General features: G+C 41.5%; 3 protein-coding genes and 2 pseudogenes across 7 annotated transcripts in view; 2 read left to right on the top strand and 3 right to left on the bottom strand.

Moving 5' to 3' along the window:
- APOBEC1 (apolipoprotein B mRNA editing enzyme catalytic subunit 1) overlaps nucleotides 1-2409 on the top strand; it is a 7347-nt gene extending 4938 nt beyond the window's left edge. Inside the window, exons 4-5 of the mRNA XM_036300226.1 lie at nucleotides 1561-1679; nucleotides 2141-2409. Of these exons, the coding sequence (XP_036156119.1) occupies nucleotides 1561-1679; nucleotides 2141-2269 (248 nt within the window). The 3' untranslated portion in view covers nucleotides 2270-2409. The remainder of the gene's footprint in view (nucleotides 1-1560; nucleotides 1680-2140) is intronic.
- On the bottom strand, nucleotides 635-1376 carry LOC118651238 (annotated as a pseudogene).
- A 19251-nt stretch (nucleotides 2410-21660) lies between the features above and the next one.
- On the top strand, nucleotides 21661-22886 carry LOC118651409 (annotated as a pseudogene).
- A 7987-nt stretch (nucleotides 22887-30873) lies between these two features.
- AICDA (activation induced cytidine deaminase) lies at nucleotides 30874-39220 on the bottom strand. Its single transcript, XM_036299033.1, has 6 exons — nucleotides 39213-39220; nucleotides 34947-34991; nucleotides 33860-34007; nucleotides 31766-32036; nucleotides 31378-31493; nucleotides 30874-30927 (listed from the first exon to the last, which is right to left on the bottom strand). The coding sequence occupies exons 1-6, from the start codon at nucleotides 39218-39220 to the stop codon at nucleotides 30874-30876; spliced, it is 642 nt and encodes a 213-aa protein (XP_036154926.1).
- Nucleotides 39221-51383: 12163 nt separating this feature from the next.
- MFAP5 (microfibril associated protein 5) lies at nucleotides 51384-64989 on the bottom strand. Of its 5 annotated transcripts, XM_036300165.1 has the most exons (10): nucleotides 64800-64981; nucleotides 64193-64252; nucleotides 63035-63067; nucleotides 60372-60410; nucleotides 60007-60039; nucleotides 59316-59351; nucleotides 56579-56605; nucleotides 55462-55558; nucleotides 54628-54701; nucleotides 51384-53343 (listed from the first exon to the last, which is right to left on the bottom strand). In XM_036300165.1, the coding sequence occupies exons 2-10, from the start codon at nucleotides 64248-64250 to the stop codon at nucleotides 53231-53233; spliced, it is 510 nt and encodes a 169-aa protein (XP_036156058.1). In that variant the 5' UTR covers nucleotides 64251-64252; nucleotides 64800-64981; the 3' UTR covers nucleotides 51384-53230. The 5 variants fall into 5 exon arrangements, with proteins under 5 accessions (XP_036156058.1, XP_036156060.1, XP_036156059.1 ...); XM_036300167.1 differs by lacking the exon at nucleotides 59316-59351 and having other exon boundaries at nucleotides 64800-64989; XM_036300166.1 differs by lacking the exon at nucleotides 60007-60039 and having other exon boundaries at nucleotides 64800-64988.
- Between the last annotated feature and the right edge of the window lie 6569 nt (nucleotides 64990-71558).

Genomic DNA, 71558 nt, shown 5'->3' with positions numbered 1-71558 from the left:
AAGCCTTCTGGGGTGATCATGGCTGGCAGCCACCCCTTGCACCCACTGATGGCGCCAAGCAATTGGGACCAGTGCCGGGCACCAACAGCAGCTCTGGAGCCAGCAGCAGGTGTGAGCGGGTCTGGCACTGGCAGCGGGTGCAAGCACTGGGTGGGACTGCAGCACATGGGAGCAAAGAATTTTTAGTAACCACCAGAGGCTTGCCCTGATGACAGCGACTAGCACCCCACCTTGGTCTGGTGCCCCCGCTCACCTGCTCCACCATACCGCGGTGGCCGACGCCCACCATGTTCCACGCACACCCCCTGGTGGTCAGTGCACGTCATAGTAACCTGTTGTTCAGTTGTTCCAGTTGTTCCACTGTTCAATCTATTTGCATATTAGCCTTTTATTATATAGGATATATAGTGACCCCCCCCCCCAATGTATTCACACTTAATAGCTGCTCAATTGATGTTTCTTTTCTTTTTATTCCAAAAGCACTGTTTTTATTTATATAGAACCCTAACCACTTCAGTGACAGGAGGAGTGGGAGAGGTTCCTTTTTCAATCCAAGGGCCTCCATAATGTTCATCTGTTATTACCAAACACACAGGCAAGTGGCGTAATGGATTTGGTAAACTGACTACAATGTTTAGTCTCTCTCTGTGAGAGCAAGAAGATGAGCGTCAATCTCTGCTTCTGTAAGAATCCTGAATTTAGGATTTTCAACTGTAACTACTCCAACTTCTATTTCTGACATTTTGAAATCAATTGATAGAACAGTAGGCAGGCAGGTAATCGCAGTTTACACTGTCTGTTCAAATGTCCAATCAAATTTCTTCTTCACTTTTTTTTCAAGAAAGCTGGTTGACTCGGTTTGTTTAATGCCTGCTGCAGTGGCTTTAAACCCACAGTAGTAACCTGCCGGATCACACTTGTACACCTGAGGGCCTTGTTCTTCATCTATACCAATTAAAATCATACAACAAACAAGGGGCCTCATTTCAGCATTCTGTGTGTAGACCTGAGAAATATCAGCAATTCTTTTACACAGCATGTCCCCAGGAATCTCAATAGCCATACTTGTATTTCCAATTAGCTGCCTCATAGCGTGCCCTCTGTACCTGGGATCTGCTGTCAGCTGTCATTCCTGTCATCATACAGCCAATGTTTTCAGTTATCTTGAATAAGTGAGTCACTGTGCTGGAATCCAATAATTTGTCAGGTACTTTTTTCTGTGTGACAGTTACTGCATGGTCTTTCCCTCTGACAGCTACTGATGTAAGGCCACCCTGATTAATAGCCTTAAAAACATATTCTATTTGGTAAAGCCGGCCCTTGGGTGAAAAAATGGTAATATGACAGTCAAAACCAGCGCTGGAACCACGGGACATGTTGATGCAGCCACTACTTCAAAACGGTCTCCTCAATTGATGTTTCTTTCTTTTCAGATTTAACCCATTGGAATTAATAATTATTGAAAGTGTGTATACATGTTTGGGAGACACCCAGTATTTAAGTTCAGCTTTCTTTAAGTAACTTTTTTTGGTATTTGTTGAATGATTTGTGTTTCCTTAGAGTATGATTACTGCTGGAGGAATTTTGTCAACTACCCACCTGGGAAAGACACTCACTGCCCAATATATCCCCCTCTGTGGATGAAGCTATATGCACTGGAACTCCACTGCATAATTTTAGTAAGTTATTTTAAGAGCCAAAGATTCTTATGCAAAAAAAAAAAAAGAATAGCATCCTCCTTCAAACTTCTTTCTGGATAATTTTGACATGTACTCTCCTCATCATTTGTCATTTATATTAGTTATTTAACTTCTTGACCTATTTTAAGAAAATGTAAGACAATCTCTTTGTGGAAAATAAGTAGGAAAGGGACATGGATGAACTGGTCTAAGATATATGTGGACTCCCTATTAATTAGATACTATTGTTACTACAATACATACTGGCTTTACAGAATTGCAGATATTCTCCTTTACCATATTGGTGTGTATCATTCTATTGAAGAAATGTGTTCCATTTGTACTCTCTTGAGAATAGTTCAATGGTCCTTTAACTGGTGCTATAAAATGTTTGTGGTAATAGTAGAATTAAGAAAAATATTAGCTTACTATTTTATTTTATTTTATTTATTTTATTTCAGAGTCTTCCTCCCTGTTTAATGATTTCAAGAAGATGTCAGAAACAGCTTACATGCTACAGGCTTAATCTTCAAAATTGCCATTACCAACAGATTCCACACCATATCCTTTTAGCTACAGCATGGATATAACTTCCTGTGACTTGGAGATGAATAGAATGATTCTTTGCAGGCAATGATGATTCACTAATGATTGAATGTCATTAGTTAGAATCTAGAATTTTTTTTGTTTCTGTTACTATAAATTTACAAATTATAAATTATCTGAAAAATAAAGGACTATCCCATTTACAATAGCATAAAAATACATAGGAATAAATTTAACTAAGGAGGTAAAGACTGAAAACTATAAGATCTTGATGAAAAAAATTGAAGAAGACACAAATAAATGGAAGGATATCCCATGTTCATGGATTCAAATAACTAATATTATAAAAACATCCATACTCCCGAAAACCATCTATAGATTCAATGCAACTCTATCAAGATTCCAATAGAATTTTTTCACATAAAAAAAATACAATTCTAAAATTCATATGGAACCATAAAAGACCTGAATAGCCAAAGCAGTCCTGAAAAAGAAGAACAAAGCTGGAGGCATTACAAGTCCTGATTTCAAACTATATTACATATCTATCGTAATCAAAAGAATATGGTATTGGCACAAAAACATAGACCAGTGGAACAGAATAAAGAGCCCAGAAATAGACACATATATATGTGGTTAACATTTGGCAAGGAAATCAGGAACACAATGGGGAAAAGGTAGTTCCTTCAGTAAATGATATTCACATACAAAAGAATGAAATGGGACTTCTATATTACATCCCTCACAGACATGATTTTAAAATGGTTTAAAGACTTAAATGTAAGTCTTGAAACCATAAAACTCCTAGATGAAAACATGGGGAAAATCCCCTTGACCTTAGCCTTGCAATAATTTTATGGATATTATACCAAAAGTGAAAGCAACAAAAGCAAAAATAAACAAGTGGGACTATAGCAAACTAAAAAGCTTCCGCACAGAAAAAGAAACAGTCAACAAAATGAAAAGGCAACCTACGAAATGAGAGAAAATATTTGTAAACCATATGTCTGAAACAGGGCAAATATCCAAAATATGTAATGAACTCATACCACTCAGGATCATGGATTGTGTTTTCTACTACTGTTTCGCAAATCACCCCAACACTTTGTGGATTAAAACAACAATATTGATTATGTCACAGTTTATCTGGGTCAGGAATTTAGGAGCAACTTCGTGTGCAAACTATCAGCAAGGGCTGCAGTCCTCTCAAGGCTTGACTGAAGCTCCAGAATGTGCTTCGCAGATGACACATCACATGGCCGGCAAGTGGGGGGAGGTCTCAATGTCTTGCCATGTAGTACTCTCCCTGGGGCTGCTGAATATTTTTACGACTTTGCAATTAGTTACCTACGGAGCAAATGGTCTAAGAGAAAGCAAGGTGCAACTTGCCATGTCTTTAATGACTAGGTTTTGGAATTACACATTATTTATTCTGCTGTATTCTATTGGTCACACCCCATCCAGCCATGATACCATGTGGGAGGGGACTACACAAGGACTTGGATCCCAGGAGATGGCAATCATTGGAGGCCATCTTGGGTTTTACATGTAGGAGCTTCCACTGTGTTTTTCAGGAAAAATAATGATATGAAGCCAATTTCTAAGAAGAAGCTAAAGGGAAACAAAGAACAAAGTAGCTTCTATTTTTATTTGTTTCTGAATCAGAACATCATAAGATTTAATTGATGATTTATTATTCAGAATTTATAGGATGATTTATTGTTGTAATTGAGTAGCTACACACACACACACACACACACACACACACACACACACACACACAGGTTATTATTTTGCTTACACTGCAGTCTAATGCAAGTTGGGTGGGAATGTCATTGAGGGACCCCAATTCTTTTCATCTGATGACTCCATCTTTCCTATGGCCTTGGAGTCCTCTACTGAATTCTCTACATTTCATTTATCCAGCACACAGAGGAGAGAGAGAGAGAGAGAGAGAGAGAGAGAGAGAGAGAGAGAGAGAGAGAGAGAGAAGGAGGGAGAGAGAGAGAGGAGAAGGAGGATGAAGAGGAGGAGGAGAAGAGGAAGAAGAAGAAGAGAGAGGAGAAGGGAGGGAAAGAGAGAGAAGGCATTAAGTAGTATGAAAGAATGCTTTCTTAGAATTAAGGCTTGACTGGCTATGGCAAACATCAACCCTGCACCCATTCACTAATCAAAAATCAGTTATGTGGCCCTACCTAACTGTAAGGGAGGCTGAGAAATTCAGTCCAGTCCTGTGCCCAAGAAGAAATGAAAATGGGCTTTGATGAACACATAAAGTGCCTGTCACAATGAGGAAAATAGGACACGAGACATTATGCTACTTGTCCAGGGTCAGTAGGGAATGTCATGGCAGAGGTGGAATTAAAAATCAGTGTCTTTTTTTTTTTTTCTGAGGTATTCAGGATATATCAGTAATCAACGTATCACTGACTTTCATGGAGTCAGACTCGCCCAGTCATTTGCCTGGCTTGCCTTCCTGGGTTGGCATAGGGATAGGCAGTCTCTCTCTGGGGCATAAATACAGGCTGGGGATTTATTAGATGTCTATATGAAGAATATTTGTGCCTTTTTAAAACTCTTGTAAAAGTTGTTCTTATAAAAAGATTTATATTAGAAAAAACTCTTAAAGATAGGAGACAGTTTCTCACATGAACTTATAATACTTATTTATTTTACAAGAAAAATAGTGGAAATCATTCATGTTTTTAAAAGTCTCATTTGTTTCAGTTTTTAGGAAGCTGAGAGCTTTGTCTTATATCTGAACATTTTTCTCCATACTCCACATCCCACTACTTACCTCCAGTCATTTATTTCTTGTTTAAAGGTTTCTGTTAATTTGAATAATTGTATTTATGATTTGAGAAGTTAGTATGGATAAGTCTTAAAAAATTTTTAATGGTAGCAATTAAAAACTATGTGATAAAGTTATGAAATACTATAGGAAGGGCCTAAAATTTTAAATAAATAGATAACATTAAATAGTTCTGCTTTCTACTTGATTTGCCTCATGTATCTTTATATCATCAGAACTTAAGTGAGTGGGTATTATAGGACCTGCTTAATTTATGAAAAATAAATTATTTAGAATTAGTAAAAGTACCATGAGGGGATATAAGGAGCACTGTCTATATGTCAGAAAACCTAAATATATTCATCATTCTGTCACCTAAACACTGTAACCTTGGACAACTATATTAACTTATCTAGGCCTTAATTTACTCATCTATCATCAAAATTTTGATGACTATGGCTTAAGGAAAGGGAAAATGTTGTAAATGTTTCCCTCCATGTCCCACGTGGTTCAGGGTTCAGGATCTGGAAGAGGAGCCGCACACAAATGAAAGAGAAGAGACAAGAGATAATTTGGAAATATTGGGGTGCCGGGGTCCAGGCGTTCCCAAAGGTGTGGACGGAGTCGGCGAAGAATGTTTTACATGGAGACAGCGTTCAGAACTCTCCAGCTCTCTTTATTCTCCGTGGATCTTCCTGTGCCTGGCTGAGGCCACAGAGAAAGATCCTGAGGCAAACTGAGCCTTTATTTTATAGTCAGAGGTAAACAAGGTAGTGGTTACCATAATTACACTGTTCTTGTGAGTTTCACTTGTTTTGACCACTTCCTGCACTTCCCTCAGCCCATTAGCTTCCCAGATAAGATCTGGGGAGCCTCATAAGGTCAAGCCTAATTATGCTTAAGAGGACTGTGCCCTCTAAGCTGGGACTTGTTTGTGACTTTGCCAACAGGTCAGTCCGAGGCTTAATCCTATATCGGCTCCCCACAAGAAAAGATAAAAATGATATGGTTTATGGAATAGGAAATTTGGAGCCAGAAACTTCTATTTTTCTCTATGGTATGAGTTATCTATTGTGGTATGACAAATTACCCCCAAATTTAGTGGCTGAGTCAAGACACATTTACTCTCTTAGTTTCTGTGTTGGGAATTTGGGAGTGGCTTCGCTGGGTGGTTGCTCTGGATCTCTCATTGGTTTCAGTCCCAAGAGGGTCTGTGCTCATCTGAGGGTTGAACTGGGGCCAGAGGATCTGCTTCCAAGATGGCTCACTCACATGGCTGTTGGCAAGTGGACCCAATTCCTTGCCATGTGGGCCTCTTCATAGGTTGTCATCATAACATAACAGCTAATTGCAATATAGATGTTAGATATTTTCTTAAGTATTCATTAAATCTCTCTAAAAGAATATACTCATGTCTTAAAAAAATAATACGTAACATTGGTTTATTTTTTTTTTAAGAAAGCACTAAGATTTTTAAAAAAATATGTTTAAATTGATTTCAGAGGGAAAGAGATAGAAACATAAATGATGAGAGAGAATCATTGATTGGCTGCATCCTGCATGCCCCCATCTGGGGATCGAGCCTGCAACCCAGGCATGTCCCCTGACTGGGAATTGAGCCGTGACCTCTTGGCTAATAGGTCAGTGCTCAACCACATAGCCATACCAGTTGAGCAACATTGGTTTCTTGTTGGAAGAGCAACATGGGTAGCTAGAGGAAGTGCATACTTATCTTTCTGTTTTTCCTTGGTTTCTTTGAGCTTCCTCTTCCTCTTCTTGTCCCTTAAATGATGGTATTCTCTGAGATGTAACTATGGGCTTTTTTTCTGTCTTTTTTCTCTCTCTCTCTCTTCTAGGATTCCTATGGTGCAAATGCTAGTGTACTTGATGTTGTCCCTAAGGTCTGTTAATATCTTCTCACTTTTTAAAATTCTTTTTTCTTTTTTGCTGTTTCAGTTGGGTAGTTTCTATTACCTTATCTTTGATGTCACTGATCTGTTCTTTTGCCTTTGATTTCTTTTGTGTATTTTTCATTTTATTTATTGTAGTCGTCAGTTTTGATTTTTATTTATTTTGATTTTAAGAATATTTTTGAATTTTTATAATCATGTATTTTAGCCATAGCTGATTGGCTCAGTGGAATAGCGTTGCCTGCAGACTGAAGGGCCCCAGGTTCGATTCTGGCCAAGGGCACATACGTTGGTTGCAAGCGTGGAGGCAACCAATCGATGTGTCTCTCTCACATTGATGTTTCTCTCTCTGCGTCTTTCCCCATCCCTTCCACTTTCTCTAAAAAACAAACAAACAAAAAAGCTTAAAAAATAAAAATGTATTTGAGCCAGCCTTGGCCTGTGTTGGTCAGTGGTAGAGTGTTGGCCTCGTGCACATACCTAGAAAATGGGACCTGCTAGCTCTCTAAGAAATCCCAGACCTTTTAGCCAATTGCACCCTGTTTTCATTTTGTTGCTTCTAATATTCTATAAAACATCCTTCATGAAAGGTGCTCCGCTGTTTGTAAGGCACTGTACTCCCCAGTCCATAAATTGTCCCGCCCCCCCCCCCCAAATAAAGGACATCAAAGTTGTAACTAAATTGTCTTATTTTTGTGTTTGACAATGCTTAGACTTTTCTCTCTACCAAAGTATAAATATATTCACCAATCTCCATCTCCTCACACTCAAGGTGGGGAGAGTGAGGTGACAAGAGAAATTGAGTAGATTCCCTATGGTTATATGGGCCTATTTGCAACAGTGGTTATGAATTTATAGTGGTCATGCATTTATGGTCGTTAATTTGCCCTCTTGTGTGTCATTCTTCAGTTGCACTGAGATGATAAGGTGCAGGCATGGAGAATGCTGATGGTTAGGGTTAGCCAGGTTTAGGACTTTGGCAGAGGATAGCAATAAAAAGAATGGGGTGGGGATGGGGGGAGGAAGCTTCAGATTAGTATGCTTCTGAGATGGATTTTTTTTAAAAATAAAAAAAGGAGAGGGCTGTTGGATTGGGAAAAGTCTGAAAGCCAATGAGCTGGAAATCTTGATAAGATCATTAAATAGGTGCAGTGGTATATTCAAACAATCGAGCTTGAAGAATAGTATGTTACAGTCAGAATCAGAATGGATTAATTATTTTGAAAGCAAAATAGCTTTAATTGATAACATCACCAAGAGTCTGTAGCTGAGTTAGAATAGAAAAGTTGAAAGAAGGAGGCTAAGGAACTAAGAGGTAAGCCCCTTCATTTGTCTTGTTTTTAAGAATTTTCTTGGTGTTCTCAAATGTTTCTTCTTCTAGATGAACTTTAGAATAATTTTGTGGAGTTTCTAAATATCTATCAGAACTTTCAAAATGTCATTAATGAAACTCTATATGCCAGACAGGAAAGGTAACCCTCCCTTTTCTCTCCAATTATCTCTTACTCTTGTGTTTCCATTTCTTTCCAGCTAAAGTTTTTATAATAAGAGTGTGTACTCATTATTCTATTTCCTTATTTTCTGCTCCTCAGCTCTTTGGAAAACTTTTAAAGACACTTATGGGGTCTCTTCAATCTTTATCTTCCTTTACCCACTTGTAGTATTTATGTATTTGGCCACATTATTCTTGGAACTCTTTGACATCGATGACACATTGTCTTCTGGATCTCTTCTTCTCAGTTTTCTTCTTAGTTTTTTCTTAGTCTTTCTACTCCTAAAATATCAGTGTTTTGCAAGATTATCACCTCTCAGTCACTTATTTGTTCAAGAGACTGGATAAAACCAATCTGGGGATAGAGCAATGGATAAAACAAAGCCTATCTCTGCTTTCATGGTGCTTAAGTACCAGCATTTTCATACTGTATAAACACACTCCCCGGAGATCTCACCCATTTCCATGGCTTCAACTACCACCTGTAATCAGGAGTGATTGTCATCAACAACCGCTATTATCCAAGCACCAACAAAATCAGAAAAGGGCATCAACTGATCATATAACCAGTCTGGCTGCACTCTATTGTACTGGTTGAATACCAGCCCAACTTATACTGTATGCATATTATAATATGATTTCTGGTGGTGAAGAGAACAGACTGGAACCTCTACTGTTCAAGTTCTTTACTTTCTGCTCTGTGACCTGGGCGAGTTACTTCATGTGTTTGTGCTTCTGTTCCCTCCTCTATAAAATGGACAATAAAGTACTTTAGCATAGGGTTGTTATGAGAATCAAATCAGATAATACATATAAAGTATTTAAACCAACTTGGATAGAATATGCTAAGCATTCAATAAATGATAGCTATTACTATTCATTATCCCACAGCTTTGTCTCTAGTCCTGACTCCTTTTTCTTTCCAAAGTTATAGATTAAGTGGTTTTTCCTCCAAATATACTATAGGCTCTTGGGAAACCTACAAGGTTCAGTATTATTGGGAGGAGCAGCCTTGTAAACAAATAGGGACAATTAAATTTTATATGTACTGGGTTTGATGGGGAGAAAGAATAAAAACAGGAAACATATATGATATGACTCATTATGTCCTCTGTTAGAGGTGGTTCATATGTGTGAATCAATTTCATCTTAACTGCTCCACCAGATGAATACTATCATTATCCTCACTTTATAAATAAGAAAACTGAGGCACAGAAGGTTCAAGTGATTTGAGCAAAGCCATATAGCTACGAGTTTTAAACCATTTTGTCTCCAGAGTTTAAGCTTCGTGTCACACCACTGTACCATCTCACCCCCAAAAAAGCATTAGTTTGTAACAAAAAGAGCATTTTAAAGAAATGATTTACTTATTTATTGATTTAAAGACAGAGAGAAAGGGAAGGAGAAACATCAATTTATTGTTCCACTTATTTATGCATTTATCGGATGATTCTTGTATGTGCCATAACAGGGGACTGAACCCACAACCTTGGTGTATTGGGACAATGCTCTAACCAACTGAGTTACCTGGCCAGGGGAAAAGGAGCATTTCTTACAATTTTCTTTACATATTAGATCTCTATTTTGCTCCATATTTTACAATTTGGGAAATAGCCTCTGGAGCAGTGGTTCTCAACCTTCCTAATGCCGCGGCCCTTTAATGCAGTTCCTCATGTTGTGGTGACCCCAACCATAAAATTATTTTCGTTGCTACTTCATAACTGTAATTTTGCTACTGTTATGAATCGTAATGTAAACATCTGATATGCAGGATGTATTTTCATTGTCCGCGACCCACAGACTGAGAACCGCTGCATCTGGAGGAAGCAAGCTGTGGACCCTCATTCTAGTATTTAATGTAACAATCATCCTTCCCTTATACTTGGAATCAATCCCCTAATGCTGACTTGTTTTCTCATCTTATATTTGAAAACATCTGATCTTTTATCATGAAAGATATATTTTTCACTTTAAATTAAAATGAGTTTTCTGTGTGCTTGGACAGCCTTGCCTTATTGCCTAGTGAAATTGTCACCAAAGAGTAAATAGGCACCATGGGAGTCAGAGACAAAGCTGGAGACAGAGGAACAAACAAACTTGAGTTAACAAACTCCTTGTCCCAGAACTCAGAGCAGTGAAAACACGGATGTGTCTACCAGTCTATAGGCCTGGATGATGGATTTTGACCTGTCCACAATCTAATAAGAAGGATGCTATTTGTGTGTCTAGAGCTAAAAATAGTCACTGCACTTCAGTGAGATCCTAAACTTACTGAGAATTGGCATCCTTTGAAATGCCAAGACAGTGTTTATCAAACTATGGTTCTTAAATTATCAGGGAAAATCACAATCTTTCATGCAAGACTCCATTGGATCATCTTGAATAACTGTTTTATAACTGAGAATAACCAATGTTAAGAGAAGCCTGAATGAAACCACCAGGCCCTGTGCCCAAGAAAAATTCACAGTAACTTGAATAAATTAAAATTATGAGAGAGTTGAGCCATCCTGGAACACAGGATGGAATTCTGAGCTCAAGTTTTCATTGCTATATAAATTATTGCCATATTTACTTTGTAGTATGTACTATGAAATCTCCTCTTTGTATAAATCAATGTTAAGACATAGCATTAGCCCTGGCCGGGTAGTTCCATTGATTAGAGTGTCGTCCCCTACACCAAAAGATGGCAGGTTTGATTTCCCTGGTCAGGGCACATACCTAGGTTGTTGGTTTGATTCGGGGTATGTGTGGGAGGAATGTATGGAAGGCAACTGAACAATGCTTCTCTCTCACATCTCTCTCTTCCCCCCTTCTCCCCTCCCCTAAAAATCAATAAAAACATCCTCGGGTGAGGATTAAAAAACAGCAACCATAAAAACCCACATTGCATTAGGAATACATAGCCATTGAAAACTTCTTAAGACAAAAAAGTGTGTAAGTTTGTATTCCAAGTAGATGATCACCGTAGGTTCCTTCTAATTTTATCATTCTATCATGTACTGATTTGGTGTTTTTAAGACTCTAGTTCAACTTCACCAGTCTTTATGCAGGCCTTCACAAACTTCTGTGGCTCACTGATTTGAATATATTTGATCTCTCTTGGCTCAATTTTGAATTTAGATCTTGTCTATGATAAAGAGTACATGAAGCCACCATAGGTTGTAAATTAGAAGGAAGAAAGAACCAATTTTTATGGGCCACACCAGCTTTAAAACCCTAAGGGCAGATTTTATTTGATTAACACTCAGAGGCGGTTGTTGGTGCTGTGCAGACTTCATGGTTCAAAGATTAGAACAGCTTGCTATGCATCAAGCTAACCAGGCTTTGTGTCTGCCTCCCCAGTGATGTGTGACTTCAGACAAGCTCTGTCCCAATCTGTGCCAGGTCCTGGAAATTCACAGCTGCCCCTGGTCTCTTGGCCAAGAGATGGGACAGCTTCTGAGCTGTTACTAACCCCAGAACATGCCACTATCTCTTTTTGGTTCCTTAAGCCCTTGTGAATAGTTCAATTGTGCCATCTGTTCTTGCCAGGATTCTGAATGTTTTTATGAGATCAATAGGAAATATATTCTATTTCCTATATTTTGGAGACATTGGCAATATTTAGTGATTGTCTTTGTGGATCAGCAGGTGATGATGTATCAGTGAGTTGTTATGGTCTACAGAACCAGGAATGAAGCTTGGATACCTGTATGAAATAGAACCTAGATACAACTGTTGTGCACCCAACTATGGAGTGCAAGTACCCAGAACCTGTCTTTGGGTCACATACCCTTCCCACTGCATCAAGCATTAGACATGGCAAGGAATCAGAGGAAGGCCAGCCAGCACTCCTCGGACATTGACTTTATATTTCTATTCGGGCTGGATGCTGGTTTGTGACCTAGAAGATCCAGGAAGGGTATATCTGAAGAGAGAGTGGTTCTTGAAGTTGAGAATCTAAAAGGTTTATTAACTCTATCACCTTAAGTAGCTTTAAAAAAAGGGGGAGGGCAGGCTTCCAGTTTGGGTTGGAGATAAGAGAGATAACAAGAAGCAAACCAGCCCAGCTGGTGTTGCTCAGTGGTTGAGCATTGACCCATGAACCAGGAAGTCACGGTTCATGCCTGAGTTGTGCACTCAATCCCCAGTATGGGGCGTGCAGGAGGCAGCCAATCCCATGTTTCTTTCTCATCACTGATGTTTCTATCTCTCTCTCCCTCTCCCTTCCTCTCTGAAATCAATAAAAATATTGAGGAAGAAGAAGAAGAAGAAGAAGAAGAAGAAGAAGAAGAAGAAGAAGAAGAAGAAGAAGAAGAAGAAGAGAGAGGAGGAGAGGAGGAGGAGGAGGAGGAGGAGAAGAAGAAGAAGAAGAAGAAACAAACCAGCCAATATCTGTAGCTTGGGTTGTCTCTTGGTATGTGATGCATTTACTTTATACCAAAACTTATCAAGTATCTTATCTGCAGCTCTTCCTGGGCTTGTGATAGTACACGTGAGCAAGTTGCTAGGATAAAGCATGGCTACTGTAGTATGATATACTCTTGGGAGAGGAGTAAATTGTCCTATGGAATTTTTGTGAAGGTGATGTTGGTGGGTCAGCCATATCCTCTGATAGGAAAATGCCAGAAATATCCTCCCAGATTCTGACTGGTTATCAGGTAGAGGACTTGAACAGTGCTTTCTAGAATCCTATATAATAAAAGGCTAATATGGAAATTGACCGAATGGCGAAATGACCAGTCACTATAACATGCACTGACCACCAAGGACAGACGCTCAATGCAGGAGCTGCCCTCTGGTGGTGAGTGCGCTCTCATGGGGGGTAGGGGGAGCGCTTCTCAGCCAGAAGCCGGGTTCACGGCTAGTGAGTGCAGTGGAGGTGGCTGGAGTCTTTCCCACCACCTCCACGGCAGTGCTAAGGACCCCTCGGACTGTGAGAGGGTGCAGGCTGGGTTGAGGGGACACCCCCCCCCCCCCGCCAGTGCATGAATGTTGTGCACTGGGCCTCTAGTAATGATATAAAATGAGAGCTGCATGAGAGATTATATATATCCAGGTGGACAGTAGAGATAAAATAATCTGTCTTAAAGTAATAAGAAAAATTACCCTATATCTTCCTGAATACCCAGTCTCTGAATATGAAAATGTTTGTACAATTTCCTAGCTGTATCCCAAGTCACATTTCCACAAAAGGTCACATGTTTCCTGTGAATATCCTCATACCACAAGGTAGTAAACTTTTCAACCTTACTTAAAGTTTTATATATTATTTCAAAACTTTTCCCCATAAAGAAATGGAAGTTACCCATAGATGAGGAATAAAGAACAATAAAGTCATACTAAAATACAGATTCATTTACACTAGCTTAAGACTTTATGCAAAAACAAAATAAAAAATGTATTGCATATCATAGAAATTTAGTCTTCTAAGAGTGGAAAAATTTTTCCTTCTTCCCTTCTAGGTTCTATGGTTGGTCTGATAATTAAATTGACATAAGACATTCTTTAGCCTGTTTGGCTCAGTGGCTAGAGTGTCAGCCCATGGACTGAAGGGTCCCAGGTTCGATTCTGATCAAAGGCACATACCCGGGTTGTGGGCTCTATTCCCAGTAGGGGGGCGTGCAGGAGGCAGCCAATCAATGATTCGCTCTCATCATTGATGATTTTCTCTCTCTCTCTCTTTCTCACTTACTCTCTGAAATAAATAAAAATATATTTTAAAAAATTGACATAAGGCAGATTAGCAGGAGAAAAACAAATGTTGTTATGTATGGAGCTTTGTAAAACTACTAGAGGCCCAGTGCATGAAATTTGTGCATGGGTAGGGTCTCTAGCGGCTGCCGGCAGGGCCTTCCTTCATTCTACGCTGCCCCCTGGTGATCAGTGCACGTCATAGCGAGCAATCGAACTCCCAGTCAGTCGAATTCCTGAGGGGACACTTTCCATATTAGGCTTTTATATATATAGAGGTGACTTAAGAAGTGACCAGCACAGGAAACTTTAAATCTTTAGACAGAGGAACAATATATTTGTGAATAATTGACAAAACAAATGGGATTTGGGTTTGGGGAGTAAATTGAAGTAACAAATTTGTTTATACAGCTTTCTGGGCCCTAATTCCCTGCCCTAGTGATAAGGATGCCTCCCACCTTCTACTCTGTTAGTATAGGCAGGTTACTTTTCACATGAGAGATTTATCTCCTGCATTCTAGGAGACAAAGGAGAGTCAGAGTATCCTTTTAAAATATATATATATATTGATTTCAGAGAGGAAGGGAGGGGGAGAGAGAAATAGAAACATCAATGAGCAGAGTGAAACATTTATTGGCTGTCTCCTGCATGCCCCACACTGGGGATTGAGCCCATAACCTGGGCATATGCCCTGACCAGGAATTGAACTGTGACCTCCAGATCAATGCTCAACTGTTGGGTGCCAGCCCCAGCAGGTCCAGGGGTTCCCCAAGGTGTGGACGGAGTTAGCGAAGAATGAAGGACACGGAGACAGTGTTCAGTTGATCAGCAGCCTAGCCAGGATCTCTACCCAGGATCTCCAGCCAAGTTCTGTCCAGGTTCTCTAGCCATGTTCTGTGTTTTATTGTCTTGTTAAATCTGTATTTATACCAGTTGATTTTAATCCTATCAATTTCTATTCCAAAGGTTAGGGCGTTTCTTATCTCCATTCCAGGGAGTTAAGATTATGTAGCTTAAACGTGATTGTTTGTAGTTAAAGTGATTAACTACCCTCCTGGCACTTAGTTAAGGGGTTTTATTCCCTGCCTAACTTCAGGGAAAAATCCCTACCTGGGGAAGCAACCTTTCTCGGAGACGTGACCTTGGTTAAAACACATAGTGCCAAGAAGGTGAACAAACATATTAAGAACAGTATGCCATATACACCAGGTCCCTTGAAACATATGCTGTGCAGATGTTTCTTCCCTGCAGCGACTGTGTCAAGCAGCAAGGATGGACCGGCTTCCAGCACTCAACCACTGAGCCATACCGTCTGGGCCCTTGGGTAGGGGAGGGTATTTTATATTCTTTTATGAGATGATCAGTCAAGTGCAACCACAAGAGGAAAGAGATTTAGGAAAAGTTTACTATACTCAAAGGTCCTAGAGACAGGAGGCACTGCATGCCACATAGAACCACATGGAAGAGCACTCAGGAGACAGAAGACAGGAGGGAACAGAAGGTTTAGGACACAGCCTTTATTGGGGTTTCCAGGGAGAAGGGCAAGGCAGGGCAAGATAAATAGTTTAAGATTAGCTAGTTTAAATAATTTCACTGGGCTCTAACCTATAGGGATGATTCCTAGTTGCCTGGTACTTAGGCCTGGGATGATGAAGGAAGAAGAATATTGCTTCCAGGGGGTGTACAGGCCAAACTGAGGAAGGATGGCTGTGAACTAGTTAGTTTGCATATCAAGGGCCAGCTGAGTTCTTGCTATCTCTCAGAATTGGCTAGCCCCAGGAGGGTCAGAAAGGTTGTTTAAGGGGTCAAAACATAATACAGAAAAAAAATTAAATATAGACAAGACAAGGGACCCTACTACACATCAATAGTCTATATTTATATTTATGTGTGTATATATATATGTAACATTAAATTTGCATATAAATTGAGTTACAATTGGCTAATTGGCATGTTATGTTTTCTTGACACTTAATTAGACATTTATTGCACTGGCTGGTGTGGGTCAGTGGTTAGAGCACCAGCCTGCCCACCAAAGGGTCACGGGTTCAACTCCAGTCAAGGACAAGTACCTGGGTCGAAGGTTCAGTCCCTGGGTTGGCATGTGCAGGAGGCAACCAATCCATGTGTCTCTCTCACATCAATGTTTCTCTCTCTCTCCCCCTCCCTCCCTCTCTCCCTTCCACTCTCTCTCTAAATATCAATAGAAAAAATATCCTCAGGTGAGGATTAACAAAAAACAAAACAAAAACCCCCACATTTATTTACTTTGATTCTGCAGGAACTTAGCAATGGGGATTTGGGTATTTTAGAAGTGTTTGGTTACTTTTCAGTCTCAAATATGTTTTTAGACCCTTGAAAAACTCATAATCCTTAGGATAGTTCAGGTGCCAGGCTATAACCTAGTCTATCAAATTATCCTTAATCTGCCCTAACCGGTTTGGCTCAGTGGATGGGGCGTCAGCCTGCAGACTCAAGTGTCCCGGGTTCGATTCCGGTCAAGGGCATGTGCCTTGATGGCGGGCACATCCCCAGTGGGAGTGTGCAGGAGGAGGCTGATCGATGTTTCTCTCTCATCGATGTTTCTAGCTCTCTATCCCTCTCCCTTCCTCTCTGTAAAAAATCAATTAAAAAAATTATCTTTAATCTGCCCTGGCTGGTTTTGCTCAGTGGATAGAGTGTGTCAGCCTTCAGACTGAAGGTCCCAGGTTCAATTCCAGTCAAGGGCACATGCCTGGGTTGTGGGCTCAATCCCCAGTTGTGGGGGCTTGCCAGAGGCAGCTGGCCAATGTTTGTCTCTCATCATTGATGTTTCTATCTCTCTCCCTCTCCCTTCCTCTCTGAAACCAATAATAAAAAAATTATCCTTAATCTACCTTGGCATTTTTTGAGTGATGGATTCTGGTAACCCTCAAATTTTGATGAGTATCTTATTGCCCCTCCACTCAGTAAGACCAGACAAAATTGCCCGTGACGAATGTACTGCATAATTTCCTGGCATCAACTGACCTAGTCCATCACAGAACAAACACAGCTGCCTTGCCTTCCCTGGAACCAGCAGATATTTACTATTTGTGGCCTCCCAGGCAAGAGAAATTACAGTACGGTTGCAAGCAATCTCAGTAGAATTAAGGATCTGTTGATGAGCTTGACTTGTAGCCCAGTTTAAGATGCTGAATCAATCAGAACAGCACATGTATCAAGGGCTTATTATATTCAGATAACCTTCTAAGGGCAAATAGTGGGCAAATCAAAGCAATAAAAATCCTATAATTTTCTCTCATACACAATCAAACTTCATGAAAGTATAATTTCTTTTTTTTAATTAAATCTTTATTGTTCAGATTATTACATTTGTTCCTCTTTTTTCCCCCCATAACTCCCCTCCTCCCAGTTCCCACCCCACCTTCCGCCCTCACTCCCCACCCACAGTCCTCATCCATAGGTGCACGATTTTTGTCCAATCTCTTCCCCCATCCCCCACACCCCTTCCCCTCCCCCAACAATAGTCAGTCCATTCCCTTTCTATGTCCCTGATTCTATTATAATCACCAGTTCATTCTGTTCATCAGATTATTTATTCACTTGATTCTTAGATTCACTTGTTGATAGAGGTGTATTTGTTGTTCATAATTTTATCTTTACCTTTTTCTTCTTCTTCCTCTTCTTAAAGGATACCTTTCAGCATTTCATATAATACTAGTTTGGTGGTGATGAACTCCTTTAGCTTTTCCTTACCTATGAAGCTCTTTATCTGACCTTCACTTCTGAATGATAGCTTTGCTGGGTAAAGTAATCTTGGTTGTAGGTTCTTGGCATTCATCACTTTGAATATTTCTTGCCATTCCCTTCTGGCCTGCATAGTTTCTGTTGAGAAATCAGCTGACAGTCGTATGGGTACTCCCTTGTAGGTAACTGAGTTTCTTTCTCTTGCTGCTTTTAAGATTCTCTCTTTGTCTTTTGCTCTTGGCATTTTAATTATGATGTGTCTTGGTGTGGTCCTCTTTGGATTCCTTTTGTTTGGGGTTCTCTGCGCTTCCTGAACTTGTAAGTCTATTTCTTTCACCAGGTAGGGGAAGTTTTCTGTCATTATTTCTTCAAATAGGTTTTCAATATCTTGCTCTCTCTCTTCTTCTGGCACCCCCCATAATTCGGATGTTGGTACGCTTGAAGCTGTCCCAGAGGCTCCTTACACTATCTTCGTATTTCTGGATTCTTTTTTCATTTTGCTTTTCCAGTTGGGTGTTTTTTGCTTCTTCGCATTTCAAATCTTTGACTTGATTCTTGAGCTCCTCTGGTCTGCTGTTGGGAGTCTGTATAATATTCTTTATTTCAGTCAGTGTATGCTTAATTTCTAGTTGGTCCTTTATCACAACATCGAGGGTCTCATTAGATTTCTTGTACATCTCATTAAGTTTATCGGCAGTCTCTAGAAGACTCTTGAAAGACCTCAAAAGTGTGGTTTTGAACTCTATATCCAGCAGCCTGCCTTCCTCCAGTTCTGTCATTTGTGTCCTGTTTCTTTGTCTCGGCATTTTTTATGCTTCGCTGTGTCGCTAGAGTGGCTTTCTGTGCTAAGTGTCCCAATTACCTGAGGTAGACACTCTTGGTGCACCCCCTTGTGGTCTTTGTGCGCAGTCTTGTTGTAGCTAAGAAAGTGTAATTTCTGATTGTTGCTACTCATTCCCAATTTTTTACTGCCCCCTTTTTTTATTGCCCATTTATTCTTCAACCCACCATTTCACTGAAGCCCTTATTATCTTATCTCTCTAACCACTTCCTATTTTATCTTCATTTATGCCACTCCTTTGATTTCCCTTTTTTCTTTTTTTCTCTGCATGTGCCTTCTGACACTCATTGGTAGGTTTTTCTTTTTCTTCCTGCACCCTCTGTCTGTGCTTCTCAGTTCTCTCATTACTCAATATACTTTCCTCCTTTGGGAACTCATATACATGCATGTATTCCTTTACTAATACTGATGGATGTATCAGTGAGTTGAATATACCAAACTCACTTTTTCCAACTCAGACTTTTATATACAGGGGTTGGCAAAAGTAAGTTTAAAGTTATGAGTACATGAAATACAATTTATTCTTATATTAATTAATTTTTGTATTGTTTCTTTATATTACAACTGTAACCTTACTTTTGCCCACCCCCTGTACAGCCATGTACATGCTTTGACAGGTCCCAAGATTAACTCCTTGTCTCTATTGCCTTATTCTTTCCTTCCTCTATTTTCTCTCTTGGTAATGGGATTACCATCAGGTTATTCTTCAAAATGGAAACCTCAAGAAAGTTGAGTTATCCTCAGCTACATTCTGTTCCAGGACTAATTAGCTACTCCCCGGTATCACTAGCTCCTTCCCTTATTTATGACTCCAGTCCTGCCTTAAAGCCTCCAACCCTTTTATCCTGGCCTAACTGCAATAGTGTAGGAAACATCCTAGTCTCAAATTGATTCTCTAATTTATCCTCCGTGCTGTGGCCAGAAAATTGGATCAAGTTATTCTCCCTTAAAAAAAAAAAATCCTTTCAGATAGTCTCCATAACCTTCAGCTTAAAAACTAAACTCCTCCATGTAATGTTGTAACGTACCCCGCGAATCACACAAGGACGCCTCAAGAAGTCGAATTAAAGAGTCACATCTATTGCAAGTCCGGGACTATGAGGGAGCATTTTGCTCTCCCAGATCTCATAGTGCCCGCCCCAGCCCCAACACCAGATTTATATAGGCAAAGATCACAAAGGTATTGATTACATCCTAAGGTTTGGAATGAGGAGCCTGATTTGCCAAAAAAGCAGTTTGCAAAAGCAGCATGTTATCTAAATTACAGTTTTTGGGTCTCCGGAATACTGAGTCAATGGCGACATGTTAACTGGAGCCCTCTGACCTTGGGATAACTGTGCTGTTCTTCCCAGGTAAAGGAAAATGTGCTTTCTAAGACCAGTATGACCACAACCAATGGGATATTCACATTACAATCAATAGGGTATTTAATTGAATGGGGTGATTTATATAATTCAGAAAATCAAAATAACTTTTCTATTATTTTAGCAAGCAAATAAGTACAGAAACTAAACAGCAGGGTTAAAGTTAAACTATAGTTTCTACCTGAGATGATTGCTACCATACTTCAATACCTGTTGTCTGTGTCATCTTGGGTAGGCCCCGGTTATTTAATCAATTGATTAATCTGGGCGTTGCTCTGGGGTATTTTGTAGTTCTGTCTAAATCCAATTGACTAGAACTATTCTACATAATCTGGGGGGGTCTAATCCGATTAGTTTCGAGTATTTAAGGCAGAACTGAGGCTCTCCACAGAACAGTTTCACCTCAGGACTCCTGCCCTCGTGTTCCAGCCGCTCTTCCTGACAGCCGTCCTGCAGATTCTGGACTTGCTCTGCTAGCTCCTGCACTCAAGTAAGCCGATTCCTTAAAATGTACCTCCTACTGGTTTTTCTGACTCTGGTGGGACCCTGACTGATAGACTCTCTCTCCTGCAAATTGCCCAAGCCTCGGAGTGCCTCATTGGTAGTCGGAGAAAAGTTTCTTCATTTCCCCCAACTTAGGATGTAAGTTTCTAGATGTCACAGAGAGATCCGTGGCATTGCCTCTGCTAGACTTACTTTACTGAAAACTTATCGACTCCTTAAAGCTGTGGGATATTCTATGTATTAGTAAGGAAACACCGGAGAATGTAAAATAATGAATTCCTATTAAGTTCTAAGTCTTTAAATTTTCTTTCTGTAGTTTTTCACAAGTTTGCAATGGGACCCGACCTGCGCGCCCAGGAAACTACCGGGTGGGGTGGAGGTGGGGGGGGGGGGGTAGGGGAGGTGGGGGTGGGGGTGCGGGCGGCTGGGAAGCGGAGCGCAGCCCGGGGAGGTGCGCTCAGCGCGCAGGGACCGGCACGCGTCGCCGCCGGCCTGGCTCCGGCCCAGCTTCGGTCTCTCGAAAGCGCGCGCGGTTCCGACGCGGGGCCGAGGGTGGGGAGGGTGCCCGCGGGAGGGGAGGGTGCTCGCTGCGCTCGGGGGGGGGGCTTCTCGCCGGCGTCGGCAACTAGAGTTCTCGGTCTCTGCAACGTGGAGTCCCGCGCCCGGGAGTGAGCTGCCCGCGTCGCGCTGTGGGGACACGGCTGCTGAACCCGGGTCGGCTTCCTGGACGCCTTTTATGGGCTTTCCCCCCCAAAGACAGTTGGGTCAGGGGCTCGGGTCCCGGCTTGGCTCAGATGCGCATGGCGGTCCCTGCAGAGTGTGCGGTGGCGGCGCGAAGGGCACCATCTTGTGTGGAGACGGAGCCCCGCAGCCCCGCACCTGGCCCTGCTCCTCGGGCCCTGGCGGGGCTCGCTGCCCCTTTGTCTGGGGCTCCGGGGCCCAGGGCAGAGGCGGGGCCGTGCTCGGTGGTGGTATCACAGGAGGAACAGCTCTCCCGAAGAGAATCCAACATCAAATCAATCAGTGAGGCAATTAGTTAAATCCAATCAGTAAGTTAGTTGCAACTTGGTAGGGAGTGCTGAATTTCATCTATCCACATCTGGTAACTAAAATTTAGTTGTTAGACGCAGGATGGCGGCCACCTCCACGATGACGAACTACGGGACGGCACGGAAGAGGCGGGGCAAAGAGGAGGACAGGACCCAAGTGGAATTCGAGACCAGCGAGGAAGTGGACGTGACGCCCACGTTCGACACCATGGGCCTGAGGGAGGAACTGCTGCGCAGCATCTAAGCCTACGGGTTTGAAAAGCCATCAGCCATCCAGCAGCGCGCCATCCAGCAGATCATTAGAGGGAGAGACGTCATCGCGCAGGCTCAGTCTGGCACGGGCAAGACCGCCACCTTCAGCATTTCTGTCCTGCAGTGTCTGGACAGCCAGGTCCGTGAGACCCAGGCTCTGATCTTGGCCCCCACGAGAGAGCTGGCCGTGCAGATCCAGAAGGGTCTGCTCGCGCTGGGCGACTACATGAAGGTGCAGTGTCACGCCTGCATCGGGGGCACCCACGTGGGGGAGGACATCCGGAAGCTGGACCACGGGCAGCACGTGGTGGCCGGCCGTGTCTTCGATATGATTCGGCGAAGGAGTCTGAGGACAGGTGCGATCCAGATGTTGGTTTTGGATGAGGCCGATGAGATGCTGAATCAAGGTTTCAAAGAGCATATTTACGACGTGTACAGGTACCTGCCCCCGGCCACGCAGGTGGTGCTCCTCAGCGCCACGCTGCCCCACGAGATCCTGGAGATGACCCGCAAGTTCATGACGGACCCCATCCGCATCCTGGTGAAGCGTGACGAGCTGACGCTGGAAGGCATCAAGCAGTTTTTCGTGGCGGTGGAAAGAGGAGAGTGGAAATTTGACACTCTCTGTGACCTCTACGACACGCTGACCATCACACAAGCCATCATCTTCTGCAACATCAAGAGGAAGGTGGACTGGCTGATGGAGAAAATGAGAGAAGCCAACTTCACGGTGTCGTCGATGCACGGGGACATGCCGCAGAAGGAGCGGGAGTCCATCATGAAGGAGTTCCGCCCGGCGCCAGCCGGGTGCTCATCTCCACCGACGTCTGGACCCAGGGCCTGGACGTCCCTCAGATGTCCCTGGTCATCAACTACAACCTGCCCAACAACCGGGAGCTCTACATCCACAGAATCCGAAGGTCGGGGCGGTAAGGCCAGAAGGGCGTGGCCATCAACTTCATGAAGGACGATGACGTCCGCATCCTGCGGGACATTGAGCAGTACTACGCCACGCAGATCGACGAGATGCCCATGAACGTTGCCGATCTGATGTGAGGCGTCGCTGTGCTGGGGACGAGTTGGCCGGCTCTGTCCCCTCAGGACTGTCCAGAGCAGTTTCTGTTTTTGTTTTTTAATTAAATCTTTATTTTCAGATTATTACAGTTGTTCCTTTTTTTCTCCCCCCATAGCTCCCCTCCACCCGGTTCCCACCCCACCCTCTGCCCTTACCCCCGCCCCCATCCATAGGTGTAGGATTTTTGTCCAGTCTCTTCACTCACCCGCCACACCCCTTCCCCCCGCCAGAATAGTCAGTCCACTCCCTTTCTATGCCCCAGATTCTATTATATTCACCAGTTTATTCTGTTCATCAGATTATTTATTCACTTGATTTTTAGATTCACTTGTTGATAGATGTGTATTTGTTGTTCATAATTTGTATCTTTACCTTTTTCTCCTTCTTCCTCTTCTTAAAGGATACCTTTCAGCATTTCATATAATACTGGTTTGGTGGTGATGAACTCCTTTAGCTTTTCCTTACCTGTGAAGCTCTTTATCTGACCTTCACTTCTGAATGATAGCTTTGCTGGGTAAAGTAATCTTGGTTGTAGCTTCTTGCTATTCATCACTTTGAATATTTCTTGCCACTCCCTTCTGGCCTGCATAGTTTCTGTTGAGAAATCAGCTGACAGTCGTATGGGTACTCCCTTGTAGGTAACTGAGTTTCTTTCTCTTGCTGCTTTTAAGATTCTCTCTTTGTCTTTTGCTCTTGGCATTTTAATTATGATGTGTCTTGGTGTGGTCCTCTTTGGATTCCTTTTGTTTGGGGTTCTCTGCGCTTCCTGAACTTGTAAGTCTATTTCTTTCACCAGGTAGGGGAAGTTTTCTGTCATTATTTCTTCAAATAGGTTTTCAATATCTTGCTCTCTCTCTTCTTCTGTCACCCCCATAATTCGGATGTTGGTATGCTTGAAGTTGTCCCAGAGGCTCCTTACACTATCTTCATATTTTTGGACTCTTTTTTTCTTTTTGTTTTTCCGGTTGGGTGATTTTTGCTTTTTCGTATTTCAAACCTTTGACTTGATTCTTGCGCTCCTCTGGCCTGCTGTTGGGAGTCTGTATAATCTTTATTTCAGTCAATCTATGCTTAATTTCTAGTTGGTCCTTGTTCATATCCTCGAGGGTCTTACTAGATTTCTTGAGGGTCTCACTAAATTTATCGGTGGTTTCTAGAAAATTCTTGAAAAACCTTAACACATTGTATGCAGGAAACGTATTTATACGTTTTGTGTTGACTGGTAGTAGAGCGCCGGACACGTATTAATACGTTTTTTATAGACCAGCAGTAGAATGCGGGTAACGTATAAATATGTAAACTAAAGTTATCGTAATTTTACTGAACGTTGCCATTTGCGCAAAAAATTGGCAAAAATGGCCCGCGCCACTTGTTAGCGCACGATAAAAACTACCCGCAAACAATGTGTTAAAAGTGTGGTTTTGAACTCTATATCCAGTAGTTTGCTTTCCTCCATTTCTGTCATTTGTGTCCTGTTTCTTTGTCTCAGCATTTTTTATGCTTCCCTGTGTTGATAGAGTGGCTTTGTGTGCTAGGTGTCCTATAGGGCCCAGTGGCTCAGCCTCCCCAATTACCTGAGGTGAACACTCTTAGTGCACCCCTCTGTGAGCTTTGTGCACAGTCTTGTTGTAGTTAAGTCTTGATTGTTGTAGGTATCGCTGGGAGGAATTTACCTCCAGGCCAATTGGCTGTGAGAATCAGCTGTGTCTACAGTGGGAGAACTTCTGTGCTGAAGACACCCTTATGGGGCAAGACTTGCTTCAGTGGGGCTTTGGTGCTCACTGAGTCTGCTCCCTGAGTGTGTCCCTTATGGATCTGAGGAGTTGTAATTGGATGGTCCCACTCTGACCACTGGGTACACTGCTTCTTGGATCTAAGGAGGTGCTAATTTAGCCTCTGCCTGAGGCTACCCAGCAGGAGCTATGAAGAGACCTGCAGATTCCCCTTCCTTGTTTGGGGTTTGGAGGTGCCCAAATGAGGCCCAGCTGTGAAGCAATGCAAGCTGCTGTGGGGCCTTGGGCCTTCTCTTGGAAGTTTTGGGTCTGTCTGGCCCAGCTGCAGTTTGTTAGGTAATTTTCAGATTGCAAAGGGCCAGGGCATTCATATGCAAAAGCCTCTGCCGCAACTTGGGTGGGGCGGGGTCTCAGGGAATCAACAGGGCGGAGCAAGCAGCTATGGCTGATCCTCAGCCCTGCCCGAAGGAGCCCTGCGTCTCACTGTCCTGGTAATTGCTGCAAGCACCTCTGAGAGAAAACCACCCTTGAGTTTCAACCGATGCCAGAGAATCCAGATTCTCCCCGTATGAGTCTGGGTCCCCAGAGACTCGCCCGGAACTGGAGTTCAGAGCAGTTGGGAGCTTGTGTCTCCCTCCCGATTGAAAAAGACAACCGCGTCCTCAGTTGCCAGCCCTTTCCGTGTGCGCCTCCGTACCTCCGCGCTTTACTTCCGCACCTCCTCTGAGTCTCAGTGTGCTTTTCTCTTTCCTTCTAGTTGTAGAATTTCCACTCAGCCAGCCTTCCTGTGGTTCTGGATGATGTCCATTTTGTCTTTTAGTTGTATTTTTGAAGTGGTTGTGTGAAGCAGCAATTTCCAGTGTTTACCTATGCTGCCATCTTGGTTTCTCTCAGAGCAGTTTCTGTTTAAAGAGATTATGGCACACATGGGAATTGAATCTTAACCCCTCTGACCACATTGTCAGGGCGTAGGAATACCCGCAGCTCATGGGGAGAAAGATATAGGAAGGCACACAAAGTTCTTGCAAAGGGGAAAACAAGTCTGTAGTGGTACCTTGCAACAAGACCAGGATTCTGTCTTGGGTTCTGTCTTCTTTTCTTACCTATGTGTAAATAATGCTTTGCTCTTTGTCTTTTTCATTAAACATTTTAAACTTTTAAAAAAAATAAAATGTAGTTGTTGAGGATAGTTGGGAATTTCTTGTTGAGAAATCAGTCTTATCAAAGGGCCCATGGAACCCTGGTGGGTGGCTCTGCTGGTTGGAGCATCGTGGTTGTGGGTTTGTTTCCCAGTGTTTCTTTTTTTTTTAAATATATTTTATTGATTTTTTTACAGAGAGGAAGAGAGAGAGATAGAGAGTCAGAAACATCGATGAGAGAGAAACATCGACCAGCCGCCTCCTGCACATCCCCCACTGGGGATGTGCCCGCAACCCAGGTACATGCCCTTGACCGGAATCGAACCTGGGACCTTTCAGTCCGCAGGCCGACGCTCTATCCACTGAGCCAAACCGGTTTCGGCTCCCAGTGTTTCTTAAAAAAATAAAAGAAAAGGGCCCATGGGTTCATTCTTACTCTAACAGTGCTGGAACTATGCAGTTCTCAGATTCTGTGTTCTGGTATGCAATCTCTGATGGATAAGCAACTGCACTATTGTCCTGAATTCCCAGTCCATGTTAGATATTAAATTCTATTATTTTAAGTAGAATAAATACAGCTCTATAAAGTCTAGACTTGTGAGTCACAATGCTATGTACCTAGTAAATATTAGGAACAATGAATGAACAGATGGGGTATTTGTTGCTTATGAAATTTTCTTGAAAACAATTATCATCACCACCACAGAATAATTCTCTGTAAAATGTAATAGGAATTAGTGAACACCATAACTACTGGAGTAGACTTAGCAAGAGATATAAAGAGCTCCAATTAAGGTGTGATCTCTAGCCAAAGACCTGGAAGAATACCCCTGTAGTTGAACAAGTTGGATTTATTACTCTTTTAAAATATATTTTTATTTTTTAAATTTTTGATTTCAGAGAGGAAGGGAGAGGGAAAGATAGAAACATCGTTCGATGCTCAACCATTGAGCCATGCTGGCTGGGTGGGTTATTACTCTTGCAGTGAGGGAGAATACCTAGGGAACAATCAGTCATGAACTGTCTCAGTGAGAGGGTGTTTCTCTTAGTAAGACACTTCATGACTATACATTCAATTATAGAATTTGGGCTTTGTGTTGGTGAGTTGGGAGGAACATTTAGGAAAACAGGGATTTGCTTTAGATTAGATATTGTGAGATATTAGATATTCTATGACTGGGTATGTAAAAAATCTAAGAAGTGGTAGTTATTCATTTACACAAGAGGGGGGGTATTTGGTATTTTATGGTGGCTCAAGACAAAGTATAAAGTAGCTTTACTCTCTCTCATTTTATTATGGGTTCAGAGTAATCTTGTCTGAGGTTGGTAGTCTATGAGATTGTGTATGTCCAACTGGAAAATAATATGGCTTTGTTATGATTGTCAGGCCAGCTTTTGACTATCAGGGGTGGCTTCTCCCCCTCTCCCCCCTCAAGTGCTAGTAGAGAATTTAGAGAAAAGTAAATAAATCCAAGAAAACATCCTGCACACAATATCTACAAGACTGGATAGGGAGGGGAGGGGAAGGAGTGATGCCAGGGGTAATTTCTAGGTTTCTGTCTTGTAAACAGAGAGGATGGCAATGCTGTTCACTAAGATAGTACCAGCTTTGTATTATCTTCCAATTTAATACCAAAAATGCAGATGCTCCTCAACTTATAATGGGGCTACCTCTCGATAAACCCATTGAAAGTTGAAAATACTATCGTCAGTCAGCAATGCATTTAGGACACCTAACCTATCACACATCATAGCTTAGCCTAACCTACCTTAAATGTGCTCAGAATAATATTTTCAAAATGCTGGCAACACAGTTCACTACAGAAGATCGGTTGTTTACCCTCATGATCGTGTGGCTGACTGAGAGTTCCTCAGCTTCCTGAGTATCATAGTGCACATTGTTAGCCTGGGAAAAGGTGAAAATTCAGAATTTGAAGTATGGTTTCTACTGAATGCATATTGAAAGTAAAAAATCCTAAGTCAAACTGTCATCACTTGGGGACCATCTGTATATGAAAAGATAACATTATCATACCCATATTTCAAATGGGAAATGAAGGCTTTATAGCGGTCCAACTGTTGTATGGAACCAGAACACAAATACAGGATGGTCGGACTCCAAAGTTATATTGACTTTTTAAAATATTGAGATAAACTTTACATCTATGTGAATTTTTACTATTTTAAAATATACAATTATGTGATTTTTTAAGCACAGTCACTACTGTTGAATTCCTTACCATTTAAAAACCTGTATATATTTTTATTGATTTCAGAGAGGAAGGGAGAGGGATAGAGAGATAGAAACATCAGTAATGAGAGACAATCATTGATTGGCAGCCTGGCAGCCTCACGCCCCACATTGGGGATTGAGCCCACAATCCAGGCATGTGCCCTGACTGGGAATCGAACCATGACTTCCTGGTTTATAGGAAGACACTCAACCACTGAGTCACGCCAGCCGGGCTTGTCTTTTCACTTTCATACTATTGTCCCTGGATGCACAAAAATTTTTGATGAAGTTCGATTTCTCTGTTTTTTTCTTTTGTTGCTTGTGCTTTTTGGTTCATTTAAGACTCATTCCAAAGTCATGAAGACTTCAACCTATATTTCCTTCTAAGATTTTTATGGTTTTAGTTCTGACATTTAGGTATTTGATAAATATTGAGTTAATGTTTTTATATGGCATGTGGTAGAGGCCCAAATTCATTTTTTAAAATATATTTTTATTGATTTTAGAGAGGAAGGGAGAGGGAAAGAGAGATAGAAACATCAATGATGAGGGAATCATTGATCGGCTGCCTCCTGCACGCCCCCTACTGGGGATTGAGCCCACAACCCAGGCATGTGCCCTTGGCTGGAGTCGAACCTGGGACCCTTCAGTCCATAGGCCGACGCTCTATCCACTGAGCCAAACCAGCTAGGGCCCAAATTCATTTTTTGCATACAGATATCTAGTTGTCCCAGCACCATTTGTTAAAAGGACTTTTTTTTTTCCCCATTAAATGGTCCTGGCACCCTTGTCAGAAATCAGTTGAACATAAATGAATGGACTAATTTCTGGACTCTGAAGTCTATGTCATCATACTGACTTTTAAGTTTAACTTTATAAATCATTTATAGAATTATTTTATGAAACATTTTATCTCCAAAGCTTCCAACATTATTTGTCATTTATTCAGTTGATTGAAATGAACGGGAGGATCCAATTTGCTGTGGAAAAATTTACAGAAATTTACTAAAATTTACAGAATCAAATTTGCTGTGGAAAAATTTACTAAAAATCAAGAAAATGGTTTTATAGCAACATTATGACATGGTAGATATGTTATAATTATATAATTTTTTACACTCATTTCTAAAGGTATAAATTTATGAGACATTAAGGAATCAATTTCAATATATCTGAAAAGAAAATTATAACAAAAATATTAGACACTATATAGCATAATATAGCATAATATAGCACAATATGAATGGATACATGAAAAACAGATACAATAAGAATAAAACAACATAATTGTGCATTTGATATTCTCTGCCCTCTCAAATATTATTCTCTTCTGTTATATTCTCTTACATAGTGAACATTTCTTTGAGAGAAGCATCATATACATATAAAAAGCAGAAAACCATGACCTGGTTGACATTGCTGAGGTTAAAGACCCATAGCAGAAAGTAGATTTTTCTCTTGTCAATATTCAAGCCTTTCCCTTCTAAGCATTCATTAATTATTATGTGTGAAGTTTTGGTTTCTAAACTTTTTAAAAGGATGTCTGTTTTCCAGATTTGTCATTGGAAGCATCAGCTCATTTTGGATATCATTTTCACAATCCTCATATTCATTTTAAGGTCTTTATTATATGACTAGAAGCCGGTGCATGACATTCATGCATTGGGGGGGTGGGGGGGAGAGGAGTGTCTCTCAACCTGGCCTGCGCCCTCTCACAGTCTGGGACCCCTTGGGGGATGTCCGACTGCCAGCTTCTTAAAAAGTCGGCAGTCAGGCCAAAGCCCATTTGGCTCAGCGGATAGAGTGTCGGCCTGCAGACTGAAAGGTCCCAGGTTCGATTCCGGTCAAGGGCATGTACCTGGGTTGCGGGCACTTCCCCAGTGGGGGATGTGCAGGAGGCAGCTGATCGATGTTTCTAACTCTCTATCTCTCTCCCTTCCTCTCTGTAAAAAATCAATAAAATATATTAAAAAAAAAAAAAACGTCGGCAGTCGGACATCCCCCTAGGGGTCCTTTGTCCTGCCAAAGAGGTGGGAGAGGCTCCCGCCATTGCCGCTGCATTCGCCAACCGTGAACCGGGCTTCTGGCTGAGCAGCGTTCCCCCTGTGGGAGTGCATTGACCACCAGGGGGCAGCTCCTGCATTGAGCATCTGCCCCCTGGTGGTCAGTGTGCATCATAGTGACTGGTCCTTCCACAGTTCATATTAGCTTTTTATTATATAGGAGGATAGCCTGAAGGTGACCATGATATTCCATACCAAGAAAAAATCCTCTTATAAGCAAACATAAAAAATATGCCTCAGACAATTAAAACATACAGCACATGCTTGAGTATTAATTCTTTAAGGAGATAGCTTGGAGTTACAGTCACCCAGAGCTTCTCCTTAAGAGGTTCTGTAGACCGTGGCCCGATAGCCTGTTCACTTGAAAGTGCCCCCCACAGGAAAAGAGTGGAAAAATCTGATATCATTGAAAACAGAATGAATCAAATAAAAAAGGATATTGATTCTGAAAACACTTTATCCTCTCACCATGCTTTTAAGGATTTATCTTCTGCTCTCTCCTTGCCTAACATGTCATAGAACATTGACACGGTAGGTGCTCCCAGACTCTGCAGTTCTGTCATTTCCCAGTAGGGGACACAGTTGCATTAGAAACAGCACCAGTTGCAGCATTGCTCAGCTGGGCCTGTATTCCTTCTCTATTTTCAAGACATATATATTTTTAAAGTCAGATATATGAATATTATGTCTCTAAACTCTAAAACATTAAGAGTTGAAGAAAGAGAATTCTCGAAGGACTGTTCTTTTACCCACTATCTTCAGGGATATCTCATTGTACTTGACATTCTCGGAGGCTGGTATCAAAGTCCCAAAGTACGAAATGCGTCTCGTAAGTCATCAACCTCATATAGGGGCTGTAGAGAAAGAGAGAAATAAACTGGGTGGATGGCTTTGTGACATTTTGGAAGAAACTGAGTTGGGAGGGAGGAGGAAGAGGAGCCAGGAAGAGGAGAGGAAGGACTTTTGCCTGGAGGGAAATAAATGCTGAGGAGAGTCTAACAGAATAAAGACACGGGAGTGAGGAAAGAGAAGGGAAGGGCAAGGCCTCTTCGCAGAGGGCTCTGAATTGTAAAACAGAAGAGCAGAGTCAATGGTAGGAGAAATGACAACAATAATTAAAAAAACACACAGAGAAAATAAGGTTTTCATAAGAAGAAAAATAAGAAGAGTGATAAATGTACAAACACCCACATGAAGTGTACATACACACACACATGAAAACGTAAGAAACAGAAGCAAAGAAAATAGCTCCAGGAAAAGATGACTGAGAAAGAAAGAAAACGAGAAGCGAAGGAGCCCCTTACCAGAAGGATGCGTCGAAGCTGCCTGGACAGACGCACTGAGTTTTCATGCAGCCCCTCCCAGGCTCTGAAAGTTCTTTCACGATTTTCCACAAAAGTATTCCAGCAATAAAAGTAATCTGTAAAAGGAAGGGGGAGGGGGGCCAATATACTCAGATTCCAAATCTAAAGGAAATCAAGGAATCCCCAGCCCCCTTTTAATTCTCATCCTTGTGTCCAAGCCATCCATTCTTTCCCTCCAATTCTAGCTGATAATTTTGGGCTCCTAAAGTGAACTTGAATCCTGGTACAATTTTCCGTCCCTCGAGCTTCCCCCTCACTCCTCTGAGTCTGAATTGCCATCCTGGGTGACAGCTGCTGCCCTGGGCCCGGCAGAAGGGTCCCCTCCTACCTTTGAAGGTCATGATGGCGATTTGGGCCCCGGCGCGGTGCAGCCTCCGCAGGCCCTCGGGCTCGGCCTTGTAATCTTCGCAGAAGTAGAGGCGCGCGGTGAAGATCCGAAGACTGAGGTTGGGGTTCCCCCTCAGGAAGTCGGCCACGTGCCGGGCACAGTCGTAGCAGGGACTCCAAGAGGTGAACCAGGTGACGCGATAGCACCGGCCAGGGTCCAGGTCCCAGTCGGAGATGTAGCGCAGGAAGAGCAATTCCACGTGGCAACCCGACTGGGGAGAGAGGGAGGGCTGGGCTCACGTTTACTGAGCTGATAGCTTTGCAGGCATTAACTCACCTCCCTCCCACGGCGATCTTTGTTGGAGCATCTACAGTTTTGTCCTTAGGTTACTGAAAGGTTAAACAACTGCCCGAAAAAGCACAGGGGTGAGCTTGGCCCTGCAGAGAGGGGGAAAGGCTGTGGGTTTTCTGTCGCGTGGGGAGGACCAAATGAGTTGAGTTTGAATGGAGTAGCAACCCACTATCTCAGTAGAGATTTAATTTGTGTTTGTGAAGTTAGTTTTGTGCCTTTGAGGAGGAGGAAAATGGCTTGTAAGTGCCTAGTGATGTTACAAACACACACATGAAGTGTACACACACACACACACACACACACGAAATACACAGGACCACTTGGTGGGAAATATATGGGCAGGAGGGCTGGAAAAGGTAAGATGGATTATGGTGAGGCAGACAGTGAGTGTTGCAAGAGCAAATTAAATAATATGTTCGCTCATTGTATGAGCCCTGTGATTGTAATAATATCCGCGATAGTGAGACATAGCAAGTCCACTTAGTATTGCAGAGAAGTGGTAAGTCCCAGAATCTGAAGACCTTGGTTCCATTACCCCTCATGTGACTAAGACAAGTTGCCCAATTCTTGGATCTTCTAATCTTATCAGTAAAATAGGTTGGGCTGGTGAGAAAAGATTAACCAACAAACTTGTATGCACATATGCATAAGCCATGGACACAGACAATAGCCTGGTGAAGGCCTGGGGCAGGTATGTGCAGGATAGAAGGAGTTAAAGGGGGAAAAAATGGGGACATATGTAATGCTTTCAATAATAAAAATTAAAAATAAAATTGTTTAAAATAAAGTAAGTAAATTGTAATTTTAAAAAGTAAATAAAATAGGCTGAGTTGGTGTTGTAAGGATTACAGGAGAGAGAAGTGAAGGATTGGTAACAACAAAGCCTTATATAGTTAGTCATATCACCAAATAGAAGAGATTAGAATGTAAAACAATTGTGATGAGATAATTTACATAATCAAGGGAGGCAAAGAGAATTAAATAGTAAAGTAAGTGCTAATCAGTGCCATTCCACCCATGGGTTCTTCTCTGGGACTCCAACAAGACCAGATGTTACGAGGGAGGAAGTATTCATTGGTAGAAGATTATGTAAACCCTTTGGGATTGGGGTGAAGAAGTTTCCTTGGAAGTGTAATTCTCAAATGTTCTAGATGCTGAGAGATTGATTTAATCAACCAGTTGAGGCTTCCCTGTTTCTGGGGTGTGCCATGCTCAACGTACTCACTGGCCTATGCTCCGTGTGAGCAGGAGAGAATAGAAATCATTTGGAAAACAGAATTGGTCCTCAATCATTTTTTGTAACATTTCCTCCCTTAATTTTAAAAAATTCAAAAGACACAATTTGTTTTTCACATTTAAAATTTAGCTTGAATGAGCTGATAATATCCCCCCAGATCAAAAGGCTCTTACCTTTGATTTCTTCCTTAATCTCAAAGGCAATTTGGATGCTGGGGTTAGGGAAGGAATGTTTGGGGGCAGTTATTCTTGGCATTGAAAGAAGGTGTGGCATTAATGTGCCGGACATGATGAAGAGGACATTAAATGACATCTTTGGGGGCATAACTATTATGGTTACAGGGACATGTAAAAAAGAAAACAAAAGAAGATTGGAGGCATCTAGTGGGGACAAATGCAAAACAGACTAAAAGTAGTACCGTCATCAGGTTAGGCGGCTCTAAAAGTGCTCACACTAATTAAAAGTGCTAGCTTTTAATTGTCTGGGAAGCAAATGTTAATCGATACCTTGTTTCGAAGGTGACCAAAGTCCAATGAAAAGGAGGTGGCACTGTCTCGCCGCTTCACCACATAGCACAAGTAGGTCTCATGGCGACCCCTTGCCCAGCGGACGTTTTTGAAGTGGTAAAGGAACTTCCTCTGCTTCATCAGGAGGCTGTGGGAGAGAGGAGGGAAGAGAATGCAGGAGTACAGCTCATTCTCTGGTCACGCAAGGCTTTCCTTCAGCTGTTTTAAGATCCGCAATTACTTGGGCCAAAGCAGAGAAGATGCTCTTGTTTCATTTACTGGAAGCCTGAGACCTACTGAGCTTGGAATCCATCATAAACTCCTTCTCATGCTTATATGTGACCCGGGGGGGGGGGGGGAGAGAGAGAGAGAGAGAGAGAACCCCAACGCCCACAGGACCATCTCCTCCCACAGCTGTCTTCTAGATGCTGATAACTTGGAATGACAGACTTGTTCCTCAGTCCCATAATTGTATTTTCAGGTTTCCTTTGCAATCTTAACCTAAAATTCAAACTCAAGATGGTCAAAATAGTATTCCTAACCAGCCCTCTTCCTGCGTGTCCTGCCTCTCCTCTGACTTCCCCATCTCAGATAATACTGGGATCATCTTTGTTTTTTCTCCCTCTTCACTCCTCGTATTTAATGATCTAAATGTATTGAGTCAAACCTCCAGGTATTTCTTAAATTTGTACCTGCACAGCTTATGTTTCAAGGGACCTGGCGTATGTGGCATACTGTTCTTAATATGTTTGCTCCCCTTCTTAAGTGCTATGTGTTTTAACTAAGGTCACCTCTCCGAGAAAGGTTGTTTCCCCAGGTGAGGATTTTTATCAGTAAAACCCCTTAACTAAGTGCCAGGCGGGTAGTTAATCACTTTAACTACGAACAATCAGGCTTAAACTACATAATCTTTACTTAGAATGATCTCCTTCAGTTACTTCCTTGTAGCTTAATAGAACAATAGAGAGGAACCTTGGAATGGAGATAAGAAACGCCCTAACCTTTGGAATAGAATGGATAGGATTAAGATCAAATAGTATAAATACAGATGTAACAGGACAATAAAGAGGAACCTGGTGATAATCACCTGAACGCTTCCTCCTCCGACTCCGAGTCCTTCCTTCTTCGCCAACTCCGTCCACACCTTGGGGAACCCCTGGACCTGCTGGGGCTGGACCCCAACATGACATTAATCTACATTTCTGACCTCTTTCCTAATATTTTCCCCCTTTCCCCACCACGTTAGGCTCCCTAGTGCACCAGGACCCTGGTCACTAATGTCCTTTCCTCTTTATTTCTAGACATCTTGCTGATGGCACTTCCTCTAAGAGCTTCCCTACCCTTTTCTATTGGGCAAAACCTACATGTCCTTCAAAGCCACAGTTTCAACTGTTCTAGTAAGATCTTTCTTACCACCACTATCCCAAGATTACTAGGCAAAAATCAAATGATAACAAGAAAGCCTTCTGCAGTTCCCCTTTGTTCCCCACCTTGTTGCTATCAAAACATTCCTCCTTTGTTATCAATTGCTTGCTGATATCTGTCTCTCCAATTAGATTCTGTTTTTTAAAAAAATAGTTTTTATTGATTTCAGAGAGGAGAAGGGAGAGAGAGATAGAAGCATCAATGATGAGAGAGAATCATTGATCCACTGCTTATTGTATGCCCCCTACTGGTCATTGAACCCTAAACCTAGGCATGTGCTCTGACGGGGAATTGAACCTGGCACTCCTGATTCATGGGTCAATGCTCAACCACCGAGACAACCAGCCAGGCTAGACTCTGTTTTGAAAATGTCACTTTATGAATAAAAATATAAAAAACATATATATATATATATTATATGTATATATGTATAGTTAAAAGTATAAAAGCAATATTTGATGGTTGTTACCTTGAATACTACAAAAAACTAGAAAGTTATAAAATTTAAAATATTAAAGAATTTTACAATGTGGAATATCAGTGTCTAATGACAATTACTGTTAAAATTATGTTTCTCCTGGTCTTTTGCACGATTACATATACATGATTTTGATAAGACTGATTTCATGTGTAATTTTGTATTCTGCTGCTTTTTTAACTTGGAAATGTGATCTAAATATTATGCTGTGTTCACACACAGGGACCAGTTCTTTTTCTGTTACCTAGTTCCTAGGACAGTGTCTTGCATATCATAAGCACTATATTGAATTGAATATGTAGAAATGCTCTCTGCTAACTCAAAATTTTTTGCAGTTATGAACATAACACACACAATACAGTGTGGTTGTTCCCAAGCTACTAAAAGTGTCTGGTTTTTGTCCTAATCTTTTTCAAAGATGTATTTATCCAATTTGTGAAAATAATGCTGCCACCTAATGGCATTAAGCAGAAGTGCAAAGAATTTGTAAAAATAAACACCCAGCCAGGGATTTGAATACCGTTTGCTGGCAAGAGAATTGAAACTTTTTTTTCCTTTTTATTTTTTTACATTGAAGTATAATTTACATATTTCACCCATTTAAAATGTACAGTTCTATGAATACTGGTAGATGTAAATACCCCAAGGTGCTACCACAACCAAGATCCAGAACATGGCTAGTGTACCCCTCCCCCAAAGTTTCCCCATTCTCTTTTTCCCATCGGTTCTTCCCTTCTCCCACAGGCAACCGATAATCCGATTTCTGTAACTATAAACTACTTTTCATTTTCCAGAATTTCATATGATGCATACATTGTCCCTTCCTTTGTGTCTGATTTCTTTCATTTGGCTTAATGACTTTGAGATTAATTCATGATGTTGCATGTATCAATAGTTTGCTCCTTTCCAGCGCACAGTGGTACTCCATCACAGGGATATAGCACATTTTGTTGGTTCATTCGCCTGTTGATGGACCTGTGGATTGTTTCTACATTGGGGCTATTGTGCATAAAGCTTCTGCAAACATTCATATTCCAGTCTTTGTGTGGACATTCTTTGTTGAGAATATTTACTTTAATAAAGTAAGACATGTGGTAGACCCTGAAGTTAAAAGTTAAGTACTCAATTGTCAATCTTATTAAGTTAATAAACAAAGACAAGAGCTTTTTATAGCTGTCACAATTTAAATGTCTTAATTCATACACATGGAGCTTATTGGAATACTCTTTAAATCCCGCAGCAGAGAACTAGATTTATCGCCAATATACACATTATGTATGGCAAACAATAGAAAAATCAGGCAGTTATATTATTTTAGATTTAAAAATGCATATTTGGCAGGGATCTGAAATGGATGGTAACAAAGATCTGATACTAATTGGATTTATTTAAAATGAAAGTGATTTATTACGATAATCATTGCTATTACTGTTGTTACATACTTATCATATAATAACCCATAGCATATATAAGTTGAATACATAACAAGTGCTTAATAAATACTGAAGAGAAAGAAAAAATATCCTCTCTTTGTGGCCCAATCAGTTTTAAATAGATTAAGCATCATCTCGTACTAATAAGTTCCTTTTACCTTTAACCTACCCTTCTGGGCTGCGTGGAGGAGAAAGGCTGGAGTGGGGCAGGAGGAGGGGTAAGGTAACTATATCATGCACTGAAGGCAGTGTGGCAGGGACCCCTTACCATGCGGACAAAGTGTTCTGAAAGTTATAGAAAATGACATGACAGCGGTAAAGGAATTCAGATGGACTTTCACTTCCCACGCCACAGGAAAATGCAACAGCTCTTCACTGTTTCTGTCAGAAGTTACCTATCACAATGAAGTGAATTGCATGATCTTGACCTATTTAACTTTCTTGATCCATCACTTCCCTTCAGCTGTAGAAAGGAGCCTGTTTCTGGCACCTTGTTCTCTTGGTTTCTTTTCTGGGCACAAAGGACTTTGCAGAGGCAGTTTTTTAGGCCTCCAGATTGACAGCTGTTTGAACAGCTGTGCTCCTTCAGGCAGAACACTAGCTGCATCCCCAGCAGTGCAAACCTGGAGGCAGACGGGTTAAAAATAATCGTGACAAAGCCCTCCTCTCCTGCCCTGTACTGTAACTAATGGGCTCTGCAGATATTATTTTCCTGGATGATAATTACATATTTCCCTTTTCCTCCTGTTGAATTGATTTTTTCTCCCTTTTTATTTGTCTTTCTCTGAATTTCTACTACTGATTTTACCACTGTTTTGCATTTCATTATACACAAGTATCTCTACTAAGTCCTTTACCTCTGACCTGCACCTTAGATCAGTTTTCAAAATGTCACTGAAACTGAGCAGACATTCATTCAACAATTTTGCTCTCAAGAAAATTTTCTGCCCTGGCTGGTTCCCTCAATGGTTAGCATGCCAGGCCACATACCTCAGTTGTAGGTTCCTCAGCCCCAGTAGGGGTGCATGCAAGAAGCAACTAATTAGTGTGTCTCTTTCACATCAATGTTTCTCTCTCTCTCTGTCTCTCCTCCCCTCCCCTCTCCCTTCCACTCTCTCTGGAAATCAATGAAAAAAAATATCCTTGGATGAGAGTTAAAAAAAAAAAAGAAGAAAGAAAATTTTCTGAAGAACACTTACTCTGCCGTTAAAAATCTTAATTGTGTTGTGTACATTCTTTGTAACAGAGGTAAATTGAGATAAAGTATATAGATTAGGTATCATCCTCATAACATTTGTAATAATCATAAAAGCGGGAATAGACTAAGTTCTGTGACAGTAACTTAACTGACATAAACTGGATGCAAAGACATTGTGAAAAATCTTACAGAATACACATAGAAGAAGTAAGTTCAGCCACATCTAAAGAGATTGAAAGACTAGGTAGTAAAAATGCCATTAACTGCCTAACAATTTGACATACAACATTAAATAATTTACTTGACTGAATTTTCCTCCTTATTATACACACAGTCATAGTGACTTTTAAGTAATTAATTTTGAATATTGGCATTTAAAAAAAAATTTCCTCACTAGGTAACTAAGTTATTCAGTAGAATCTCCCTAGGAAAGTTTATCTTCAAGTGATTTTTACAGTTGAATACTTATAAAATTATTACTACAATTGCCACTACTGTTTTAGTGTAGTATTGCTATTTTCTTTTCATGATTTGAGTCTATAACCATTTACTATGTTGACATAATTACCACAAATTAGTTATAACTGCAGTAAAATCTCAGAACAAGTCAACACATGGTCATAAAAGTTCTTCTGAATATGGAAGAGAGAGAGATCTGAACAGAAGATGAGACAGAACCAGAGAAATAAATCTGCATGTTGACCAGGCAGATCTTGTAAAGCAGATAGTGCTAGGAAAAGGATAGGTACCAATCTCATTACTCAGATTTGCTCTGGCAGAAAAACCAATGAAGCTACCCAAAAGGCACTGTCCTTTTACCTGTCCATAGTGGATTCCAGAGTGTCTTTCTTGGCTCCCCAAATGTCTTAGGCCGAGGAAAGCTTGCCTCAAGCACGGTTGCTTCACTGACTGACAATGCATTGGCCCTACACATTCAAATTTGAGCTTACCATTTTGGGCTCCTCCCTCCACAGCATCACCACCAGGTACCCCAAAGGCCTTCCTCCTGTTTGGGTCCAGTGAAGATGGGTGGGGCTGACATAGGCAGAGTCACATAGATAAAATGATTGAGGGCCATTCTGCTTAATGTGTTGGTTTCTTTTGGTCTGCCTCTCTAAAAACCCAGTCCATGCTCCACAGGTAACAGATCAGGAGACAGTTGCAGTAGACACTTAGTAAATTATAATCATGGTAATGAATAATATCTTTAATTTAGAAAGCATAACACTAGTAATGTTCATTTAAATAGCATCTTGTGTTCTGTGAGCTGAAATCATCTATTTCCTCATTTAGTTACACAATGTCTCTGAATCCATAGAGAAGTCCACTAATAGTTCTGGTTTGTGACTAAGTAAGCTCACTCAGTTATGTAGGACTTAGGACATAGAAATTTTTGCCTCCCAAACCACTAATCTCTGATGCTCTAAACCAACTGAGGTACCCAGCCAGGGCCGGCAGTCTTGCTTGATTGCTCTATTCCTTTTAAGTCCTATGCCCAATCTATTAGCAAATCTTGTTAACAACTCTGCTTACGAAATGGGCCACTTTTCACCATCTCCAGGTCCAAGCAACCTGAATTATTGCATTTAGCCTCCCAACTGGTCTTCCTTCTTCCATCCTTCTTCAGTTACTGTCTATTTTCAACAGAGCAATCAGGGTAAACCTTTCAAAACATTGGCTGCATATATCAGGCAAACTCAATAAATGGCTTATGCAAGATCTAACTTTTCTCTCACAAAAAATTTAGAAATTGGTCAAACAAGTAATTAAATCTAAATCTAATAGAAACATGGACTTTAAGCTCTTTGTTTTATCAAAAGAGCATCTGGCCCTGCTGGTATGGCTCAGTGGATTGAGCATCGTCCCATGCACCAAGAGGTCATTGGTTCAATTCCCAGTCAGGGCACATGCCTGAGTTGTGCGCTTGATCCCCAGTAGGGGGCATGCAGGAGGCAGCAGATCAATATTTCTCTCTCATGGATGTTTCCATCTCTCCCTCTCCCTTCTTCTCTACCTAAAAATCAATTAAAAAAACATTAAAAGTATCTTTTGGCCTCATCTTCAGCTGGAATGTTTTCTTCATCTTTCAGTTCAATGATGAATCTCATGAACCTCATTCAAAGGGAAAGAATATGGTGCATATTGGGAAGCATAAGACCAGGCAGTATGGGAGAGAATATTAGAAAGGTGGCTATTGAGTTAATTTCTCCAAATTGGTTTCTGAAGCAGAATTATCCGTGGATATTTATTTATCCTATTTTATAAAGTAGATTTTATAAGGTGTTGGAAAAATCTAATAAACACACACAAAATATTCAATATACATTCTTGTATAATACCTTCTTTTTTGAAAATCTTACCTTTTAGTGCATAGACTACATAAAGAAGATTCCAACATATATGTTTTAGATATTTGGTGTTTGAAAATGAAGGTTCTGGAAAGCAAAAAGTTCTGTTGTGTTTATTTTGATGTTATACCCCATTGGGGGCAATTCAAAAAGTGCTTTTATAAGTGATTAATAAACACCATCTTTGAAAACTGAAATTCATTCATTTACTATTTATTGATGACCTATTATGAGAAAGTGTAAGGCTAAGCTTTGAAGGGGGACAATGCTGTACATTATAGTTCTTCAAGGAATTTATAATTTTGTTAAAAGTTTAAAAAATAGACAATACCACCCTAACCGGTTTGGCTCAGTGGATAGAGCATCAGCCCACAGACTGAAGTTTTGTGGGTTTGATTCTGGTCAAGGGCACCTACTTCAGTTGCTGGCTTGAACTCCACCCCCGGTCAGGGTGCATGCAGGAGGCAACCAATTGATGTGTCCCCCTCACATCGATGATGTTTCTCTCTGTCTCTCCCTCTCCCTTCTATTCTCTCTAAAATTCAATGGAAAATATCCTCAGGTGAGGAATAACAACAACAAAAATAGACAATACTTAAATGACAATTTAAAAGAATTAAATGTTAATAAAAGACAAATCTGAAAATCATAGCATCTCAAAGTTGAAGGAACTTTAGCGTTTATTTAGCTAGCCCTGATCTTCTTTAAATAGGATATACATGTCTGGAGATGGACATATGCCTGGCAACATATCTGGGAGTTAGTCAAAACCAGGGTAAACGTCTCATGCTATCCTAAAACATAAATTGTCCAAAGATTAGGAGAAAACAGTATTTTTTATTATAAAAATATTTGGCTCAGTGGTTGAGTGTCAACCTATGAACCAAGAGGTCACAGTTTGATTCCTGGTCAGGGTACATGCCCGGGTTGTGGGCTCAATCCCCTATAGGGGGCGTGCAGGGGGCAGCCGATTGATGATTCTCTCATCACTGATGTTTCTATCTCTCCCTCTCCCTTCCTCTCTGAAATCAATAAAAATATGTTTAAAAAAGAAAAAACTTGTCCAACATAAGAAAGTAACTTTTATTTCTCCAAAAGTTGTATTCCCTTATTCACTTTTCTTCTTTTAAAGGAAGAAGTACATCTTTTATAATTATAATAACATTTTGCATTCCTGGTTATTTGAAATAAACAATTTTATAGAGTTGCACTCAGCTATTTTTAAAAGTTACTTTTCTCACTAACTACCCTCTCCCCTTACCAATTTCTCTTGAAAAACCCCAGGACAACCTGGTGAGTTTATTTTTAGCAAAAGCCACCTGACTTGGAAATTGTGCCTCTGGTGGCTGAGGTAAGCCTTGGACATCTGGACTTTACCACTGCTAACCTTCACCACGAGAAACACAAGGTGAGGTTTCACTATGGCCAGTCTGTGAGTCCAGAAGGGCCCCCTGGGACTCCTCCAGGGTGTACATTCCTGTGTCTGAAAGCCAAGGTGCTCAGACATTGACTCCCCAGCCCACTATTTTTGGACACCAGGTAGATTGTTCAATATGATACTTTGTTGTTTTTGAGAGTCCCAAAAAAGAGTCTGCGTGGGTGAAAGTCTGATTTTTGGAGTGCTTCAACTTCTGCTTTTCCTGATTTTTGTTTTTCTCAGTTTACTGCCAGCCACATTACTGGGGTATGAAGAAGTTGAGGGACAGGCCTTTAATCATATACAGGAATTACTCACTCAACTTCTGCTATGCAGCTGCCTAGGACTTATTGAGGTTAAGAGAGCAACTAAGCAAGCATTCATCAAAAGCCTAGCATGGGCAAAGGGCTAAAGAAAGAGAGTTATTTTTGATGAGAAAATTAACTAAAGAGGCTTCATTAATCATGCACATACAAGATGTAGTAGAAGGTAGTGGGAAAAGTTCGGTTTTGTAATCAAGTACATTAACCCTTGAGTTTTATCTCGACCACAGTGTCTTTGACTGTGTTGCCTAATACCGTAGGTTTTATTTTTACCATGTGTAAAATGTGAACAAATAAATGTAATCACAGCTAACCTTTTTTTTAAAAAAAAATATATTTCATTGATTTTCCACAGAGAAGAAGGGAGAGGGATAGAGAGTTAGAAACATCGATGAGAGAGAAACATCGATCAGCTGCCTCCTGCACCCCCGCCACTGGTGACGTGCCCGAAACCAAGGTACATGCCCTTGACCGGAATCGAACCTAGGGCCCTTCAGTCTGCAGGCCGACGCTCCATCCACTGAGCCAAACCAGTTAGGGCACAGCTAACCTTTACTATGCCAGGTTCTGTGCTAAGCATATTGAGTATTATTATCTCTTTTAAGTCCAACAGGTAGGGATTATTATCCTAATTTTTAGGCACTGAGGCTCAGAGTTGAGACAATTATCCTGCAGGATTGTTCAAAGTAATGCAAACAAGTGACTCAAAATGTTTACTAGTGCATGGAAGGTATTCCATAAAAAAACAACTGTTTTCACAAAGTGTGCTATATAATAAAAGGCTAACATGCAAATTATCCCCCAGATCAGGGGTTTGACAGAGGGTTCAACTAGGGGGCGGGGCCAGCCAGCCAACCACATGCGGCCCCTCCCCCCTGCCGGCCCAGCCTGATTGGCCTGATCGGGACAGGCTGGCCAGACCCGAATTCATGCACTGGGCCTCTCGTTCTCTTATAATAACTCTTATATTTAGAAGACCAGACATTAAAACATAAATTATGATCACCAACAAGTTATCTGTTCCCATGGTTCAAAGTTTTCTGATTAGTAAACTGTGAGTGAGTAGTTTTCAGGTTCTCACACTATATTTCTGTCTAAATAGTCCCTAATACATTGAAATCAGATCACCCCCTGCTGTAGGATGGTCTGGCATCATATTGGCAAATTCTTCCTCCTAGGTTCTCTTGATAATGACTATGTTGCCTGTTGTATTTACTATACTACACCTTTTATCATTATCTTATTTTTATATGTTTTTATTGATTTTAGAGAGAGAAGAAGGGAGAAGGATAGAGAGATAGAAACATTGATAAGCTGCCCGCTGCACACCTCCTACTGGGGATTGAGCCCACAACCCGGGCATCTACCCTGACCAGGAATCAGCTGGTGACCTCTTGGTTCATTGGTTGATGCTCAACCACTGAGCCACACTGGCTGGGCTACTGTTATTTTAGAGTGTACTTTTTCTACTTATGGAAAAAGTTTGCTGTAAACAGCATGCCATGTTATACCGTTAGCAGGCTCATACAGTCTCCTGTTTACAGAATTTCTTAATTGCATCATTTTCTCTTGTGCTTGATTTAATCTCGCATTGTTTTGTATAGTGACATGCTGTACAGGCTATGAAATCATCTAACAACACTTTTCTCAGAATGAGTCCCCATTGTCAGGAAGTGCCTGACTGTATCAGCAGCCCCGATTTCTTTAATACATAATTAAGCTGGGTTTCTTCCTCCTGTCCTTCGATGCCCATTTCTTTTCCCCAGCATCTATCCACACACATTGGCTAAAAATACCAATAAGGATCTCCTCACTTTGTTACCAGAAGTTGACAGGAAGTATCAACTACCTCAGCACTATTACACAAAACACCACCAACCCGCTCAGTGCACTCAGCACTTTGGCTAATATATTCAACACTAGAGGCTGGTGCATGAAACTCTTGCACTTGGAGGTGGGGGGTGCCTCAGGCCAGCATGTGCCCTCTTGCAGTCTGGTAGCCCTTGGGGGATGTGCAACTGATGGCTCAGGCCTGCTCCCACCATCAATCGACATCCTTAGTGTAGCTGCAGAGGTGGGAGAGGCTCCCGCCACTGCAGCTGCACTCACCAGCCTTGAGACCTGTTTCTGGCTGAACAGCGCTCCCTCTATGGGAGTGCACTGACCACCAGGGGGCAACTCCTGTTGAGCATCTGCCCCCTGGTGGTCAGTGCATGTCATAGCAACCGGACATTCCGCTGTTCGGTCGATTTGCATATTAGCCTTTTATTATATAGGATCGTCCTGCCTCCCATGCATCCTTATAACTTTAGACCTACATCCCCAGGTTCCTTAAAGGAGGTATGGCTACAGCATCAAAAAAGTAAGTCAAAGTTCACCCTATTGAGACAATTACCCAAGATATGCTCTATAGTTAGTAATTTATGCCCCATACAAATAATCTTAAAAATCTTGATTATGGCAAAAGGCCACATAGTATATGATTTCTTCTATATGAAATAGCCAGAATTGCTAAATCCAGAGAGGCAGAAAGTAGATTGATGGTTGCTCAGGGACTGGAGGGAGGGGAGAATACATTAATGGATAGGGGTTTTCTTTGGGGTGATAAAGTTTTGGAAGTGGTAGTTATATAACAATGTATGGTTAATTTATATTATGCGAATTTCACCTCAATTAAAAAAGAATTCCTGATTAGTCAGAGACTTCAAGGGACTGAAACCTGTCAGATACCCAAGGGCCACAAGTTCAAGTGTGCCAGAGGCCGACAGGCCAACTGCACCTACAAAAACTAAATCCAGATTCTGCCCTGTTATTAAAAAGTTTCTGGATGCTGAAAAAAATTTAATTAGAAACCTTGAACTGTAGAGAAACTAGTATTGTCACCCCTGTGTACTCCCACCATCAGTCGGACATCCTTAGTGCTGCCGCAGAGGTGGGAGAGGCAAACCTGTGTACTCACTGGTTAACCAGCAAGAATCACCTGTTTTGTTATAAGAGAAAAAATAGAAGAGTCAACCTATTCAAGAACAGTTAGAGAGAAACCAGTCAGCCTAAGTAGAAAAAATTGTCCTATAGTTTTATTAACTGTACTAGAGGCCCAGTGCACAAAAATTTGTGCACTCGGTGGGGGAGGAGTCCCTCAGCCTGGCCTGTGCCCTCTTGCAGTCTGGGACCCCTCGGGGGATGACCACCTGCTGGCTTAGGCCCGCTCCCCAGGGGATTGGGCCTAACCTGGCAGTCAGACATCCCTCTGGCAGCCTGGCAGCCCTCGGGGGATGTCCACTTGCCAGCAGGGAGCAGGCCTAAGCTGTAGTGGAACATCCTTAGTGCTGCTGAGGAGGAGAGAGAGGCTCCCACCACCACCGCTGTACTGGCAGCCGTCAGCCTGGCTTGTGGCTGAGCAGAGCTCCCCCTGTGGGAGCACACTGACCACCAGGGGCAGCTCCTGCATTGAGCGTCTGCTCCCTGGTGGTCAGTGTGTGTCATAGTGACCAGTCATTCTGCTGTTAGGGTCAATTTGCATATTACCCTTTAAATATATAGTATAAAGGCCTGGTGCATGGGTGGGAGCCTGCTGGTTTGCCCTGAAGAGTGTCCTGGATCAGAGTGGGGGTCCCGCTGGGGTGCCTGGGCAGCCTGGGTGAGGGGCTGAGGACCGTTTTCAGGCTGGCCACAGCCCTTTCAGGCTGGGGGTCCCTGCTGGGGTGCCTGGCAAGCCTGGGTGAGGGGCTGATGGCTGTTTGCAGGCTGGCCACAGCCCCCAGCTACCCAAGCTCCCAGTAGAGGCTGGATGGAAGCAGGTATCTGGGGTTTATTTATCTTCTATAATGGAAACTTAGTTGCCTTGAGCGGAGCTGACAGCCAGCCAGGGCAGGCGGGAAGCTTGGCTTCCTCCATCACCGGGGCAACCAAGCCTTTTGCTTGCTCCAGCTCCATGGCTGCTGGCCGCCATCTTGGTTGGGTTAATTTGCATATAGTTGCTCTGATTGGCTGGTGGGCATGTCTTGTGAGTATAGCGAAGTTATGGTCAATTTGCTTGTTTCTCTTTTATTAGATAAGATAATATTACAGGTGTGTAATCTTTGAAAACTTGATCTTGTTAATTCTCAGAATCACAGATGTGTTGCCAGCAATTTACAATAGAGAAGTTATTCACTTAATATCACATAATTTGTGAGTGCTATGACAGGATTGGCCCTGAAATGAACAGAAATCCTTTTAAAATTTATTAGAGAGAGAGAGAGGTCAATTTGTTGTTCCGCTTATTTATACATTCATTAATTCTTACATGTGCTCTGACCAAGAAACAAACCTGCAACCCTGGCATATGGGGAAAATGCTCTAACCAACAAAGCTACCCTGCCAGGGCACCAATTCTTTTATATTAAGATGAACAGGATGATATAAATATGTTTTGTTATCCTAGAGCTATGTTGATTTGAGATCGAGATGTTCTTTGCATAAATTATATAATATTTTTTAGTTTCTATGTGGCAAGAGAGAAATTATTCCTGCTCTATGTCATTAGAACATATAGTAATTCTTATGAATTATGCTTTATGATTTAACTTATAATTGAATTTATGAATTATTATATCTTAATGATCAATTATTATACTAATAGAGGCCTGGTGCACGGGATTTGCGCACTGGTGGGGGGGGCGTGGCCTGCGGGGATCGACCTGCTGCGGGAGCAGCCACTCATTAAGGTCAGCTGAGCAATGCTCCCACTGTGAGATCACACTGACCACCTGGGGGCAACTCCTATATTGAGCATCTGCCCCCTGGTGGTCAGTGTGCATCATAGAGTCTGGTCGAGTGATCGTTCTGGTCATTCCATTGTTCAGTCACAGGGCTTTTATTATATAGGATGTCAGATCTATCTCAGTTTCTCTAAGAAAATGGCAACATAAAAGAGCATAGTGATTTAACCTTGATGAAATTAGAGATTACTTTTCAACAAATAAATTTGTTTCTCTAAACCAATTAAGCAGCTGTCATTCATAATTTTATCTGAACATTTTTGTAGTAATTCCTGTTTTCAATAACTATTGACGTGGATGCTAATATTACACATTTCATAAGTTTATTTGTATTAATATTACTTTATCTCCCTTCTCCCCAGAAATCTCATCTATTTTCAAGAGTGGATGGATACATATATGGATGTAATTTTATACAAATGGTTGCAATGTTTTCCTGTGCAGTTCTTATTTACCCTTCATTGTAACTCCTGTGTTTGACCAGAACAACATAGGGAACAGTATATAATGACAATGATGTAGGGTGATACCTCAATAGCCATCAATCCCTTAAATACAATTCAGGTTGTTTCCATTATAATATTTCCATATATTTGCTCAAAGCTCATCATTATCTTTTATTAAGGAATTATTGGGGGAGGTGAATCTCCCACAAATTTGAGATCATTCTGAATTCAATCTTCATGAATTATTTTGTAAATTTATTAAAGTACTTGCTACACAGAATAGACATATGGCTAAGTAAACAAACAAAACAAAGGAAAAAGGAAAGGGAAAGGAAAGAGAAAAACACTAGAGAAAGAAAAGGAGAAAAAACTGCAGGACCCCTGGGTTAGGAAAATACTAGAACCTTACTGAGTGATTGGACAAACTGGGGAGAAAAAAAAGCCATTATCAGCTATTTTTTAAAAAATTTGATGGTTTGAAGTGAAGTGAAGCTTGATTTGTCAACAGGAAAATAGGAGCTTTGCACCTCTATTTATATAAACATTTGCTTTTTCAACTTAGTTCTGCCCAGAAGTTGTCGTTTGACTGACGCTCCTGGCTTTGCTTGACTGGCTTTAGAAAACACACACACACGGTGGCCACCTGTTTCTCCACCACAGAGAAATTCAACAAGTCACTTTCACTGATGTTTGGTTGGTGAAACACTAAAAGATACGAGAATTTTCAATTTTTATTGGGATGTTGCATTTTTTAACCAAATCTTTGCCTCCCTGAGTTGACAGAACTCTAAGGACAGCCCCGCCTCTCTTCTGCTGTGCTCCCAATATCCTCCCATGCTACCCAGTAAGGTTCCATACCTCTCAGATCCCTTCACCACACTTTCCAAGTTCTCTTCTCCCACACAGATTTGTGAATTCCCAACTTCTAGCCTCCTGGTTCTCCTGTCCTGATGGCCACCTGTCATCACTCTCCCATCTCCTTATCCCTCTTGTTTAGTGCTCTGCTATCTTCTTTTCTGCTTCTTTGATTTCTTTCTTCACTGTGTTGCAGCAGTACTGAAGGAAGGGAGAACCTTAGAGGTTGCAAATTGCTTGCACCTTCTAACCAGGTGTAAAGTATTTGGTCAAAGTCAACTTTTGCCACAGCACGTAAAGCAGAGGAGGGTGGAGCTTGTGGCTAGCAACATATAGTGCTTGATGTCATCATAAATAAGGTCCAGAAGTGGGAGACCAGCTGAGGTTTGCAACATCTGCCTGTAAGTCAAAAGGATACTCAGAGAAAGTGTGCATGGAACTATATTTAGAGAGTGCAGAGCACACTTGAATTTCCAGAACTTACTTGTTCATTCAAGGAGAACTTTCTTCTATTATAAGCATGAACTATGGGAAAATGTTAGGCTCAGAGCAGGATCGATTCAATTTTGGAAGAGAACATAAGGGTGAATCTTATAGTAGGCAGATAAGCCTGCTTTCTCTTCAAGGTATCAGGAAGGCATTCAAATTGCCTAACTTTTAACCAAACCCTTTAATTCCAACATTTAAAATCCATTGTTTTGGTTCACGTAATTCTTTCTCATCAAATTTTAAGTTCCTTGCTTATGAAGGCTATCATTTGCATTGATAAGAAAAAAAGGATAACATTAATACCTTAAAGAGTAAAAGGTTTTCAAATCTTTTTGTGGGAGGAACAAGGGAAAAAAACTAGACCATTAGGGACCTGCAATTGTTACTGGAAATGGAACCTGGCCCTGAGATGGTCTGCCTGGGGCCAGCTGGTAGGTTCCCAGGGTGTGTGTTCTTGACTTCCTGCAGAACAAATTTCACAACAGAAGTCTAGGTAAAACTTTTGAGGCACAAAATAAGAAAGGGTTGGAGAAATGAGTCTAGACCAGTAGTCGGAAAACTGGCCCCTTGAGTGTGGCTTTTCCACAAAATACCACGTGCGGGCGCACATGTACAGTGCGATTGAAACTTTGTGGCCCATGCCACGGGGCCAAAGAGCCATATGTGGCTCGCAAGCCAAGGTTTGCCAACCACTGGTCTAGACCTGTCTGCTTTGGCTCACTAAGAAATCAGAGAAGCCCGGCTGGTTGGCTCAGGGGTAGCTGTTGACATATGAACCAGGAGGTCCTGGTTCTATTCCTGGTCAGGGCACATGCCCGAGTTTCTGGCTCAATTCCCAGTGCGGGGCATGCAGGAGGCAGCCAATCAATAATTCTCATTATTGATGTTTCTGTCTCTCTCTTCCTTCTTATCTGAAATAAATTTCAAAATATTAAAAAAAAAACAGAGATAAAGGGACTTTGGGGACAGGTTCAGGGGGTTTTCCTGGGATGAACTGTCATTGTCCATTGCCCTGGTTGCAGGCCTCATGGGGTCCCTTAGAGTTTAGGAGATGCACCCCTGTGGGAAGAGGCATGGGCATGCTCCTGGGAGGGTGTACTCTGGACCTTTGTTTTGAGGGGGTTTAAAGGCTGTGCATTTAAAGTAGTTCTTTTTTTTTTTTTAAGTATATTTTTATTGATTTCAGAGAGGAAGGGAGAGGGAGAGAGAGCTAGAAACATCAATGAAGAGAGAGAATCATTGATCGGCTTCCTCCTGCACACCCCCTACTGGGGACTGAGCCTGCAACCTGGGCATGTGCCCTTGACAGGAATTGAACATGGGACCCTTCAGTCTGCAGGCCGACTCTTTATCCACTGAGCCAAACCAGCTAGGATAGAGTTCTTAAAGGAAGATCTCAGTAGAATATTCATCAGCTTTGTGCTGATGTACTAAAATAAGGTTTATTCTCTTCATCCGTCCTTGGGTAATGGACAGATGTTGGAAAATGGCACTAATTGGATTTTTGCTATCTGTCTCCATGAATAGGGTGATTTCGGCTATTTACCCTTTGATTGGGGAGGAGAAGTGCAAACCATTCACTTTTAAAATGTCCCTGGTTTAGGGAAGATAGGATTTACTAAGTGGCTACAAACTGCTTGGCATCTAGATTTTTCTAGGAGGCTGCAAACTACTGTTTAACTATCTGTCTCAGTTTCCCTATTCCATTTGTTTTGGGTTATTGGTCTGATTCACAATGGGTCAAGGCTTTAAAAAACACACACAAAACACACCCTACAAACAAACAAAAAACAGAAAGGAGGTGAATGGGATTCTGCCCATGGAGAAGAGAGTACAGAGGTTAAGAAGTGGTACTTCTCCTCAGAAGCTTTGACCTGGGACCATTTTTAGGAGGAAGCTATAAGGGAGAAGAGTATTTTATAATGATGAGGAAAGAGGCTGGGAAGTGAGTTAGACAAGTTGGTTTACATATCAAGAAGAGTAAAACAGGTAGAGAACATAAGAAAAATGAGAAATGGCAAAACACAGGAATTTGATCATGCAAAAGAGAAGTGAAAATAAAGCATGAACTTCACCTTGCAAGACAGTTGGTCCTAAAGGGGGCAGAAAAGAAAGAATTTTCCGGTGAACCGAGGAAGGGCATCAGGAGGAAAGTAAATAAATTTGGAATGTTGGAGGACCAACAGTAAAGTTATGGAGTGAAGAGGGATACAACAGAGGATAGTGGAATAGAGAAATTTGAGCAATATTGTTATTTAGTTTTCAAAATGGAATAAAAGCATGAGTTCAGGTCTTCTTTTTAAACATAAAATAGAAAAAGAAATAACAGACACACACACTTCTCTCTTCTGAGAAGAAAATTTGGAACAATTATTTTAAAATGTTTAATTTGCAATATACACAATACTGGGATTGAGGTGCTTTCCAGTGGTGAATGCTACCTCTCGTTCAATATGCAGTAGGAGGGTCAAGTTCATGAAGACATTTTGACATGATTCTTGGGAACTCTGTGCCCATGAGATTTCTCTGCAGTGGCTACAATATGCATATAGTATGTTTGTCTATGTGTCAGTACATTTACTTCTAGAGGCTGTGGAGCAGAAATTGCATGCCTTGGGACCTTTTCTAACATTTTTCTTTAATAAATTGTGCAAATCCCATTAAACTAAATTGCTTCTTAACAGCCAGAATCCAAGACTCAGGGTAGTTTTCCCAGCGATATGACAGAAATTCACTCCCTACAAGTGGTATTCTATCATATATAACTGGTTATCTCAGATTCCCCTAGTTCCTACTTGAATTCTATTGGCTTTTTAAGAAGGTTACTGAGTTATTCAGATAGACAGTCCATAATATATAATTTGTCACTTATAGTGAAATTTTGTTCTATTATATTGTGGACTATTGTCCATTTAATTAATACAGGCTATTTCCCCACCTTATAAAGCAGACATGTTTGTTATGAGTTAGACTGCATCTCTAGGCTTCAAGAAATATTAACAATACATTTAAGTTTTGAGAATTATAGAATTAAAAGAAACTAATGTACATAAACCTTCTCTTGTTAAAAGTGGGGAAATTAAACCAGGGCCTAGTGAGGAAACATGACTTATCTGAGGCTACCTAGTTACTGCTAGGCCCAGGATAAGAGTGTGGGTTGTCTAAATATTGTGCTTCTTTTACTTTTTTCTATAAACCATTAGGTAAACTTTGTGCCTGCCTATTAAAGTTCAGGTCTGAATGCCCTTATTAGGCCCCAAATGAGGCTATTCCAGAATCTATTTGAATAATAATTGCTACAGATTTTGGTAAGTGGTGAGAATGGAAGTAGCAACAACTCACAAAAACTCAGACCAGTGATATGGTTTGACATTAGTTGTCTAATTTACCTGTGGATGTGGACTAATCCCAATTCTACCATAAATGAGTAAGAAAATGAGACTTACTTTCTACCCCTATTTGCCATTGGACAACCACATCAACAACTGAATAGGAAACCATGGGTCCAAGTTCTATACCTGGCATACTCCTCTCTTTAGCCTCAGCCTCTGAGCTTAGCAGAAGGCAACATTTGGGGTCTTTATATATTGTTAGTAGGATTGTATAAATATTGGCTCTGGAGAATTTTCTAGAGCTACAAAAATTGTCATGACCTTTTTCATAAAGAGAACCTGCCAAGTAAATGTTATGATAGTCAGCAAAATAGTTAAAATAAGAGTAAAGAGGACTATAATTTTATAGAAAAAAAGGGTAGTTAATATAGGAAACTCTTGTAAGGAAAGTAAATGAAGTTCTATGGCTAGCCAAAATAGACCATGATAATTTCTTCCACCCTAAGAACTATCTCAGACAGCTTCAATAGTAACTATTATTAACCTTAAGTTTATTTTCCCTTGAAATTGCATTTAAACTGCCTGGTCATCATTTATCTAATATGTCTATGATATCGGGAAGCAGTAAAACCATGCAATAATATAGAGTTTGTATTGTAAGTACCGAAAATGAGATCAATGTTTCAGTCTGGGTGAAACATCAGGGAGTAGGGGCAAAAGCTAAACATTGCAAAGGGTTTGGTCTAAGAAATACTAATGTATGGGTTAGCTGACAATGGTTAGACAAGGAGTTCCCTCTTCCTAAAGCATTCTCTTCATCCCACCCATACATTTTTTTTTTTCTTTTTTCCTTTTCCTTGATGATCACAGACCACTGGGTCTCTGCAAATTGACATTTTCACAGGGAGGAAGTCGGAAGTAGTTGGAACGCCGGAGTCGCCTTGGGGGCAGACCAGCCATCTGGCGGCAAATCTCATCTAGAAGAGAAGAAGAGCATGATGGGATTAGAATGCGGGAAGATAACAAAGGGCTGATGTTTTAAGGGAAAGAGAAGACCAGTGTGGTGGAGTGAGAAGGTTGGGGCGGAATATATCTGAGTTAGAATCACAGCTCTACCACTTATTTACCACTTGAGACTTACTAGAAAGTTTCTTAAATTTTCTGAACTTCACTATCCGCTCTATAAAATAAACATTAAAATACCTGCCTCAACAGTTTAGTTGTATTAAAATGGAATAATGTATGCAAAGTACCTAGCACAGGTGGTCAGTAAATGTTAGTTTCCTTTCTACACCTAGCTCCCACTTTTTCTAATCATGGACTTTTGAATAACCAGAAAATGAGCTTCAATCGCTCAATATATACCTAAGTGTTTACTATGAGCAAATAGCTGACTTGACTAAGTCCCCAGAGACCCTTGAAAGTGCCTAGAGTCCCAAATACTCAACCTCAGTCTCAAGGTGCTTCCCTTGCAGGTGGCTCGCACAGAGCCAGTGGGGACAAGCAGCAAGTTTCCTTCTCCGAAGTTAAGTACAGCTTTTAGTCAGGAACTCAGCACAAGGCGGGCTGCTTAGTCAGAAGTGGCTTGTCTGTGGTGCCCTCTCCAACCACAGCCACCTTTGGGGGCTGGCCGATGGAGAAGGTGAGAAGAATCTTTGTTCCCATCATACATGGTCATTCACTTTAGACCCTTTTAATTGTTTTTACGAAGTCTTTCTACCTTCCTCTACCTCAGAAATTTCACAATGAGCAATATAAAGGGTGCTTGCAAGCTGTGGACTGTTTTTAAGGTAGCCAGTTTCTAAAGGTCCAATCTATTTCTAATTTAATTAAAGGCCTACCCAAACATTACTGTCTCCAAATTAATGTTTTGTGCAGTTTTTTTTGTAGTTATAAACATGGCTGCAGATGAGTAGCATCTCTATTTGTAATGGTTGACTTGGCCTTTTTACCTAGAACCTCAGTGAATGATCTTCAAAGCAGCCAGAGCTCTGACCAAATACAGGAGAGATTTGGAGTGACTATCTAATTGGAAAGAGATCTGGGGGTACTTTTTGTAGGGTTATGTTTATGTATTAAGCATGCTGCTTTACTTAGATTACTTACTTGGGGTAACTTGGTGGAGAAGGGGCTGATGTGAATTAAGAGGGTGGCCTAAAGCCCTCCACCAAAGCCAGACCTTGGATCCATTAGCATTGTGTCCTTCTTTACCTCCCTCATAACTGTCCCTTCCCCCACTACAAACACAGACATCATCTTACCTTTCATAGCTTCATGTTCTTTACAGACAAGACGGGAGCAAATCTCATTATTGATGATGTACATGCGTCGTAAACTGCCATAGTCCCAATGTCATGGTTAAATAAGGAGACAGAAAGAAGTGTTGAGAGGGAGAACTAGCCTAGGCCTAAGATGCCTTTTCAACTTCTTATCTGAATTTCCTTAGGTATTTCCCCACTCTTATCTGAATTTCCTTAGATATTTCAGAAAATGGTATTACTCTTATTAGCGACACTTTGCATACTCTCCCTAGAATCAAGCTTAATACTAACTCCTCCCCCACTATTTTCTAACTTCAGACTTGGATCTTTCATTTCAGCCTTTTTCTATGAGGTAGTAAATTCAACATACTTGTGTTTCCCGCGTGACTATCCTTCCTCCAGCCTTTACTTTTATTTGCCCTCTAGCATCTGGACTTGTTAGTCAGCCTGTACTCTGAATACCTCAATCCAGACTCCAGGTTCTATTTGGTACTTTCAGTAACAGCTAGACTCTAGCAGTGGTTCTCAACCTTCCTAATGTCGCGACCCTTTAATACAGTTCTTCATGTTGTGGTGACCCCCAACCATAAAATTATTTTCGTTGCTACTTCATAACTGTAATTTTGCTGCTGTTATGAATCATAATGTAAATATCTGATATGCAGGATGTATTTTCATTGTTCTCGACCCACAGGTTGAGAACCGCTGAAGAGGATTATGCTAAAATCTTCTGTCCCTCCAAAGACTGAAATTCCATAGCGGAGTCATTAAGTAGTTGCTGACATGAAAACACTATCATGGAGGATGCTTTCTGGGTATTCTGGGACCCCTTACCTGGTAAAGCATAACTGATGAACGCATTGCTTGACTGGCCGATGCACAGAGTAGAGTCTCGTGCAAGCAAATTTTTCATCCCGGCATTCTGAAGAAGCTTACACACAAAAAAAGGGAGAGGCGACAAACATGAGATATAAACAAAGGATTAAAGAGGTAGAGGAGGAAAAAACACACACAAACAATGGGGGACATCTGTAATACAACAATAAAGATAAACATTTTTTAAAAAGGGGATGGAGGAGGAGAAAAAACGTGGGAAAAGCATACAAAGTAGTCTCTACAGAAGATCTTTGTAAGTTGTGGCATCTCTTTCCTGCTCACCAAAGCAGAGTAATAGGAAATTGACTAAAGTGAAATTTAGGTGCTTTCCTACCTGGAAGTAGAAGTGGCTAAAATAATCTCTGCGGGGTTTTCTAGGAAAAAAGTTCTCCTAGCATTACACAGGTGAAATATCAAACAAAAATGCTGATGATCCCGTTCTGAAAAACGGAATTTCTAAGACGGGTAACTATTTTCCTGTCCCAGTAGTTGTCAACAATAGCTGCACATCAGAATTATCAATGCATTAGAGCAGCAGTTCTCAACCTGTGGGTCGCGACCCCTTTGGGGGTTGAACGACCCTTTCACACGGGTCACCTGAGACCATCGGAAAACACATATATAATTACATATTGTTTTGTGATTAATTACTGTGCTTTAATTATGTTCAATTTGTAATAATGAAATTGGGGGTCACCACAACATGAGGAACTGTATTAAAGGGTCGAGGCATTAGAAAGGTTGAGAACCACTGTATTAGAGAAAGCAATTTTAGTCGTGATGTCTGTAGTACTATTGAGTACTTGCAGTTAGTTCCCAACCCTGTAACCAAATAAAGTCCAAAGGATTGTTTTGGGATCATGAAGGGGTGGTCAAATCTTTTCACCATGACTTTTAGGACAGAAGCTCATATGCAAAGGCAGGAGTGGGGCTGCGGGAGGAAGAATTTAAGGACACTAAAAATAATCTTTGAGAAAAAAATTGGAAGTAAACTAGAAGATATATACCCTTCAAAGAACAAAGAGGTAAGGAATCCTCCAGAAGACAAAAAAGCGTAGGAAAAAGACAATCATACCTGTGGTGTTTTTATCACTGGGTGAGGCTGGAAGGCAGACATTTTATTCAGTTAGTATTAGTTCTAGAAGTTACTACCTCTATAACTGTCATGTTACCTCATTTGAAACCCATGTGGGGGCACCCATGTAGATAAGAAACAAACGAGTTAATAACTCTTTAGCAACTTCTAAAGAGCAAACAAACCCATAATGGTTTGTTTTGATTTGCACAATTGCAGTGATTTAGAAGTTAGGATGGTAAATATGATTTTGCCTTTCTTAGGGAGTTGAAAATTTTATTATATTGAGAGAATTTTGTATTATTGACAATAAACAAATTTAGTAGGGACACAACAAATAGCCACATGCTCAGAAGAGTTTCAGCCTAGAGCTAAAAAGAGAAAATATTTTTGCTGTAGAAGCTCTTCAAAAAAGAAATTTTCCGCCCTAACTGGTGTGGCTCAGTGGATAGAGCGTCGGCCTGCGGACTGAAGGGTCCCGGGTTTGATTCCGGCCAAGGGCATGTACCTTGGTTGCAGGCACATCCCCAGTAGGGAGTGTGCAGGAGGCAGCTGATCGATGTTTCTCTCTCATCGATGTTTCTAACTCTCTATCCCTCTCCACTCCTTTCTGTAAAAAAATCAATAAAATATATTTTTTTGAAAAAAGAAATTTTCCGCCCTAGCCGGTTTGGCTCGGTGGATGGAGCGTCGGCCTGCGGACTGAAGGGTCCCAGGTTCGATTCCGGTCAAGGGCATGTACCTGGGTTGCGGGCACATCCCCAGTAGGGGGTGTGCAGGAAGCAGCTGATCGATTTTTCTCTCTCATCGATGTTTCTAACTCTCTATCCCTCTCCACTCCTTTCTGTAAAAAAATCAATAAAATATATTTTTTTGAAAAAAGAAATTTTCCTCTCTGTAAATCAGATACACTATCATGTGTTCTTTGATAAAATTTATTCAATAAAGAATAGCAAGGGTCATGGCCATAGCCTAATCTAACCTAGGTGCTGGTTAAATATGGGCCTAATTTGAAGAATGGAGAACAAATTATGGAGCAAGATGGATCTTGAGGGAATTAACTAACTATGGGAGTTATCAGTAAAAATGTGATTGGCAGAGTTGCTAATAGGATATTATAGGAAGTGTGTTAGGTGATCTCATCTATCCCATGGTTTCAGTTCCAAGTTTATATTCTGAAAATTCTCAAATTTATACTTTTAGCCCAGATCTCTCTTCAAGCTTCAGACCTATAAATCTAGCTACCATGTTATAAAAGATTTAATGGATTTTTCAAATCCATCAATCCCAAACTGACTTAATTATTTCTTCCAATTCAAATTGTTCTTCAGTGAATAGCAGTACCATCCACACAACAGCCACCATCTACCTGATGGAAAGCTGAACATCATCACAACAGTCTCCTCCCCCTTGCAGTTCACATTCAATTCTCACTACTTTTACCTTAGTTCAGGCCACCATCTTTTTAAAAAATATATATATATATATTTTTTACTGATTTCAGCCCCAGCCGGTTTGGCTAGGTGGATAGAGCGTTGGCCTGTGGACTGAAAGATCCTGGGTTGGATTCCAGTCAAAAGCACATGACCAGGTTGTGGGCTCAATCCCCAGTACGGGGTGTGCAGGTGGCAGCTGATCGATGATTCTCTCTCATCATTGATGTTTCTCTCTCTCTCTCCCCCTCTCCTTTCCTCTCTGAAATCAAATGCATGCCTCCTACTGGGGGTCGAACCTTCAACCCGGGCATGTTGCCCTGACCGGGAATCAACCATGACCTCCTGGTTTCTAGGTCGAAGCATAACCACTAAGCCATGCAACCCGGTCAGGCCACCACCTTTTATTGGGACTGCCGCAACGTCATCCTCATTGGTTTTCCAATTCATAAGTCTGATTGGAACCTTCCTTTGCATAAACTATACTCTGATTGGTTTTTGTTTCCACCCCAAGCCTTTGCCCACATTATTTTCTTTACCTAAAGCTCTTCCCTTTCTATTCACTTGATTCACTTCTATTTGTCTTCCAAGAAGCATTTTAGACAATGTGCTCTCCAGAAAAGCCTTTCCTAACCCCCAACACTGAATATAGTCAAGGGCTCTTTTTCATCTGCTCACTTGTCTATCTTGTCTATTAGACAAAAAATATCTAGTAGAAGAAAATTAGTTTTATTTACCTTTATATCCTGGCACCTAACGTAGCAGGTTTTCAGTAAATATTTGCTTAAAATAATGTAGTTGTGATCTCCTTTTCTCATGTCCTACCACTTATTCCTTGTGGGTTTGACCCTAATCATTTTAAAAAATCTGTTTTTCCAGTGTGCCAAGCTCTATTTTGCTTTCACCTGTTTGAACAGCTATTTCCTTTGGTTGGAATGCACATCCCTTCCATAATTGCCTGGCTTGCACCAATTCTTCTTTCAAGATTCAGCTTGACCATTACTTCTAGAAAGTTTTTCTTTATCTCCCATACATTTCTTTGGTTATATATTTTGTTTTACTCATATAGTCTTAGAAACATTAAAAGATCATGAGTTGGTATTTTGTACTTCAAACACTTGGCATAGTTATGCTCATTAGGGGATCGAAAAAAGTCATTAAATTTAATTGTGGGAAGAAAGTGCTACATAAACTGTAACCCTGTATATTTAGGATCCTTCACCAGCTGTCATGCCTTCCATAATAGGCTCTAGGGAAAGCCCAGAATGGCCCCGGTGACCCTGGGCTCCCAGATCTGAACTCACCCAGGTCATCTGTGGAAGGCACAATATCGGCCAGAGCTGAAAAGGCACAAAACAGCAGGTGTGAGGAGGGCTTTGAATTGGCAAGGGAGAAGGCAGAATTAAAAAGGGAGAATGGAGCCCTAACCAGTTTGGCTCAGAGGATAGGGCATCAGCCCGTGGACTGAAGGGTCCCAGGTTTGATTCTGGTCAAGGGCATGTACATTGGTTGTGGGCACATCCCCAGTGGGTGTGCAGAAGGCAGCTAATCGATGTTTCTCTCTCATCAATTTTTCTAACTCTCTATCCCTCTCCCTTCCTCTCTGTAAAAAAATTGATTAAAAAAAAAGGAGAATGGAAATATTAGGTCAAGGTCAAGGCTATGGCTGAGTTTGTGTATTATGTCCAATGAAATAGAATTAATTGAAGTAATTGTGAATATTTTTGAAGAATATTTGTCCTATTGACATTATACTACTTTGGGGGAGCCTTTATCATTCATGACTTATTTTAACTATTAATCCACTTTGTTTCCTCTTTTTAGAGGACTAGGGGCCCTCTCTTTCTTTTTATCTCACTGTCACTAAACAACATGCCCACAATCTCTCTATGCCTTTCCCAGAGATAAAAAAAAAAAAAAAAAAGGATTAACTTAAGAGCTGGAATAAATGTTGTGAGAATCATGCCATTTTTAAAAAACTGTAGTAAAAGCTACCTGTTTCATCTGTAGAGAGTTCAACTACCAAATCTGCAAAGGAAACAACACAGAGAATGAAAAATGCAAGTAGGAAAAGTAGAAAGGGAAGCAGGATAAGGGATGATGATCTAAAAGGAGGCAGGAAAGACTGAGGTGAAAGAATGTGGACTGTGGGGGCGAATGTAAGGGACTTTCACAGAAGGAAATGGAGGAGAGAAGAAGCTTGGGCATGCGTGCAGCATCGGTGGCATCTAAGATAGACAATGGAGCTCTGCATTAGTTCAGAGTGCCCACCAACCTCTTTTTTAGGCTTTCTTTGTATAGACTGCAGCATCAATCCTTCTATCCCCAATATGAAAGCAAAGAAATAAAGAAAAACTTACTAGGATCTTCTGTCAAGTTTTCCTCGGGTGCCTCAGTTGCTAGAGAGAAATAAAAAATCAAAACATTTTCTGAGCATTCTTTTTACCCCTCCCAGTAAGTGGAATTGTTGAGCACAGTGGCCAGCAAAGAGTAAATATTCCACAATTGTTTTTCTTGTTTGCTTCCCAGCCTAAGTCCTTTCCCCTCTAACCCAACCAAATGTCACTTTCCTGTTTCCATGAATATACCTTTGTAGTCCTTGACCCTAGAATGTCTTCTTTCCTTTGTCTGTATTAGAGAGGAATGAATAAGTTAAACTACATGCCCATCAGATTATCTTCCACAGACACCCCTTTCTCAGTTGGACTTTGATTAAGCATTAGACTTCAGGAATAATTTATATTATTTTTTATTGTCCTAACAGATGATACTACATTTAGATAATCTGAGTTAATTATGTGCCAGGCGCTGTTTAAGTCCCTGTTTTTACAGATAAATAATTTACCCAAGGTCATAGAGCTTGCTAATAAGTACAATGGATTGGTGACCTTTTTGCAATGCTTACTCAAAATGAAAATTATCTTTACCAAAGACACTGATTTTGCTATTTATAACTTTGATGTAATTGGATATCAGTCTGCTGATATGCTTATATACAAGAGTGTTTACAAAAGGTGATGTTGGTAACTTTATGATGCTCATTGAGAAGCGAGGTGAAGGGAGGGGAGGGAAAATGCCTGTGTTAGTAGACAATGCCTTGTAGTTGATCATTGAAAAGTACAGGCAGGAGGAGAAGGAATAAAAATGGTCCATGTCTTAAGGTGGAATCTATTGGAATAAGTAAAGAAGACTGTACCTATTTAAAACCACAAAAAATAGCACTTCCTATAACAACTTTTTTGATTAAAAAAAATAACAAAGCAGTGTTAATATCTAATAGCAATAGCAACTATCCCAGCTAGAATGATCCTTCACTGTAGAAAGCTTATAGTCATAATCTATTTTACCCACTAGGGGTCAGCAAATTCACATAATTTGGTTTGACTTAACTTCAGAGTCTAAATGTCAGATTTAAAGGTAGTGAGAATAGCATTTTAATGAAGCACACCAGAGTTATTGATCATTGTAGTAGAGGAAAAACACAAATAAAGCATTATGAAGGAATTTCCCCTGCTAACTGCTTACTTCATTAAAAAAAAAAATTCCAGACAGAAGAATAATCAGATCTGACAATAGAGCATTTTTATCTTTACTGCTCAGTATAAACTTTCTTCTTTTAGAGCAACTCTTGATAAGAGGGACCCAGGTTTCTTTCAGTCTTACAGGATATTTGAAAAACCACTGACCCGAATCATTCCGGAGACTGTGAGGGCAGTGGAGCCTCTGGGGTGTAGCCCAATCTGGCCCTGTTTCCCTTCTCTCTAGCTATATTCCAGTCCAGCCACTCACAGAAACAGAAGAGAAGCAGGGAGGGCAAGGGGGTTGAGAGTGTATCCCAGCTGCCTTGGGATTTCAGGGCAGAATACTGCTTCTCTGCATATTCCTCAATTCACCCATCTTTTCCATGAGCTATCACCATATAAATACTTACCTAGAATTTATGTTCTCTGAAAAGAAATCTTTAAGAAGACATTTTCATCTTATTATAATATTTCTGATAGAAAAGCAACGCAAAGTCATAGATATCTATCTATCTATATAAAAGCCTAAGCGACCAGTCGACCATACAACCGGTCAACCAATCGACTGGTCACTATGACACGCACTGACCACCAGGGGGCAGACACTCAATGCAGGAGCTGCCCCTTGATGGTCAGTGTGCCCCTGCAGCAGGCGCAGCAGGGCCAGGATGAGTGGCAGCAGCGAGACGCATGGACTCGGGCTCCTCCCTGGCCGCCTGCTGCTTCGTGCACTGCCACATCCCTCAGGGGATGTCAGACTGCCTGGGATCAGGCTGAAACCAGCAATCCAACATCCCCTGAGGGGTCCTAGATTGTGAGAGGGTGCAGGCTAGGCTGAGGGACCCCACCGGTGCACAAATTTGTGCACCAGGCCTCTAGTTATTAGATAAGGTCCAAGACTGGGCCTTACTCAGTCCAAAGAAATGAATCTAGTCTACCCTAATTCTATAAAAAATACTAGTTGTGACCCACTCATTTGATTTTATGACCCATTAATGAGTTACACACTGCTGTGCTCACAAAGGTTGGAAATAGTAAGAGATAAATTATAACTTTGTTGAATGTCTTGGAATTTCCTTCATTAAAGTGAAGGAAGTAGTCCTTTGGAAGCCAAAATGTTTGAGTTCTGTTCAGTTGTGCCACAACTTGCCTATAGTACTGAGATAATTACTAATCCTGTCTTTGCATTTTAGTTTCTCTATTGTCACATGGATAGGAAAAAGCTTTGTTAGGATTAGTGGGCATTTTCTGAGTGAGATAAGAGACGAACAGAGAAGAGTGTAAGCAAGAGATGGGTATAGAGGAGGTCCTGGGAAAAGTGTTTCGGTAGATAAATAAAAAAGATAAGATTTTATGAATGGGATAATAGGATTAGAGAAACTGGTGAATTAGATCCTATTTCCCACACTGTGGTAACACATCTCTGCTGTATTACAGATTCTTTAATTCTGACTATTCATTTACATAACCTCAACAAAACCCAGATCCAAAAGTTCACCTACCTCCTTGACCACTGACCCCTAGAGGTGTCCAGTCTGTACAAAGGAAAGAGAAAAGAGATGTGAGTGACTCCAGCTCTATACACTCCCCCCACCCCACCCCCCATAAGCTTTAAAAATATTTTTAATTGATTTCGAACCCAGGACCCTTTAGTTTGCAGGCCAACACTCTATTCACTGAGCCAAACCAGCTGGGGGCCCCAAAAAGCTTTTATCAAATGAACCAGAAAATGATGGGGAAGTCGTTGTACGTTATCTTTCTGTGTTTTATTTTTTGTGTTTTATTTTTATATGGTTCAATACAAAATTACTCAGATCATTAGTGCTACACACAAATGTGGAAACACTTAAGCAAGACAACAAATTCCTGAGAACAAACCCCTGCTCTGTTTTGCCCTGACTCAGCATGCCCTGTTGCCCTCATTCCCAGCCAGAAGGAATGGGGTCCTGTTCCACAGAGAGAGCCAGTAGCAATTCTACCCTGTCCTGTCCTTCTATGCCCACAGCCATCCCACTAGCTACACTACTGTACAAGCCAAAAAGATTATTTTCTCACAGTCTGTATGTGGCAGAATGAGAAAAATAGAGTAGAATTAAAAAAAAAAAATCCAAAGTTTATTTTCCATGACTAAACTTCTAGCCAGCTTCTGTGAAATCTGTGAAGATCATTTAGTTCTGTGTATAGATTTGGCACATATTTTTGCTGTGCAAGTGAATATACTTGTGTGTATGCGGGTGCTAGTGTTTGGTATGTGTTACTGTTTTTCTACAGGATTTAAATTTGGTCTACTTTCTTATTAGTTGGTCTGTACATGTGTTTGCATCAGCTTCCTTTTCCCTCGGTATTTGTGTACTTGGGTATTTATGTGTGTGAGCCTTTTTTGGTTAATATGCATTTGTATGTATTTCACCTTAATTTCATAACTCTCAGGATACCTTTTCCTAAGTCTGAGGTCATCTCTTTCCATATATCTGCCTTTTTAAAAAACACACAAATCTATTGCTTTCTTCTCTTTCATAGCAATTCTAGAACTCAAGAGCAAGCATTTCTCTCCCAATTCCCCTTCAACCTCCTTCCAATCCACTCTAACACACCTCCAGACAAGTGTATAGCTGAGGAGCTAGCATCTTAGGGAGAAAAGAATAAAGGTAGGGACTCACCTGAGGGAATGATGAGTGCAGTGAGAAACAGCAGCACCTTGGGTCCAAAGAGCGGCATATCTAACAGGGATGGTGGGGAGAGTAGAGATTGTAACGCTCAGGGACACATCAGCATTTCAGTTCCAGGGAGGGCTGCCTGTGGCCCACATCTCTTTGTCTTCCCAGGACCTTTCCTGGTCCCCCATATCACTCAAACCCTTTCTCTCTTCATATCTTTCACCCGACATTTATTTCTCAATTCGAATTCCATTCTTAGGTCACTTACCATTATTCTCACTCTCCTTGCTCTTTTCTACCAGGAGAGAGAAAATTTTATATTCTGAATGGTCCATGTTTGCCCCTGCCCTGTGGTCTCTTTCACCCCTAGTGTCTGATCTCCTTCTCTTTTGGTATCTGTGACTTGTTTATGTCACCTGCTCACCTTGGTGTCTTCTTTCATTTGAATTTTGTGGCTAATTGTGGTGTCTGCTCAATTTTAAGTTGTTCAATGAGATTCCCAATCGCCCCCCTCCAGCCCTTCAATGTATACACACACACACACACACATGCACACACACATACACACTCCTTCTGTTTATTTAGGGTTTTATACAATGAAACAACTCACTGTCTATGGTCCTCTGCTCTTTCCACCGAGTCCTTTGGCTGCTGACTGTGTCTCTCTCCTTCTCACGCTATTCCCACTTTGGCTGGAGAATAAGATGAACAGGGCCACTCCCTGGGAAGGACTTCAAATTTGGCCTCCTGAAACAATGAGATGAGGTAGAGCGAGAGAGAAAGAGAGAGAGAGAGAAAGAGAGGGAGAGGGAGAGAGAGCCAGGCTAGAGGAGTGTAATGAGGATAAAATGAGAAGGGGGATGGGAATTTGCAGTCACTCACACCCTCATTCCAAAGGTTATTACCACATTGGTGATAGATACTGCTGCTCCCTAGAAGGGTTGGTCCAAGCCCACATATGCCTTTCTTCCACAAGCCTATTTTCCCTCTCGCAGTCTGGCCTGGGCAACCTCCACCCCCATTCCCTGGGTTCCTTCTTACCTAATCGATTCTACCTCATCCTTGGAATGTGTTTCTGCACATCACCAGAAACTGTTCCTATCTCTGACTATCTTCCATCTTTGAATCATTTTTGCATCTTCCTTTCTCAGTTTTGTTCATTTTGGACATTCATCTCTTCAAGTCCAACAAATTCCTTTGTATCCCTATATTTATCTTCTTTCTTTGCCTCTTTCTTGACCCACGCATTCAGACTCTTGTTGTTGTTGTTTTATTCCTCTAGAAATCCCACTTATTCCCACATCGAAGCAAAAACAGACACCACATAAATTTTGTCCAAGAGGAGGGCTGTCTGTCTTAGGGTTCGAAAAAGTTGAGGGACACAGTGCCCTCTAAATCATTTTGGAATGTGGAGCAGCTCCGTGGGAGGAGATGCCAGCTGTATTTTGTCTTTGGCTTTGTCTAAGTTTATGCTAAGAATCTTAGTGTCTGGAATCTTAAGGACAAAATGCCATCAGGAGCCCAGAGAAAACTGAGGGCCAAGTTTATGTTTGTTCTGCTGGACTTACTTTACACCAGCGCTTTTCCTCATATTATGTAATATGTAGATGACTGCCGGGGCTGACCAGCCGACCCCGAGCGACGGGTGAACAGACTGCTCTGACACACGTTTCTATGAAAGAGAGGGCTACGGTACTGTTTTACTTTAGAAGTAAAAAGCAGTGCTGTTCACCTGCCTTCTTAGACTTTATTGTCACAACAGCTTGAACTAAAATTAACCTCTAGATACAATCAACAGGGTAAGCATCCTTGAGAAAGTATATGCTTCTACAAGGTCAGGTCTTTAGAGACTAAACATAGAGATTCTAGCAAAACACCCCAGGGGATCGGACTTGTTTGGAAAAGTCAAGGTAGGGGCTGCCACCTTTGGCAAGTTCCCCCGAGAGGCCCCCGACCTTTCAGAGAATCCTCCATGCAGACATTCCAGCCAAGTCCCATGCTTCCCCACAGATAACACTTTCTCAGATCCAGGAGTTTTATTAAAAACTTTTGTATTTTCTCTTATTCATAGAAACCCTAGTGGTTAGACCATAAAATATCTCCACTTTAGAAAGAATCAACTTGAATTATAGAATCTCAAAAAGGAGGAGTGGTTAATCTTATGTGCACTAGAGTTTTGCAAATGTCAAGGCATCTGTTAACTCCTGTAGTCTACATTGTGTATCTCTCTGATGAGCTAACTTAGAGAAGCGTACAGATGGACACAGAGCAGATTGAATTAATATATTACAGACTAGAGGAAAGGAGGGTAAAGGAAGGGAGAAGGGAGCAAGGGAGGAAAGAAGAGAAATAACTAGCTGTCTAGCTGGAAAGAAGGGAGAGCACTGGATATAATGAGAAATAAGTGAATAGCACCTCTGACTCCTTTGAAGGAACTGTAAGTGTGCCATTTTTGAGATACATGTATTCTGGTGAGTCCCTAGAACAAATCTGAGTACAAACCCAGCTCTGTCCTCATCTGCTTGGCCCAGAACTTGCTCTTCTTCCATCTGTTCTGCAGTGAGAGTACAGAGGCTGGAAAACAGATGTGATTCTAGTCTGGGGAGAGTCAGGGGGGAAAAGGCAGGGGGTGTTGATCGGGGGGGAAAAACAAAAAAGCAGATGCAAAGCAGACAATTTGAGGCAGGTCATATAATAAAGAGCCTAGAGCAACAATCATGTTTTCCATGAAGCTCAGACAGATGGAGAAACTGAACTAAGTCCAATCATTTGGCAGGGAGAGCAATGACCTCAATGTGCTGGCCTAGCTAGAGACTGAAGTGCAGGAAAGCCTCCCCAGGCAGTAGGAGGGGGCACTCTCCTGGGGTCCTGGGAGGGAGTCTGAAGTTAGGTCAGTGAAAATGGAACAGAATGTTTAGAGCAGGGCAGGAGGAGGCAGACAGGGAGAAAAGGAAGGCAAGGCGAGAACTGGCTGAAGAACAGAAACCACCATCTATTCTTGGGCTTAATCAACATGCAGAAGTGCAGCTGGTTTTAGAGTAGTTTGGTTAGTTGTTTTTTTCTCCTTCATGGTAGCTCCCCACTTATTTTTAGAGCCCAGGTTTGGATCCCCAGGTTCGGAGAACCTCCTATTTACTTTGTCCAAGGTGATTTGGTCAGCCTCTGTTCTATCACGTTATCAGTTTATCATGGAATTACATGATAATCAGCATCAGTGGTCAAAAATGAGCAATGGTCATTCACAGATGTGAACCTATAATTTTCTGAGGTTCTCGCTGACACTGGGGAAGAGGCCTCTGGGCAGCAGAACTCCCACTAGACACAGGCTGGGTCTCTAATGGGCAGAGAACACATTCTCCAGCGATAGAGAAGTCCTCCATGAAAATGAGTGGCAGGTGCACACGTGACTTAAGGAAGGCAACCAAATGTTTGCGTTACCTAGGAAATTTTTAGTTTTTAAAAAGGTCTCCAAGCAATGGAAGATGGGGCAGAGTGCAAAGGAAGAGAAGGGAGGCAAAGATACAGGACAGCAAACTGGATTTATTCATGTTTTTTGGCCTGTAAGAATACACCCATTAGTTGAAGGCCTCTGGGCAAATGTACAGAAACGTTATTACTACAGTCCAATCCAACTAAATTAAATCCAGGGCCCAAACAGACACACAAAAATATTCCATAAAAGGAAGAAAAAGAAGGGAGGAGGGTTATATGAGGTGGGGGAGGAGGAGGGAGGGAAGAGAAAGCAGTGTGCATAGAGGAATGAAGCAATAGAGTAGAGACAGCCAAACCTAAAAGATGGACTCACTGCAGGATTTAGAGGCAGCCAACGTATGTCCTCAGAAAACTTGGGCAAAGGAGAACTTGCTGCTTCTTAGCACCCCAGACCTGTTATAACACACTGTTCTTCATGCCTCTGTACATGGCACTTTCTGTCCCTTCCTTTCTGTGATATCCTTTGCCCAACTCTAGTATCGAAATGCTTATATGTACATGACAACCCAGCTCAGTGCTGCCTCTCCCCAGAAACCTTTCCTGACCCCCTTGCTTCTGAAGGATTAACCTTCCCCTCTACTGAGGGGCCTCTTTGCTTTTATAATTATGCCATCAGCGTTATTATTTATTTTACATATTCGTATTTCGGATTAGACTGAGAGTTCCTTGATAGCAGAGGCTCGGTTTTACTCATCTCTAGCTGACAGAACGATCAGTACATAACAACTCAAAATTTCAACATTTGAACTGAGTTGAGATGAAGACTTGAAATAGTAACTTCCTATTTCGAGAGAGAAACATTCAAAAACTGAGTCAAATGCAAAGAAGTAGAGGATAAAGTTCTAAAGAAGAAAGTGGTTTGAGAGCACAACAGCACGTGGAACAACTAAACGCATTGAAGTGTGATCGGAGGGGAACAGAAGGCAGGGAAAGAGGCAGAGGAAGTGAGCAAGTTATTCCAGAGACAACGGGAATAACTTATTTCTTTTTTTTTTTAAATTTTTTTTTATATTTTATTGATTTTTTACAGAGAGGAAGGGAGAGAGATAGAGAGTTAGAAACATCGATCAGCTGCCTCCCGCACATCTCCCACTGGGGATGTGCCCGCAACCCAAGCACATGCCCTTGACCGGAATCGAACCCGGGACCCTTCAGTCCGCAGGCTGACACTCTATCCACCGAGCCAAACCGGTTTCGGCATTATTTCTTTTTTAACAAAGGGATCGTAACACCAAGGCTGTAATGAAAATCAGTGCATGTGAAACATATGTAACTTATATCTACAGTCATTAGTGCTTTTGTCTCATTCTGCGTGGTGTAAATTTTCTGGTGGTCTTGCATTGTTACACCCACCCTCCCTTGACCATGCAAATGTAAAATGCTTGGTCCAAGTTAAGGATTCTGTTTAAGCTTCCTGAAATAGAACCCACAACAAAAGTTTTGAAAAACTGGCTACACACAAACAAAATAGGACAAATACTATACATTCATTAACAGGAAGAAAATTTCCACCTTCCCTTGCAACTCATAAACAAACTAACGAAAACAGAAAGCCTGGAACTTGCAAATATGGGGGGGGGGGAGAATCACCAGGAAAGTTTATGTTTACATAATTATTAATTTTGTATAATTGTTAAGAAATAATAATAGCAGCTAATATAATTATTCGATTTAGTGTGTTTATGTGATTAGTACATATTTATATTTTGTATAGATTATGTGTGCTGGGCACAATGACCCCTACCTCCTATTCTTTATCCCCTTGTGTAATTCTCACCCCCTGAGTGCAGGGTGAATTTAGGGACCACTAGCAAATAGAATGCAGCAGAGACAATGTGGTGTATCTCCCCAGATTAGGTAACAAAGAGACTGGCTTCTAGTTCTGGGCTTCTCTCCTGATCCCTGGCTTGCTTGTTTGTTCTGAACAAAGCCAGCTGCCACAGTGTGAGCTGCTCTATAGAAATGCCCATGTGGTAAGAATAAAACCAAAGGCACCTAAGGCCCGTCAAAAGCCATGTGAATGAACTTGGAAGTGGATACTCTCTGTTGGGTCTTGAGAAGAAGACTGGGGGGCTGAGTGAAAAAGGTGAAGTGATTAAGAAATAAAAGCAACAACAAGCTCAGAGACAGATAACAGTTTGGTGATTACCAGAATGAAAAGGAGGTGGGGGGAGGAAGAAGAGGGTAAAGGGGGGATAAATGGTGGTGGAAGGAGCCTGACTTGGGGTAGTGAACACACAATACAATGTACAGCTGATGTATTACAGAATTGTACACCTGAATCCTATATAATTTGTTTTTGTTGTTAATCCTCACCTGAAGATATTCTTTCCATTGATTTTTAGAGAGAGTGGCAGGGATGGATTGAGAGAGAGATGTGTAGTCCAATGCTCTAACCCAGGGGTCCTCAAACTACGGCCCATGGGCCACATGCAAATACAAATATTGTATTTGTTCCCGTTTTGTTTTTTTACTTCAAAATAAGATATGTGCAGTGTGCATAGGAATTTTGTAATAGTTGTTTTTTTTTTTTAAACTATAGTCTGGCCCTCCAATGGTCTGAGGGACAGTGAACTGGCCCCCTGTTTAAAAAGTTTGAGGACCCCTGCTCTAACTATTGAACAACAACAACCAGGACTGAAACCTATATAATTTTATTAACCAATGCTACCTCAATAAATTCAATTAAAAAATTTGTTTTTCCAAGCCAATATCTTGACTATGTTGCCTTATAAGATAACCTGAGCCAGAGGTATGCAGCTAAACTGTACTTGGATTCCTAATTGACAGAAACTTTGGGAAAATAAGTGTTTGCTTTTTTAAGCTGCTAAATAGATAACTAGTATGTCCTATAACTATAATAATGCACATAGTTATGTATCTATTATATAGAGGCCTGGTGCACAAAAATTTGTGCACTCGGGGTTGGGAGTCCCTCAGCCCGGCCTGTGCCCTCTCGCAGTCTGGGACCCCTCAGGGGATGACCACCTGCTGGCTTAGGCCTGCTCCCCAGGGGATTGGGCCTAAGATGGCAGTCAGACATCCCTCTGGCAGCCCGGCAGCCCTCGGGGGATGCCCACTTGCCAGCGGGGAGCAGACCTAAACTGCAGTCAGACATCCTTAGTGCTGCTGAGGAGGCAGGAGAGGCTCCCACCACCACCGCTGTACTGGCAGCCATCAGCCTGGCTTGTGGCTGAGCAGAGCTCCCCCATGTGGGAAGTGCACTGACCACCAGAGGGCAACTCCTGCACTGACCATCTGCCCCCTGGTGGTCAGTGTGTGTCATAGTGACCAGTCATTCCCAGTCTTTCTGCTGTTAGGGTCAGTTTGCATATTACCCTTTTATTATATAGGATAAAGGCCTGGTGCACAGGTGGGGGCCAGCTGGTTTGCCCTGAAGACTGTCCCAGATTAAGGTGGGGGTCCCACTGGGGTGCCTGCCCAGCCTGGGTGAGGGGCTGATGGCTGTTTGCAGCTGGTCACACCCCCTTCAGGGTGGGTGTCCCCATTGGGGTGCCTGGCTAGTCTGGATGAGGGGCTGATGGCTATTTTCAGGCTGCCTGCACCCCCTTCAGGGTGGGGTGCCTGGCCAGTCTGGGTGAGGGTCTGAGGGCCGTTTTCAGACTGGCCAGCGACTGAAGCTCCCAGCCTCTCCTTTTTTTCTTATTTTTTTATTCTGAGATTTATTTACCTTCTATAATTGAAACATTGTTGCCATCACTGGTGCTCCCAGCTCTGAGGCCACGGCCGGCTGAAAGCAGGTATCTGGGGTTTGTTTGGCTTCTATAATTGAAACATTGTTGCTTTCGGAGCTCAGAGCCGGGCCGCAGCAGGCCGGGAACCTTGGCTTCCTCCATCACTGGAACAAGCAAGCCTC

Source organism: Myotis myotis, unplaced genomic scaffold (assembly GCF_014108235.1).
Source record: "Myotis myotis isolate mMyoMyo1 unplaced genomic scaffold, mMyoMyo1.p scaffold_m19_p_3, whole genome shotgun sequence".
Lineage (NCBI taxonomy): Eukaryota > Metazoa > Chordata > Mammalia > Chiroptera > Vespertilionidae > Myotis > Myotis myotis.
The sequence above is the reverse complement of the archived record's forward strand: the minus strand, read 5'-3'. Positions and strand labels throughout refer to the sequence as shown.

Coding starts and splice junctions, on each gene's coding strand:
- AICDA (XM_036299033.1), bottom strand. Junction 34,008..34,946: donor TCGGAGGAGGAAGCGTTCAG/GTGATTATCACC, acceptor TCTCTCCCACAG/CCTCCTGATGAAGCAGAGGA. Junction 30,928..31,377: donor AGCTTCGACGCATCCTTCTG/GTAAGGGGCTCC, acceptor CTTTCTCTACAG/CCCCTATATGAGGTTGATGA.
- MFAP5 (XM_036300165.1), bottom strand. CDS start 64,250: ATGCCGCTCTTTGGACCCAAGGTGCTGCTGTTTCTCACTGCACTCATC. Junction 56,606..59,315: donor GCCTTCCACAGATGACCTGG/GTGAGTTCAGAT, acceptor TCTGCCTTCCAG/CCTCACCCAGTGATAAAAAC. Junction 54,702..55,461: donor CATCAGTTATGCTTTACCAG/GTAAGGGGTCCC, acceptor GGACTATGGCAG/TTTACGACGCATGTACATCA.